The sequence below is a fragment of the Gavia stellata genome, chromosome 20, assembly GCF_030936135.1.
Source record: "Gavia stellata isolate bGavSte3 chromosome 20, bGavSte3.hap2, whole genome shotgun sequence".
Lineage (NCBI taxonomy): Eukaryota > Metazoa > Chordata > Aves > Gaviiformes > Gaviidae > Gavia > Gavia stellata.
In genome coordinates this window covers 15777688-15849776 of record NC_082613.1, presented here as the reverse complement: position 1 = coordinate 15849776, position 72089 = coordinate 15777688, and the positions used below count along the sequence as shown (strand labels likewise).

Genomic DNA, 72089 nt, shown 5'->3' with positions numbered 1-72089 from the left:
AAAGAAAATGTTCTTCCTGCCCCTGCAGCCAGCATACCACATCCTACAGTTTGGACTGCTAGGGAATGAGTTTTGAATGGTTGGGAGAATGCAACCCTGTGCAAAGCACTGCAACTTCTGCAGCTTTGAGTCTGCTACAGCAGAAGACATCTCATATCCTCTTAAAGAAAAGCAGATGTACAAGTTTCTGATGTAGTCACTGTCTGTAGGCAATGACTATTTCAAAATATTTGTCTTGTAATGCTCTGTTTATTCAACTAAAATATTTTGAAGGAAAGTGCTAATAATGGCAGGATTTGAGCTTTGAAATTAATGTTTTTCCCTTTAATTACATTGCATCTTAAGAATTAACAAAACCATTTTCCATCAAGAAAGGAGAGAAAATCAACAACTTTGTTATTCAAAGCGGTATGAGCTGGAAGGTGTTTCAAGTTAATTGGAAAAATGATGGATGATGACCGCAGGTTGATGTCACTACCCAAGGAGGCACTCCTCTTTCGCAGGGGGAATGAAGAAGCTGACAGGTGACAACTGGCCTGTGAAGGCTTGTACGTCTATAAAAGAACTAATAAGAGGAAAAAAGCAAGAGCTCTGTTGGAAATAACACTGAGTCTTGAAACAAACTAATGGTACCAGTAGCACTACTGAAGTGTAAATCCTACATAGTAACTTTCTTTGCTTCACCGGGTAAAGCAAAATCTCAACAGATCTGTCCAGTGCTTCACACTAGCACATCTAGGTGGCTTTAAGTGCCTGAACTAGTGCTATGCAACGGCAGTCTGGACTGTTTGTGCATCTCCGGGGTTGCCCTGCTGGCACTGGACTGCTGAGGGCACCCAAGTGATCTGAAAAAAAGGGAAGGATCTGTGAATGAATCCGATGAATGGCATTCAGCATTCCTGGCTGGCTACACCATGAACTGACAATGAAGATCATCTTCCAAAATATAAGCTCCCTTCTGTGTCTTTGCCAATACCTAGTGAACTTGTGCTTGCTTTTAATTATTTAGAACTGTTTGAAACCTATGTGTGAGCTAAGCGTGGTGAAGAGCTTGTGTAGGAGGTGAACTTGTTCTGCTTGAGCTCTGATGGAGCAGAACAGATGCAAAGGCTAAAGTGAGGTCTGCAGACTACTAGCATGCTTAGAGCAGAGAGTGCAAGCTCAATGAATCCAAATACCCTGGGACAACCACCCCACTGCTAGAAGATACCTCTGGTGGCACCAGCTATATTAGGCAAAAGACACTCAATGGAGACATTGTAGGACAACTGAGCATTTTGCTAAGATATATGGTACCGCTGTACTCAGGCAATAATTACCTGAAATTACAGGTGTTACCATTTAAATGACTTCTGTCTACGTAGTCAAGCAAGCTGTGGGTTCAGTCCTGTGCTGTTACCACTTCTACTGCATTAGGACGATATTGGCTCAACAGCTCCTATATGGCTTGGGACTCTAAAATTGTATTGCCTTAAATATTTACTAATTTGCTGAATTCAGATTAAAGTTGCATTTAGTGAAGAAAGCTAAGGGTTTGTGCCTGAACATCCATATGCAGATGTGACCTCTATTACATGCCATGGATCTGCAGAAGCCTGTTCTACTCCTATTGGTAATATCACGCTAGCAGAAGCCTGTTTACTGTCAAAAAAAATACTGGATGCATTGCTTCATACCAAACACTACAGCAACAGAGGCTTCAGCACAGCAAGAGCATTAAGGAAACAGTTGGCTCTAAAAAACCTTTTGTTCTCATAATTAAAATGTGATGCACATATAACGGTTACTTTCGGTAAGACATTACAGTCATCACAATTTAAACTAACTGTGAAAGACACTGAAAAGAGCGAGTGTTGCTACTGGTGCCAAGAACCTATCCAGAAAAGGTTGATCTCAGTCATCTTCGTGAGGACATACAGGTGCCAAACAGAGTTGTATCTACGAACAGTCATTGAGTTTAACATTTTGAAGCTGCACCATATTGCAAATCTTTTTCCCTCTTGACTTACAGGCAGTCATTTGTGCTGCCTGAGGACAGAGAGTTTGTAGTGTTTATCACATTTAACTGATCTTTCTCCATCCAAAACAATAGCACATGACATTTTATCACATACTCTGCTCTGCAATGAAGTTGGTGATTTTTAATAACCAACCTGCAATACACGGTCATCTGGACCATGTTTTTGGAACATTTCTGAAGACATTTGGAAGTATCTAGAGGTCGTGTCCTGCCCGTGTGCTGTCAGCACAGCTGGACTGGACCTGAACTGTGCAGAAATGCAGTGTCAGACTGACAGCTATCTGCTGCCAGGAAGGTGATGTCTCCAACAGACCCAGATCATGCTACAACCACAGCAACAGGCACAGCTCAAAGACTAGAGCAAATTTTATTTCTAGCTGTGCCTTGGGTGCAGAATAATTACTTTAGGGAACTTAAGCTTTTCAGGGGAAAAGTGCTACATGTTCATGTGTCTAAACAGAGTAATTTCAGTTACAAATAGCCTGAACATTTGCACTGTTCTGTCTTACAGTTTTACGTTTATTACCAACAGCTATGTCTGCTGACACTTGGCACACAAGATGTGAGTGTGTTTACCCAAAAGGCAACACTGGGAAGGCTATAGCATAGCACTTACAGGGAAGGAAGTGCTGAAAAAGATGGTGTCGGGACTACAGAAAAGCAAAGAACTGACTTCTGGAACCTCAGAGATAAATAGGGCAGAGACAAAACTGAAAAGGCTCTGCCACCAAGGATGTCATCAGCCCAGTGGTCAGTAAAAGCATTCATTTTTAGATGGCATGAAGCACAGACCAGTGGGGTTGGGTTGATGGTTGGACTTGATGACCTTACAGGACTTTTCCAACCTTAATGATTCTGTGATTCTGTGTGACAACTGCTCTTGCTTGATGCTGTCTCCACTGGGCATGCCAGAAGATGACTTGCATTTCTACAACTCGATCTACTGCAGCTAATGGGAACAATTTTCAGAAGTTCTACTTGTATGTATGTGATGCACCTACAACACTCCTGATTCAAATATTAACATCCATTCGTTCTACATAATTAAATATTTATCTTTTTTTAAAAATGGGAGAATTCAATACCCCACTGTCATGGCACAGACTGGTATTCCTAGGTAAAATAAGCACTTGTAAGGGATATGTGACTAATGTTTTTATCACAGCCTTTTGTCCTGCTTCCAGACTAGAAAGAAGCTATTTCCATAAAAACCATTCTGGATCTGAGAACATTGGATGAAACCCTTTTCTTAAGAACTGCCATAATGGGTCAAACTGTATTTCCATCAAGTGAAAAAAAATCCTTTTCTACTTTGGAACTCAGCAATATCCTGTGCCAAGGAGATCAACCACTTATTTACATATTTTGAGTATCTTTTGCTAAAACAGTTGTCTGAAAATGGAGTTGAATTCTTGAATTCAATTAATATTGAACAGTCATTTCCTCTCTGTACTGTTGGCTGTTTTATAGGTCCTTCACATGCACCTTCTTCAGTCATCCTTTCTGAGAACCAGTGTTACGTTGATCTATTTGGATAGGAAGTGCTTCCTCGGCTCTGGTCATCCTCTTTGCCTCTCTCTGGACTTTTTTGACATTTACAACTGCATGTAGAATTCCAAATATAGCTGCATCACTGGTTTATGCAGTTCCCCCCGCCACGCTCTACATTTCTTTCCTAATGTGCTAACTTCATTTTTTCAATGCTAAGAATTTATTTGGAAAATCACTCTGATAACTACTCTGGAAAGTGCTCATGGAGCCATCAAGGATTCAGGCTTCACCTTCCATGTCTGTGTCTTCTCATTTTTGAAATTTTATTGACCAAGCTTTGTTGCAAGACCTCCTGATGCTTTACGCATGGTTATTCTGAATAATTGTGTCAACAAACCTTGTCTTAAGTAACCTGGAAAGGACCAGATATCACTTGGCAACTATGAGCATTCTGTAAGTCCCTTTGGACTTCTCTCTTTCCTTTCTGAAAAGCAGCCATTCTTTCCTACCCTTTGAACAACTGTTGGTACAAAACTAGTGTCCAGCCTTGCCCTTAATTCTTGTCCCGTGACAGCTTAGTTTCTTTAAGTGCCTTCATAAAGGCACTGTTGGAAGATGCATTTTAAAAAAAAAAAAAAAAAAATCTGTGGTATATCAACAGCTGATCTTTATCTCTGCCTATCAATGCCTTAACATTTTTAGATTTCTGGAGCAAGACTTCTCTTGGCAAAAGCCACGTTGGCTCTTATCTAAATATTTTATCTATTTGAGACTATCATAACTCAGTTATTTAGTACAGTACTATGATGGGGTTTTTTTGCTTCATAATCATATCCCCTTTATTTTGCTCTGCAGGAATCCCGTGGTAAGTCGCACATACAGCTTGCTGCAATAGACTGGCTCTTCAGAACTGACAGTCTGACCAGCCGCTGTGCACAGCTCAGGGCAAAACCCAGAGCTGCATCTTCTCTACTCTTTTGCTGCCTATTTGAGTCAACAAGTGGCTGTTTATGATATCTAAAAATGGTGCCTCTGCATTATGTACTGGTGTGTCTCCCACTGTGCACGAGAGATAGGTGACATCTCTTCTTATGGTAAGTGGGAAGATAGAAATCTGGACTCCAATCCTTAGGAAATCAGTCACTGTGGCTTTTTTTAATTGAAAGGTTTGTTTTAAAAAATGCTCAGAAGTGGTTTGTCACAAGCTGTGAAACAGTTTGTCCTGTTGACCTTTTTTTTGTTTTGTTCCAATAACAAAAAATTAGGGGTGATTTCTGTTGTGTTGCCTAGATTGCCTTTCATTGCTTTTGTCATATACTCTTAACATTCAGACTATATCCAGCACGGACAGTCTGTTTCACCGCTAGTAGAAGGAAGACCAGCTTCTTGGCAGCTCACAGCCCTTTCAGACCGATCTCTTCTTTGCAGTGACTGGCCTGTTACATGCTAGAGGTAGCACACATTTCCTCCAGTAGAAAAAACCAAGGTTACGGACATACTAGCAAAACTTCCTGTGTGTTTGCATCGCCATGTGCCCTTCTACTGGTGCAATACATACAAATTTCCAGGAAAAAGAAGCTCTAATGATAAACTGCAACTGCACTACTTGTATTATATTGTTTGGCACGTTTCTGTAACTGGGATTGTTAAAGCAAGCAGTATTAGTGCAGACCTAGCTACAGATCTCAACCACCAGCTAAAATCTGGCAGTGTTTTCGAATCTTTGCCTAGACCACAGAATTTACAACAGAAAAGGGACTCATGAGCAGTTCTGGTTAGCACGAAATAGATAATCAGTCCCTTTCCCTGGCTTGGATGCAGATAATTGAAGTGATCCTTGGTTTCATAGCGGTGTCAATCCGGACCAGCTTAATTAAGGTAAAAGATGCCAATCTGCACTAGGGCTAAGCTAAGGGCCAGGATTTGTTAATATGACTTTGCTATTCAGTGCAGATAAACTGTCAGCATTTACTACTGCAGAGAGGATTCCTTGTAGAAAAGAAAAGCATGAAAGTACTCAAGATGAGGTTTGAGCTTTTTGAATTTCTCTGCTGGACTAAACTGGGGGGGAGCAGGACCACAATGTGCATGAAGATTACAGGCAACCTCTAAAGGTCATATGCAAAAAATTAAAGAAGAGAAAGCTCCTGATGTAACCATCTGGAGGCTCAACAAACACCACAGCTGTCGATGTGCCCAAGATCTACTTCAAAATGAGCTGAGAGCAAAGTTGGGGACCAGTGCAGGTATGTTTAACTATATCCCTCGGCTACCTATTCTGCATTATGCATAATGTTCTTGTCCTCAGTTCTTCTCCATTTTACTGAATAACAAACTCCCAGATCATCAGTCCTGGAAGTTTTATTAGTGGACGAAACTTGGTTTGTGTTGGGCCCCATGATGGCTCTGAAGGAGTTGTCTTTCCTTCCTGAAAGGAGATGCAGGCAGACCCTGTAACTTCAGTTAACATCGGGAGCAAGGCTTCATAACCGGGTTTGTAACAAACCCTTATTACAAGAATGCATATTTAAAATAATGAGAAAATTACATCACAGTAGACATTCAAGATAAATTTGTAATTCCTGTTTAACATCAAAATAGAAAACTAAAATTTTTCAATGTGCTTGTACCACAAACCCTTTTCTAGATTTATGTGAAGTATAGAGCTTCCATTTCTCTGGAAAAAAAGGGGAAAAAAATCAATATGTGATAGGGCAAATTGCAAAAGAAATTTTAGCTAAATGAATACATCTAGGCATTCCTTTCTGCTGCCTAAACTCTTCAGCACTTTGTTTAAGGTAGACACAGTGTGAAAGAGTCAACGCATTTCATTAAGGAAGTGTTGAAAGGTAACATTTTTCTTAACAGCGTGGTATTTTGACATTGCCAACTCCTTTCTTTTTGCCAAGTTTGCCAGTGAATTTTGTCTCCACAGAATATAATTTTCAGTGAATTTTAATAGTTTGTGAAAAAACTTGCCACAATATTTCCCTCTAGTTCCTTCCCAGAAGCTTTAAACTGGAAAGTTTTAATGTCATATTAAAATGGAAGCACAGTTACAAATTTCCACTGGGTTTTCAGATTCTTAGATCTCACAATTATTTCCCTTAATACATTTCTCTTTTTTTGTCTTTTATTTTCACAGTAGGCATACTTTTCAAAATTACTTTCCAGATCTGAAAAAAATCTGCTCCTGTTTTCAATTAATGCTGTAATGGAGTTTTGGATAAAATAGTACTGAAATAGTGTCCAACATTGCTTTGAATAGGGTTTGCTCACTGGGCTGTGCTAGTAAAACTCTTAAGCTCGCTTCTTAAGTGCTAATCTGAAACAACGGCAAAACCCCAACCCGGAGGCCAAACATTTGCCCTGACTGATGGGATGGGGATGGGGACAGGAGCGGGGACGGGGAGGTGGGCGCGCAGGGGAGAGTCACCATGGGCTTCTACAAAAAGACTGGAAAGGCACTGATTTTTCTTGTAGGGCAGACAAGCCTAGATCCTGAAAATATGTTTCTACTTGTTTAAAAAATGCAATAATTAAAATATTTTTAAAATAATTTTAAAAATTATAATATACATTATATTATAATAATTATTATTAATAAAAATACTTGTTTAAATGCTGTACAACATATTACTGAAGGCATTTATCTCATCTGGAGTGTGTAAAGTCAAGCACATGTGTCAGTTTTTGCAAGACGTGGACTGTAACTTACTACTTGGATTTCTAGAGCTGTGCTCCCACATGGAAAACACCGTCAAGAGGTCCTTCACACCACAAACCCACTGGGGAGGATTCTTCATATTTCAGTGGAAGTCAAGTGAGTTATGGGTTTCAGTCTCTTAGAAAATGGGATTTAGAAGTTTCCAAATACGATAACAAGCTGTTATACTACATAAGCAGTTGAAATACAAAACCATGACTGTAACAGAGATGACTACGGTAAACACGTAAGGATTTAATTTTCCAGTTATTAAAAAAAAATGTTTATTTAAGAACCTTTCTGAATTAGGTATGTTAAAAATTCCCATTTTTGACAGGGAAGTGAGAATTCAATTTCTGTCAGTACTTAATTACATGTCAAAGATTGAGAAGGTCTGCAACATTGGCAAAATCTGTCCCTGGAAGTTTATGAATCTAGACTTTTTTTAAAGTGTTTTTTTTTCTTTTTGATCTAGGTGCTGAAACAGCTTTCTCTATCAGCAAGGGTTTTGTTTCTTCGGCTTCATGGAAAATCTAGGAAAGCCAACATTGCTAATCATGCAAGTATGATTTTACTTGCAAGTTCTATTTTGCAAGATGTATTATTCAAAACACACATATATTTTTATTTCTTTCATGAACCAATCTAATGTTTCAAACTTTGACTAGATTTTCAGAAAAGAATAAAACCCAAGCAAAAATTACAAGGTACTTTCAACAGTCACATAAGACTTAGATTGTTTTTATGCACACAGAACGTGGAAGGAGCGTAAGACAACTTCAGCTGTCACACTGGGAAAAAACATACACTTTAACCTTAGCTTGCATTTCTTCAGCATGAAGAATGTTGAAATGCGCTGTGCAAAACCAATCTCATATATTAAAGGAAAATATGGCATTTGAAACTCTAAGCCAATCACGTAAAACTTATCTTGCATTTTGGAAATCGAAAGCAAGAACGAATATGGAAAAAATCTATGAAGTACATGGGAGCCAGGAAAACAGAACTTACGCTTTTTCATAGACTTTAAAACAACACAGTAGACTTCCCTTGAAATAGAAAATCTGGTTAAATTACACTTTAATTCTTGTTTAAAAGCTTTTCAGCAAATATTTTAAATCAGAATGTTAAAAGTGTTATAGTAAGTCCAAAATTAATTTTGCCATTTGAATAGGTCAAAACTTTCTGTAAATAGATAGCTAGTATGTATCTGTCACAATGTTTGTGAAATCATTAAAAGGACGTTATGCATCAAGCTTGCTATAAGTATACATTTCAATGCAAACATTAATATATATATTCTTTGTGGATTATTATACTTTTAAGGATAAACAAAACCATAATCACAATCTTCATTTAGATGGCACTTGCTGGGTTTGGATTTTTTAAAGCAGTCTTCTGGAACCAGACACTTTGATCACTAAATAATGTCAGCACAGAACTCCATGCCATTGCGATGCAAGATGTAGAATTGAAATAGGTAGGTTTCACATCAGACATTTGTGGCATTTATAGAGAAGTATAGTTACCGAAACACTCTTAAAACACATTCAGTGGATTTTTCGCCAAATATTGAAAACATCTGTGGTTACAGATACGTATTTTCATTTCCTTGTAGATACCCGCAATACACTGAGAAAGCGAAGCCACCAAGCAGTTCTTAAGAGGAATTTCTGAAGAGCTTCACAAATGCACATAACGTCATTACTGCAGTTACCTTCCCAAGAGAAGCGAAACATGTATTTAGCGGAGGGCTTTAAGGAAGTTCAGCTTGTAAACATAGTAACTTTTAAAATGAGCTGTATTATTGCATCTTTTGACACATTCTAAATTAACACGAATTGAGAAAATGAAGAAAAAAAGAAAGCCTAAGCAAAACATGGAAACACATCATTTTTTATTAGAGCTTTAAAGAGGTGCTTTTTGTATTTCAGGGTTGCTTTGACACATTTAATAGCGATCGATGGTTTACGTTATAGCTAGACTTTATTACTATCTACTTATAACATGAAATAAATAAAACTGATGATCCATATATATTGCATATTGGAAACACTTCAATCTCAGTGATCACTGAGATAAAAGAGTATATGATGGTTTTGTCAGATTGCTTCCCCAGCATCCTTACAAAACTGTGAGTTAAAGAGTGACTATAAACGTTGGTAGAAAAAGACTTTTTTCTGCTCCCCGCCCCCCCCCCCCCCCCCCCCCCCGCCGCTACTTTGGTAGTTTAAGCAATGCCATAAATCCAAGAATCTTGGAAAACTAGCTCCTTGTATTTTAAAGATGTAAAAAATTCTGCACGTTCTACTGAGAATTTTTAAAATTAATAAAAGCTTAATTGAGAAAGATTCAAAGGGTAAAAAAAGGTATTACAAAGAAGGAAATACGCTACAAAAAAGGAAATACACTACAAAAAAGCAGCATGTATTTTAAATTAAAAGCTATTGAGCATCAATGCAGCATCAGTCTGAGTTTTGTGTGGCTTTGTATGCATATCATACGAATTTATTTCTCCTCTGATTTATATTACCGATAATAATCACACACAAATTTGATACATTAATACCCTGAAACAAGTTAGATTGTGCTAGTTGGAAAAGAATTCCCACAAAAGATAAATTCTTTGCAAAACCGAAACGTAATATCGAGGTCTGTAAGTACACACCTCCTTACCTGAAGAACAGTACTTTTAAATATTTTATTTAAAAGAGTTTGTGAGATTCTTTACATACAAAGTGATTCTCAAGTATTGCAAGGAAAAACCCTTAGTGTTTTCAGCCCCAATGCAAGATATAAGACGATTTCTGGCACCTTTTTTTAGAGCTGTCTCTAAATTATAAAGCCTACGTTTTTCCATCTGCAAAAGAAGCTTACTGTAATAAGTAAATGACGGATACTATCAGCAACTCCTTCAAAAGAACAGTCAGACATTAAAACAGGCAGTTTTAACTCGTAACAGTGCCTTCAGAAACATGATACACATGAATCGGGTATCTTCGAATCACATAGTAACCACGAGCCTCCCCAAAATTCTTCTGTACATTTACAGCTGAAAAGGAAAGCATAGAAAACAGTGCAAGACCATTTCCTGAATAACCAAGAGATGACATCTTCCTCTACAACGTGCAGTATCACTAACGGATTTTGAGAGAAAGTGGCAGGAACTGGAAAGGAAAGGAATAGGATTTGTTACACGCTTAAGGAACAGACTCAAGGAGCGATGTCCTACCTGAGCAGAGAGCAGCTCTAATCACTCGTCCCGAGGGCTCCAAATTCTCTCTAGTGCAACTGGAGAAGCCGTTGCCTTTGAGAAGCTATACCCTCTCAGGCAAGAAGAAATCTGGCACCATCTTTCAAAAAAAAAGACACACACATGTGTACATAAAAAGGGGGGTGGAAATCACCCCCAAAATAGTCAATAAAGGTCAAAAATGTACTGCCTCCACCACAAATCCATCAGTTTTCCCTCCCCCTGTTTAAGAAGCTTTTATTACTACCTTCAAAATGGAACTCATCTGAAAAGGAAACACACCAGTGTATAATCATCTTAACATTTTTTCTCCTCCAGATGTAGTCATTGATTGCCGTGTAGTTTAGGATCTCTTTCCTGGTTCTAATTTGTGCTGAAATTCATAGGCCATCTTGATTCATTTCCAGTCCCTTGAAAATCAAGGTACAGACTCACTCTTTACAAAAGAAATCCAGGTTTTCTGCTGGGAGCAGGAAGCTGGCATTCCTTGCTGTACCTGAACATTGCCTGGCTGACATGCTCCTTCAGCGCCCGATCCTGCAATCATCGGGCACCCAGCTGATGTGTTTCCTACAGGTTCAGTTATTCGGTCTGCGTTAGTCCCTCTCAAATGGAATCTGGATTTGTAAAACCATAGGAAGCCTGGAGTTCGTACCACAGGGATAACTAATTTCTACAGGCCTTCCCTTCCAGCTCCGCAACGTGAGCTTAAGGACAGTGTGGGTTTGCCATTTTCCAGCTATTCGCAGCTTCCCACCTCTGTGATTGTACCCAGCTGGTACAAGTTAAAGCTTGCTCTAATATAGTCTTGGGCAAAGAATAAGAGAAACATTATGCTTTCCGGCTATTTGCATCTATTTTAAATATAGTCTTGCAATTTTAAGCAGGAAGAAAATCGATCCTTTAGCAAATATTTCTCCCTGATATCTAAAAAGACACCCTGCAGCTGGACTTGCTCAGCTTTCTCTTCCTTGCATTTGATTGCACAGCTCTTGATGCAAATGTTAAATATTAATGTGATTTCTTAGGCATATCAGGATTTTTTTTCCTGGCTCCGTTGTCTGAAAGGAGGCACCCCTGAAATCTGTAGTCTCTTCCGCACTGCCGTATCTTAGGGAAAAGTCTTTGCGAATTCTTACCCGTCTGATACTGGACAGTTATAACCCAAGGGAAGGAATACAGGGAAATAACATCAGAACAATTATAGGCGATTTATTTTCCCTCTGTGTAAACAAAATAATGTGGAATAGGCTGGAATGCAAGCCATAATTTGTTTCTGCTTGTGGATCTCAATGCCAGTTGTATTAGGGTTGATACTACCATCACTGCTAGGGCTTAATGACCGGAGAGCACTTGGAACACCTTGTACATAGGCCTATATGGAGATAAAAAATTTGCAGTAAAGGAAACAAATGATGCTCTGAAGAAAGGAATTATACCTGATTTTTTTTTCTTAAGCAATTTTCACAAAGTCACTAGGAAATAAAGGCTGTTGTGTAACTTGCAGACCAGTCTTGCCTTTTGGAACATGTTTTGCTTCACCTTACCATACTTAAGATAAAAAGGGATAAAATTAGTCTTCCATTTCAAAATATTGCTACTAATATGAGACTTGCTCTTCTTTTAGATAAATAAATCTTGTATAAAAATGAAAAAATATTTATTTACCATGCAACTCATCGTACATATGATTTCTGAGGCAAATCAGAAGGAAACACAAGGAAAATCAAAGACATGGTTGGCATAGTACCTTATTCAAGTTGGCACAATTTGATTTTTTTTAATTTGATTTTTACCTGCCTTGGTTTTTCCCACAAATCTTGTATAAAGCTTCAGTGAAGGTGGCATGAAATTAGCAGCAATGCTGATGCCAGTTAGGACTAAATCCCTCTCTCTCTCCTGGCAGCACAGAGGACCTGAAGGGTGGTGAAGCTGAGGAGAGCAGCAATGGGAACACCAGAGCTGCCAGCGCTTCCCAGCCTCTTTCCCCAGACTGTGGGGACAAGGATGGGTTCTACAGCTGCAGCCCCAGTTTGCACTGATGGTTCCCGATCCGTAAATTGAATGAACCATCCCTCCCCGCCGTGGGGCTAAACCCTTCTGAAAAGTATCTGCAGGTTTGGGTGGGAACAGTGAGCGCTAACATTTTCTTCTGTGAAGGAAAGTTGGGAATTTTTAGCACTGTGGGAGGAAGAGATGGGGAGTGCTGAGAAGAACATAAACCAATCTGCTTAGTTCCAGTTAGCAACGGAGGTTGTGCCTCCTCCTAGCTTTGGTGCTACGGACTTTAAGCCCCATGTCAGGATGTCTTAGGGTTAGCTGGGCTTTTGTTTGTTTTCCCCTTTCTGAAGCAAGGCGTTGCAGCTACAGCTGGAAAAAACTACAACATGCTGGGAGTTCCAGTTACCCTGAGAAAACTTCTCACAGTTAAACCTGGGTGTGGGGGTGATGCTCCCAGGCTTAAGCTGATTGCTAGATTTGGGGTCAAGAGGAGATCTTCCACAGGAAAGACTGGCAGGGAGAGTTGTGGGTATTTTGTTGCCTTTTTCTGCTAAGCAAGAAGTGATTTTGTCCTTAGCACATGCAGTCAATTTTCTGCTGCCATGCAGACATCTCCTTTTCTCTCCTTACCCTTATTTATCCTCTCACCCAATTTCACCAGCATCATTAAATCAGCTCTCTAGTGGATTTAGCTGTTTCTCCCTCATCTCTGCTCCCTTTCGGAAACTTAAGTTGTCTTAATCTAGCTGTAGAAGCAGTTTATTTTCTTTGAAAAGCAATCTTCTTCCCAAACAGAAACTACTTAACGACTCTGGCAATGGGCTTAAGAGAGTGTTCCTCAAGAGGCAGCCTTAAATGTGCCCTTGAGCCCTTAAATTATTTACAGGGAAACCTGAAATACTCTTAACTACCTGCATATCAATTAATGTGAGAACTTGAATGCCAGAAGTCTTTGGGGGGTGGGTGGGGGATGTAGCTGTTATTCTGACTTTTCTGGGCGCACCACAAAGCAGTGAGGGCTGGATTAATAAGGAGATGCAATCCATGGCGCTGTTCCTTGGGCCCTGCAGCTAACTCTTCTCCTAGGCTTCAGTGGATACAAATAGGATGAGGCTGTGGGTCTCAGCCCACACGCTGTAGCATGACTGGCAAATACCCGAGTACAGCACTTCGATATAATACTTCATTTATAGTACTTCATTGGGGGTGTTGGTCGAAAGCCGGCTGAATATGAGCCAGCAGTGTGCCCAGGTGGCCAAGAAGGCCAACGGCATCCTGGCCTGTATCAGAAATGGTGTGGCCAGCAGGAGCAGGGAGGGGATCGTGCCCCTGTACTCGGCGCTGGTGAGGCCGCACCTCGAATGCTGTGTTCAGTGTTGGGCCCCTCACTCCAAGAAGGACATTGAGGTGCTGGAGCGTGTCCAGAGAAGGGCGACGAAGCTGGTGAGGGGTCTGGAGCACAAGTCTGATGAGGAGCTGCTGAGGGAGCTGGGGTTGTTCAGTCTGGAGAAGAGGAGGCTGAGGGGAGACCTCATCGCTCTCTACAACTGCCTGAAAGGGGGTTGTGGTGAGGTGGGTGTTAGTCTCTTCTCCCAAGTGACAAGTGACAGGACAAGAGGAAATGGCCTCAAGTTGTGCCAGGGGAGGTTTAAGCTGGATATTAGGAAAAATTTCTTCACCAAAAGGGTTGTCAAGCATTGGAACAGGCTGCCCAGGGAGGTGGTTGAGTCACCATCCCTGGAGGTATTTAAAAGACGCGTGGATGAGGCACTTAGGGACATGGTTTAGTGGTGGACTTGGTAGTGTTAGGTTAACGGTTGGACTCGAAGATTTTAAGGGTCTTTTCTAATCAAAATGATTCTATGATTCTATGATTTCCCCTTCATTGTTTCTACAGCTCTAGAGGTAATACTGACTGCAGCAGCCTCTGCTTTCAAATAAGTAGTCCCAAGCAGAAGATGTCTTTTTTCTGGTGTTTTTCGGAGTAAGTATAGGCCGTATCATTGCAGTGAAGATAGTTGATGCGGACACTGCCTCATAAATGCAGGAACCCGAACCAGACAAAACAAAAGGAGATTCAGAAGTCGCTATTGTGTGGAAATATTCCTCATCTTTCTTGTTACATCAGGTGAATAAAACAGGTTGAAGACAGAAAGATTTGAAACATACCTGTGATGATGACGGACTGGAACACAGCATATGTTGTTACACTCAAAGGAGAATTTGGAAGACAGAAAATTTAAACAAGGGCCTCCTTTCAAAGTGCTTTCTCTGCCAGGAATATGTGGGACATTTGCTTAGTAAGATGCTACTCTACCATCCCAGCAAAGGACCCATCCATTCCACATGCTTCTTTCCACTGCCTTCTCAATATCCATCCCTCAGTCCTCTGCATCCCTTTTTCCCAAATCTGCAAGTTCCTCTTCCCATCTTGGCCTCTCAGTGCACTTGCTGTGACATGGTGGCTCCGCTGTGCCTGAGGACATGGGCTTGGGAGTGCTCACAGGGAGTCCTACAGCCCGTTTCACTTTCCTAGGCAGGATCAACTGTATGTACACGGTTTGTGACAGAGTTTTGTCAAGGTGGCTCTTAAGGATCAAACCAGCTAAGCTTCAGAGCAGCTTTGTTATCTACTGGTCAATGGGATTTACATATGGGCAGTCAAGAGTGAAGCTCTCAAAATGATGGATAGGGGCTGCAAGTCTACAGGTGAATTAAATGTGGCCAGCTTTGATCCCTGCTACTGAAGCCCAGAATTGCCCGTGCCCATTCTGGTGGACTCCAGATCCTCCAAAACAGATATGTCTCCTCTGATTGCAAGTTAAAAGTGGAGACTCAGTTATGGAAAGCCTGCCAGAAGCCTTTGCTTCTCACCCACCGCCGGTCTGACAGGTCATGCTTGCCATGGTCTCCTTCTGTCAGTCCCATACATCACAAGTCATCATGCCCACAGACATGTAAGAAGGGCCTTGCAACTCTTCAAACAGTTTGGCAACCTCTGTTGAGCACGTGGTGAGGCAACATGCTGCCCAGAGCTGCTGCAATGTGTTTTAGTATGTTCAAGCTCATAAAGGCGCCATTGCTCCCACTTTTCATGTTTTGTTCACGTTTTGTTCATGTTCAGGCTTTAACAGCATCATGGACCCATGGGCACAGCCCTGGGGCTATGCTGGCACTGTGGTTTGGGACGACAGAAGGTGCACAAGGTAAGCTGGGTCAGGTTGCCCCATTGTTTATAGCATGATGTTGTAGGGACAGAAATGCCAAGCTACATCAGAGTGACGGTTGTTGTCTCAAGTCTACAGCTGTGACAACTTCGTCCTCTGAAGTGGTATCACCACAGGTAACTGTTGGGTCTGCTCCTACACAACAGGGCTCTCTCCTGAGGGCTCCAGGTGGTTCCCCAACATGTCTCACCCACCTTTGGAAAGACTGGGGGTCTTTCCAAAGGTGGGGTAGCCTCTTGAGTGCGATTTTTACTGGCTGATGTTCAGGTTGTGTCCAGAGGTGCCCGAGTGGAGTTCTGAGATCATGGGTGCAGGATGGGCCCAAATTCTGCTGAGAGACTGCAGGAGAACTGTTGCCAAAGAAGAGGGCTTAAGCTGCACAATTTCATCTGTACCAGTAATTAGGAAACATCCCTACGCCATTTGGACTGCCAAACCATGATCTGGACTTGTCTGGCAGCACCTATTAGCATGTGCCAAAATTACGCCAGGGACCATTCAGGACTTTAACAGCCAAGAGAGTCACAGTTAAGTCCTGGAGACATCCCCATGTGGTTTTTTATATACTGGCTCATCTTGTGGTAACTCTTGAGGAAGCCTCTTTCAGAGAATAGTTAGAAAACAGACTGTATAGTATTATTGATAAAATATTTTAGAGTACAAACAAAATGTAGCAGTTGGAGGAAGGCTATAGGAAGTGAGTCTGCATGAAGAAGACATCTGAACAGGACATCCCTGTGATCATCTTGATAGTGCTAAGGAAAATAGCAGGGAATGAGAGGTCTCTTGCTCAGAGAAGATGAGCAATGGCTGTCGCTCTTAGGATTTTTCTCTCTCTAGAGGAAGATCCATTCTCATTTCTTGTATGTTCTTGAGCTAGATAGGATCATTGCTGCTCTGCACTGCACTGAGGCTGCGCACCTCCTGGGTCAGAGGTTTCTTCCCTTTTGAAGGCAATCTGAAGAATAATGGTAATAATGATTTCTGTTCTCTGCTCAATCAATTTTAAAATATTTTTATAAAATGGAAGAGGTTCAAACATTTTCTGTACGACAGCACAATGACAGAACACACATACCACTGAGAAAAACACATCATAGGCTCCAGACTTCTCCTTGTGAGTATAATATCCTCTGTGAGGCCATAGCTGCTAACATCTGCTGAAATGTTACAGACTTGGAAATCTGTAAAATATATTAGCTGGCAATATGTCCATGATATCCTCAGAAGTACTTGCCAGAAGCTTATTTCAGATCCATACCAAGTCTGTTTCAAGCATTTTAAAAGGTAATTCACCTTCTACAAGTTTGCAATGCCAAAGAGCTAATTTCATATAAATTCAGATACATGTGGCAGTTCTAGTCTTCCAATTTAATTCTCATTTTATTAATATTTTATTCCTCATCCATTCCTTAGTTACCTTATCACAGAAATTTTGTTTGTGTTTGTTCAAGTGGTTGTTTTCCATTGCCAGAAGTCTAAAATGGATAGGTATGCCACTTTCTTCTTTGTTTTCTTTAGGAAGATATCTGGAGCTTCTATACTTGCACTCAGCCCATTTTGCAATCAATAGTCCTTCTGCTTGGATTGCCTCCCTGACTCTTGTCTTGGAACAACCAAGCTATCAATGTCCTTTGATTTTCATTGATAAGCAATTTTGTCCAGTGGCTGACATAATTTATCCTGTATTTCTGGAAAGCAGCTTTCCTCAGAAATCACTCTTTTCAAAGCAATTACCTTTTTCTTTCTCAAATATTTCTTCTGTTATCATGAATCAGAGAATCACTAAGGTTGGAAATGACCTGTAAGATCATCAAGTCCAACCATCAACTCAACACCGCCATTAATCAGGTAACTTAATTTGCAAATTCAGAATATTGTACAAAACAATCTATTTTCTCTCATCTTTTGTGAGGTCATATTATGGCATAAGTAATGACCAATTCCACCAGTGCTGGGAAACACATTACGGCTTAATTACAAAAATAACATGGGAAGCATGTCATTGGTAAGGCATGTGGAAATGGAATTGTTAAATGCCATCTTGGGAGGTTTTCTAGGAGCAGTGGAAATAGCGGGCTTTATTAACTGGCGTACAAAAAAAGAAGAATTAGCTTGCTTAAACCCATGAGGATGCAGTTATCTAGCCTTTCCTCCCTCCCTTATCACTGCTTCCTAGCAAAATGGATCCCATTTTATACAAAAGCACACAAAACATTACCTGCTGGAATTTATTGAGGAATTCCTGATTTATATTCACTTACTGATGTATGGGATCTGATACTCTGAAAAAAGCCACCCATCCTCCAGTTTCATTATGTACACTAAGGGTTTTACTTTTCTCACGTAACTCCTTTTGCTAAGGTAAATGCACAATGCTAGTTTATGCAATGCATATTTTCAGATAATTTGTACGTTTGCAAGGAATTCATTTTGGCTTAAGACAAAAAACCTCTTCCATGGATGTCAACAGCAAGCAGTGGAGTTGTTCTAGTCTTGGTTGCTCAGGATAAAGAACTATCATGGGAAGGCTGTAACTGGAGGAGCTGTGGATTATACTGGTATGACCACCAGCACCCTCACCTAAGAAGTTACCTGCTCCTATGCTAGGCAGTTTATTAAAAGGGAGAACATAAATTTTAGCTCTGAAATGTTAAAGAGTGAGTTAAATACAAGCTAAGCAGAGCACTTGGAACCAAAGCAAGGATTGTGCACAGGACAACAACTGTTTTCAGTGGGAGCTCAGCAGGCACTGGCACCCTGAAAAGCAGGATTGCTGGGGAGCACAGCTCTTCGAGGCCATGCCCAAGCTTTGAATTTCACCCTAAGTAGCATTTAAATCTTTCTTCATGTGCCTCCCACCCCTTCCTCACTGCAGGTCTCTAGGTGTCAAAATTTTCTCCTGGAGTGCTATTGTCAGGACTTTTTTTTGCACTTCTCTCCCTCCCCTGCTTTTCCCTATTTTTAGGGTCCTGGATGGACCCCCTTGGAGGCAGGTCCCATCTCCTGGATGGGCTTTAGGTGCACGTTGTAGTCCTTTTCCTCCTTGCTGGACTCCCTGGATGGACCCTGGGCCTGGTTCATTGCTCTCCTCGTCCTGGACTGTTGATGTAGGAGGGGAGAAAGAAGAGGAGGCCTGGGATGAACAATCGTGCCTCAAGCTCTACACATCTGTATGCAGTGCATTATTGCAGCATTTGCCTAAAGCTGACGAAGTAAAACTTATAAAGAATATTTTTCCAAATGATGAAAGATTACTTGGTTATGTAAACTGAAAGAGGTGAAGGAAAGAAAGCAACGATATTAAAAAAATATGGAAGGTAACTTAGATATGGCCTTAGACCTGAATGGATACTTGGAGTTTTCAGTGTTGTTGATAAGCAAAGGCAGATATGATAAAGGGATTAAAGTATGGAAAAGGCTTAAAAAAACCCCAACAACAAAAAAAAACCCCAAACACGAGAAGAAAGCAAAAACTGAATGGCAAGAGAGGCAATCCTCAGCCCCAGACTATAGAATAGAATTGCAGCCCAGGCAGAAAGCACCTGGAATAAGGAGACAGTAAGTTCTCCAGGCAGATAATGGTCAATTGGTCTGACTTAGAAATTATGAAGGGAAACAACTGTGACCATTAAAGACCAGTAGGATAAAATGCAGTCTAAATTTTGGAAAAATAAATTATTTTCTTAAAATAATTCTTTTGACAGTGAAATGATTGATGAAGCTCAGCTCTACCCAGTTACATTTATAGTCCTACAACATTCTTTTGCTATGATATTTAGGAGTTGTTTGCCATGTAATTAGGAATGTACACATTTTTCTGCTCAGCTTTCTAAAACGGATATTTTACAGCACACTTGGTATATTTTCAGCTAGAATATGATTTAAATTTCACTGTGTTCTACAACTCAAACTAAGTTTGGAGGAAATCAATGTAATGCTTATTCAAATTAAGATAGTAGTCAATGCATTGTCTGTCTGCTAGTGATAGAAGCAGCAGATGCCCCATATTCATTTTTAGTGACCAGGAAAGCAATATTCATAGCACAGAATAGCATGCTGTGGGAAAGTTACAACAGAGACAGTTGTTGCTTCCTGATGCCATGAACACGACTTAGCAGCCTCAAAGTCTCTCTGACATTCACCCCTGCTGCAGTGCCCCTCAAAGAGCATACAACATTTGGAAGTCACTAATATCTTCTATACTGCACGCCAGTAACTCAAAACCAGATTAGGACTGATGTCCTCATGAAGCCTTGTGTTCCTACAACAATGTAAGGGAGGACAACAAAAAGTCTCTTTGTTAGGCTTATTATTTTCCTCACTTTGGCAAATTTTAAAAGCAATAGAGGTTTTCTGGTAGAAAGCCAATGAGAATCTGTCTCCACTTAACTCATCACAAATGTTATTTTAAATAACTTTGACTGTACACAAACAATTCCTTTGTGTGCAATGCAAATCCCAGAATTGTCGGTTCTCATCTTGGGCCTTTCAGTGGTGTAGTTAAAAAGAAGCAACAGATTTAGAGGACTCATCTGAAAGACTCTAAGTCTCCTTTGCTAGGAAACCTTGTGAAAACAAGAGACTCTTCCAGAATATTATTTTAATCTTTTGCATTTTGGAGATCATGAGCATGTCAAAACAGTAGTGTTGTTTTCCTTTTCAAAGCATATTTGGACATACTAGTTCACCTGGTGCTAGTTTGTTTTGCTTATACTGTGGGGTACATAAAAGGAATTTAGAAATTCAGTTAAGGAAGAAGGCTTGAATGACCTGCAGTTGCCTTTCGATGCTTGTAACTGATGCAGGAACTGTGAGGACTTAAGACATATCTGGGCAATCTGCAGGAGTTTGCTGTCCAGTGCCTGATACCCAAGTCCACAGCGAGCTCAGCTGGGTATCCCTGATCTGCATGAGGCACACGTCTCTGTGGTGTGTACCACTGTAAGGATGGGGCTTCAGTGCCCTCTGCTTGGCAGAAGACTGGTGTTGGAACAGGGTCCAGCAAAGTCAAAAGGCCCCTTTGGAGGTCGCTACAAAAGAACTTGTCAAGGGATGCACCGAGACTAGATCATAAAGGTAAGAACACCTGCAGCTATACAAAGAACAGAGGGGAAGGGGGAAAAGATGAATTTGTTACCACGGGAATGTAACTCTGCCCAGAACACAAGTGTTAAGATAACTTTAAGAAACTTCAGACTTTTCAAGACTACATGCTCAAATCCCAGTCTAAAATAATTGAGAAGAAACTATGACTACTGAAAAATTTATATTTTGACTTCCAGCTGTTGTAGAATGATGAGCTAAATCTCTTAATACTGAGGAAGAACGGTGAAAGAAATATAAAAGCATTTAATAAAAGAAAACTTTCATTTGATTCCTATTTAGTGTCTGTTCCTGCTGATTTGCTTTTCAGAATCAGAGCATTGATTGAGGAAAAGGTGCTCATCAGAAAGTTTTACCTAATGGAATTTTATTGAACTGTTAATAGCAAAAATTACAAGTACTATCGACAGGCTTGATGGGAATCTGTTTTACCCTTTCTGATGAGATAATGATAAATACTAATCCTTTCCTCTGTAGTAAAAGTTCTTAATACGTGGTTTGTGGGCCAAAACTTTTGACCAGTCCTACATAAATGGCAACTGTACATGTTGAGGCAGAACCTCTCCACTGAGTAAAATTCAGCCTTTTTCAGATAAAGTTACTCATCATGCTGAATGCTGCCCAATAAATTTATTCCATAAATATTCAGTATTCTGTGCAGAAGTTCTGAGACATTTCAGCTTTGTGTTGTTAATATTTCACTGTAAGCCCAGGCATTTCTCTGCTGTCCATTTTGAAGGAAAATGCGAGTATTGATGGTGGTAGGTAACTGTTCTGAGACATTTTTACCAGATAATATAGTTAAAGGAGTGTAAAGAAAGATGAAATAGAGTTATTTTGGGCCAGAAAAAAATTACTTTTTAAAATAACATTTGATACATTTAGTTGGGAAGAGCCTATTTTTTTGGTAAGGAGATTTGTCTGAAGAACTTAAGTCCAAAGCTTTCAGGTCAGATTAGATGCAGCTTAGACACTTCTAAATAGAATGTAGATGTCTTGAAATGTCCGTTTTCCTGAACGCTGTTTGAAAAATCTGTCTTTTACTTCAGCATGAGAAGAAACATTCTAAAGTTGTTCAAGAATTTATTTAATTCCCTGGCTGTTGCTCTTGAAGCATTCTTACCTGTGCTCTTGGCAGCATGGTGAGGGGCAAGGCAATCGGTGTGCCTACAGGGAGGGAGGGGAACGGCCCTATTTCAGTATCTTGGTTCTAATTTTAAATATTTTTATAACTGGAGGAAAATGCCAGGTTTTAGTATAAACTATTGAACTGCGTGTGCAGTAATGGATGCACTGGCAAGGTGCACAGGTTTCCGGAGTGCTTCATAACTGAAGCTGTGTCTGTATCAGGCAAACAGAAAATGGGATAAATTGTACAGAACGCATCCTCTGGAAAAGATGGCAAGTCTCACTTCAGTAGGGCTAGGATTTTATTCTGAGCCTGACTTTGTACTTGTATTTAATTGCCTTTTGCTGTAGCATAAAAGGATGGCAACCTTAAAAAAAATACCTTGCATAATTCAAGACTTATGCGTTCACTCTGTTCTTCCAAGCAGCAGAAGAGAAGCTCTCTTGGCCATAGAGAAGCAGTGTGTTCTCCAAGGGTTCAAGGCTCCACGAACAGTGCAAGGATGAGATACCAGAACTGGCTGATCTTCAGACACAGCCCTTCTCTGTGGCTCTGCTTGCTCTAGCCACGATACTCCGTAACTCTCAGCTGCACACAGCTGCTTGGGCTCCAGCTGGATAGTAAGGGGTTTTTTTACATATGTCTGTTTCCAGCATCATAATGCCGTAAGACTTTTGGTACCGTATCTCAGACTGATGAGCTACAGCCCCTTGTGCTCCTGTTGGGTGACTATACCTGGACAGCTCTGAGCTACATGCAACCAGGAATGTGGCCTGGAAATTTCCCTGATCTCTGCTCAGAAAAGGCAAGATTAGGCCTTTTTCCTCTGGCAGAAACAGGGTCTAGATGAACCCCCTCTTTTACTAAAGCCAAATACAAATGAGCTTCAGGGCTCAGTTCCACGCACTGTGTCCAAAAGATTTCTTCCTCACTGGCTAGATATAGTCCTTGATCACACAGCTTGTCCTGACTGAGTCACAGAACAGGCAGGAATGGAGCCACCCACTCTGGAAGATCAGCTTTTGGACCAAGACCATTAGCCATGTGAACTGAGAAACCATCCTGGCATCCTGACAAGGATGGTTCTTTGTCTTGAGTGCTGGAAACAGCAATCCTGCACTTGGTCAAAACTTTGCATCAAGACTACAAAAAAGATGAGCCAGTCTCACAGTACGTGGGGGTGTGTGACAGTAGAGGGGAAGTGAAGCTGAGAGAGAGAACCAGTGTATTTCACCCATCCTTGTACAGCTTTCTCCAGGGACTGTTGAATATTCAGGGAATGGATTCCTACTGGGGACTGGCAGGAATGCAAGTGGCAACTTGAACGGACACAGTGAAGGACTGCTTAGATCCAACAGTATAGTCCAGCATGGCAGCCTAGGGCTTCCTGTCAGAGGGTTGTGTTTTCTTCTCAAACTGGGTGTTCTGCAGTAGTGAATGATCTGAAGTGTCCCTTGGGTTATGCTGACATTTCCCCGGGCATTGGTCTTAGCTCTGCCCACAAGCTCCATGCAGCTCACCAGGCCCTCCTGCAAGACAAAAGCTGAAGGAAACAGAAGTGTGTCACAAGCCAGTCTTGCTTGGTACTTCAACTAATAAATCTGACTTACAAAAACCAAACACAAAACTGCATGGCTAAAAAGAAAGCATGCAGGCCATACCTAAAGAATGGGAACTGGGAAGCAACAACCGTACAAAGGATCTAGCACCTAAATGGGAATGAATAAGCAGTGTCCCAGGGTCTCCAGTTCAGTTCAGCCAGTGCAGGCAATTTAATCAGATGTTTGTGAATTGCATCAGATGTTTAGAATTGCATCAGATGATACAAAAGTTGTATTAGGCTTGATAAAGGGAACACTTTTCTTTGCACGGCTTAGATTTCTAGAGGCTGCAGAAGCCTGGATTGTCCTGAACAGTAGAAGAGCAGCTACACGCAGAGCTGGCGGCTTCTGGAAACTGGACAGGCTGCACCTAGACCCACTTCTTCCTGCAGCAGTGCTATGTCTGGAGGCCTCGGCATCTGTATCTTCCCCCCAACCTCTGCACTGGTGACAGCGTTTGCTCTTCCCACACCCCTGCAGTGAGCTATAAGGTTAACTCTTCAGCGGTCTGCAGTTGCTCTGCATTGCTATAGTTCCTCCAATTTAGCAAGTCTACATATAGCTCTTCACCCTGACTTACTCGCTGACCTCCAAAGGACTGATATATTTTTATCTTCTACCTGTAAGTGGATTGTCTGCAGTCCTTACAGTGGAAAACATCTAATCCTTGTTTTTTAGCACAGGGTTTTTCCCAGTGCTACTATTCAGGAGAATTTAAATGTTTTTGGTCCCATATTGCCTTCTGGGATCAAGGGTGTACTGGTCGGGCAAATATTCTTGCAGTGAACAAGACTGATACTAGGTTTTTACAGTTAAAGCAATGAGAACCAGAAAACTAGGAGGTACTGTTGGAAGGGAGGTAACAGAAGATGTGTTCAAACCAGGCCTCTCCACATAGCAACCAGCACCTGCATTTGTCAGTAACAAGGCTCCTAATTGTGTGCTCCGAATGTCCCCCCGGAGAAGCTGCTCTCAGCTGACTGCAGAGGGAGCGTGGCCTTGGGATGATGGAAGCATCTAAGGTGGAATACTGTTGTTGGGTCTATGCTAGTTGACTGCTAGATAGGCTGAAGTACAGTGAATTGTTACCTTCTTTGTCTCCTTTTTTGACGACTTAAAGAATCCCCAACAAACTCACAGGGTGCAGCTATTCTTTTAGGACAGCGTGGCATGAAGCCACTCAATATGTGTATGTGCAGATGACCAGTCCTACCGATCATCTTAGATTCATGCAGGTCTGTTAGTGTTAATACTGTCTGCCCTGCTTTGCTGTTCTTCTAAGAATGAAGCTGTTTCAAATAAAAGGTGCAAATGACATTTTTGTAAGGCTGACTTTGAACTAGGGAGGCCCAAGAGCTCTAGCTGTAAGTGCAGATACAGCTATCTCCAGCTGTGCACCAGATGGGACAAAAGGATACTAGAGGTTGACCTGCTATCTTGAGGTTATTGGCACCAGCTGTATTCACCAGTTGTGGATTTAGATGTCCCTGCTTGGGATTTGTCTCCACCACAGAAGAAAATGTTGGCTTTCCCAGTCTGAGCGGATATAGCCCACCCTGGGCCGGAACTGGTATGAAATTAGGCTCTGCTTTTGTTCTAATTCATGCTGTACTTGCTGCTTCTTGGTTGATCCATACATTCAGTCCCAGTGTATTGTTGAAGAGCTTGGCTGGCCTTTCTCAGCTTCTGTGGGAGCGTATTTTTAACTGCCACCTTGGTTACATTAATAGGCAGCAACACGGCCCGTCATTGTTACACATAATGCATTACAGAGAGAGGGGAGAGATCCAGGTCATAAGGCAGAGTGGAAAAAATGTTGACAGTTGTGTGTTTTGTTAGTGAGACAAGGCTGAATGCATGTGTGACAGAGGAGACAATTCAGAATTTAATAGTTGGGTGCCAGTTCTGGAGAAGTCCTGCAGCACCGAACACAGAGATTGCATCATCATGCAAATATGGCACAACCAGTATGTCATCTCTCGTGGTTTCAGAACTCCTGTCAGAAAAGGCAACCTGCATGAGGATCTGCCTTAGATCTTCAACAATATGAGGGCTATGATGGTTAAGGTCAGTCAGTGGCTAAGCCTGGAACTGTCAAACTTGTTGCTGGGGCTGGGATGGCAGTGCAGTTACAAGGTGATGTTCAAGAGAATTGCGGTATTTTAGGTGGGAAAGGTTGCTGTTATTCTGGGGACTTGTCAAAGGACTCCTGAAATGTACGGGGGCTGTCAATGGCTCATCTGGGCTGAGGACTTCATCCTCTGCTGATGCACATGAACGTGTACAACGGAGTTCGATATTAAAACCTGCCTGACAGCCTGCATTTCTAAATGTTGTTGACTAGCCAAGAGTCCTTTCCAGCTGGTAATGTTTTGTGAATTTGACCCACTGTTTTGATACTGTTCCCCACTTCTCTGGTCCAGGAAGCCCTCCCTAGAGTTGGAAGCAGGGGGGAAAAAGGTTAGTGTTGCACTGGGTGAGTGCAGAGTGGCAGTGGAATGAGTGTTTGGCTGTCACAAGATCCTGTGTGCACGCCTGCATTTTAAAACCAGCTATTTCATAACTTCAGCAGTCAAATTCGTCATCCTTGGAATGGAAAGTGGAAGAACAAGGTGAGGGGGAAAACCACCTGATAAGCCTCCAAGAACTCAAGGAACTGAGAGTTAGGGCCTCAGAGAAGGCAAAGGGAAGAGGATGCAGCATGAATTTACCATTTCTTAAAGAAGCAATATTAAAAGCAGAAACTAAAACTAGTTCAATGCTCAGGAAAGGCAAGTGTAGCAGAGTCAGTTTGTCTGATTTGCAGTCTTTTGCCTCAGATGAAGTCAACAGTAGGACAACTTACAATGGATAGTATGAAAGAGTAGCATGAATGTGCACAGAGAAAATTGGAAAGGCCAAAGTGGGATATAGCTAATAAGGGACCAAACCTACACAAGAAAATATCTCCAAGAACATTACTATAAAGACCAAGTCCCAGGACAATGCTGATCTCCTACTTAAGAGAAAAGTATTAAATTGATGAGTTTAATGACTGTATTGCTTCAGTTCTCATGAAAATGTCCAATTGTAATTAGGCCGCTTACAATATAATGATGGCTGATATCTTAGACTAGGATATGAAATGAACAGGCCAGAGGAAAGTTAACCCAACTCAAGATGTCCACATCAGGTGGGCTTGATGTATTTCATCTCAATGGAAATTAGAGGAGGTGGAGAAGACAGGGTGTGACCAGCCAGTAACCAGCCCTAACCATCAAGGAGGGGGGGAGAGGATCAGCAGGAGAGTCATGTTTCTACCAGTTTTCCCCAAAATGTCACCAAACAAGCTGCTGGCAAGATAAAAAGCCCTTGTGGCTATGGATAAGCAGCACTGTCACATGTCTTGGCTTAGTAAGACTTCAGATACATGACACTTTTGTGAGCATAGAGAAACATGTTCTGAATGAAGCTTCTAAGATATAGCTGTAAAACTGCTGGAAAAGCATGGAAGCTCTGTCAACAGCTCCCTGTCAAAGAGGAAAGATGCCTGGAGGGTACTAAATGTGGAGCAGGAATAACCGGTTTCTCATATACGGATCAGGGAACCAATGGCCATGTAACAGTTCTGCAGGATAAATCTGTCAGCAGAGCCCACAGATGCTGTGGGTTCAGATCCAGCTTGCGAACCATTGCAGGGATTGTTCACAAGCTGTCTCTGAGCCCACTGCATCATGCTACAGTGGAAGGGCAGGCATTACACCAGAATGTGTGAGCAGCTGGATGGTGTAAAACAAATGTGGAATAGACCTTCCCCTGCGTACGGTGCTCAGGCCTTTGCTGCAGTGATACATCCAATGCTGGACACTGAAAGAAGAAAAGAAGGGTGCGTGAAAGGGTGCAGGAGAGATTAGTAAGAGCTCTTTAAAACCAGGAAACCTGGACCTCAAGAGCTGCACTCCTGTCTTTGGGGAGCTGGAAGCATTTGAATGAATGAATCCTGGAATGCTGGTTATTATTGGACTACTGTAAAAGCAGAAAGGGGAAGAACAAGCAGAAATGTGAAAATACCACCTATAGCTGGTGTTTTCCAATATACCAAAATGCCGAATATTCAAACTTTCAGAGAAGAGACAAGTTACTGCTGAGCTGATCCCAAAACAATTAAAAGCTTCGGCTCAGCAGTTAAGTCCTTTAAGCAAAAACATATGTATTTTATCCTCTGTTAGGTGAGGAAGGCAGCTTAACTGTGAGTGACCCAGAGAGCCCTGCCAAGGCGATGCTACTGCTTCTGACCCAGCAGTTATAAAAACTGAATGAAATGCAGCTTCTACAGTAGCAAAAGGTCAGTGTGCTATGTGAGCTTCAAAAGCAAGAGCAGAAATCGAAGAAGAAAAACAAAAAAATCATCTAGAGGAGCACAAGTCCAATGACAGCACAGAAATACATTTGGGGTTGAAAGCTTCTGTTTGTGGTCTTTTAAATAAGAGCCGGACAGGCGGCATTTAAAACGGCTTTAGTAGATGGCCTGACCCCAAGAATGTGTCCATGTTTCTACCCTTAGGGCGTGTAGATATGGGAACAGCATGGGATGTGTTAGAAGCTTTGAGGCAGGCAGGAATAGGCTGTGGAATAATGAATACAGCTAAAAAAAAAGGTAACTGCAATGAAAAGGAATGGCCTTTACTACTATAACTCCCCGACACCTTTCCTTGGGGAAGGACAGAAAAGGAGGGTGACTGGGTGAAAAGGAGGGACAGAATAATGTAACCCTTTAGGGAGCATTAGATAAATAACGCAGCAATGGATCTGCAACAGGAGCAAACATGAGCTCACAGATGGAAATGGCCTCGGGGATTTGGGGAGGTATCAGACAAGTCTTCAGGGTGTGTCCTACTTGATCCCTTGACAGAGACCAGGATGAAAAAAAGGGAAGGTGAGCCCAGGGACTCCATCACACCAGTTCTGGAGTAGGGATGCCAAACACCTGCTTTACCAGTGCCTGCGGGCTAGGAAGAGTGCCCTGCAGGTACAGTGAATTTACAAGGTGACAGGGCAATAAAGAGCTCAGGATGCTGCTGGGTACTGGTGTGCCCGTCAGCATAATGCACCTGGCTACCAACCTCCATTAAGTGGGGGTACAAGAAGAACTATTAAGCTTGAATTTGTTACCAAATGCATAGCAAAATCCAAAGAAATTGGACCTACTGAAGTACGTATTGGCTTCAGGAGAGGAACTAAAACATTTCATGCACAGCCTAGTGCTAACAGCCTACCAAAAGAGTAAAAGCAAGACCTTCTGCCTCTAGCCTTTTTGTGTGAAAATGAATTAATACTGGATTTAGCAAATGAACATCCTGATCCTCTGTCACAGAGAAAGTCGAAATACCCTTGGCCACAGTGGAAAGCCGGGAGTCCACCCACAGAGGCATATTAGAGCAAGGAGTAGTTGTACAACACCACATGCCTGTAGGTATCCTGTTTGGCGTGTCCTGAAAGCAGATGGCAAGGCTCACCAGCTAACATCTTTTTTTTTTTGTTTATTAATAATTCCAATTTAATTTCTAACATAAGAATTTGGATCAACAACATTTTTATTAATAATTTTTAGGATTAAATGCTATTATGCACCAAACAACACCTGCTGTAGCCAAAAAAAAAAAAAAAAAATGCTAGTAGCCCTAACTGTCATAGTGGCTGGGGCAAAGTGTAATGAACTTAGCAAATGCATTACTTGCCCTACTGCTAAGCAGTGTTGGTACAAGTTTGTCTTTGCAACCAAAGGACAGCAGTAGTGCTTTACTCAGGTTCACCAAGGATTTCACGGTACCCCGCGATGTTACCCTTGCATCATCTGGATGCAGGAAAAAATACAATAAGCTGATAAAGCCCATGTTCCATACGCAGATGTAGTGTTTCACGGTCACTCAAATGGAAGTTAAAAAGTGAATTAAACAAGTGTTAGCTATAGTTATGGAAGCAGGTTTCAAAGTAACTTGGGAAAAGACCTACCTGCTACAGAACAAAATAAAATGCCTGGGAGTAGATTTGGATGGGAAGGCTGTCTTTGCAGGGGCTTTTCTGGAAAGATGCTCACAACTCCAGACCAGCAATGGCGTGTGAGGCCTGTCTAAACCAGGTTGGTCTGTCCTGCGCAAACCTTTGAACCCCAAAACTTGGAATTCTTTGCAGAAACATCCCCACTGGCATTTCAGCAAGGACTGTGATGCTGCCTCCCAACTGAGAGGCAGTACTGGCTGTGCCAGTGTAGACAGTGCTTATGCCAACATGGTAAACATGGGTGTAAAGGTCTTGTGTCAGCAAGAAGGCTGTGAATGAGGTTAGTTATTGGGGTGCTATTATCCAGCTCCCCAGCCATACTCATGGGGAAAAGCAGCATTCAGGGGAAGGGCAGCAGCAGAAATAAACTATTGTGGATGTGCTTTGCCTTGTTAGATAATCCAATCCCCTCACAGAAGGATGAAATTAATGACTATTGCCCTGACCCTTGCAGCATGAATAAGAAGGATGGGGGAGCATCTGTGTGTAGGTTGTTGTGCCATACCTTAAGTTTATGATGTTTGTTACCCCTTCCACTATTTCTTAGTTTCTCCTTTTTTTAAAAAAAACAAAAAAAACCCCAAACCCCAGCAAAACCATGGTCCCATGCTGGCAAATAGTAAAGTCCTACCTGTTGCCAGGCACAGTCCAAGGTGTTGTCACTCACTCCTGTCTCAGAAGGCCCCCCTCGGTAACTGATCCTTGTTTTGTTTCTGTTGGCTGCAAAATTAAGTAGAATTACATTGATGAAAAGGAATTGGGAATATGAAATTAAAGTCTTTGCATTTAGAACTCCACAATAAGGTCCTCAAAAGAGCACATAGTCCTGTCAACCTCAGGAGTCACCTGAGAAAGAACTAAGGTCATAATTTAAAACAGGGTAGCTAAACTACATTAGATGCTGTCTAGATCTTAATTTTGATAGCTTAAATTCAGTTTAGCTTGATGAATTCACACAGGCTGAAGTATAAAGCTATGTACATAATTTTCTTATTTCCTCCCTCTTCTTGATTTCAAATACATACAATTAGAGGCACATTTGCTAGATTTAATTTTTTATTTTTTTTTGTTCCTTTCCTGCAGCACAGGCAAGAAATTAGTCTTAGCTAAAATCTCAACAGAAGCTGGCAACAATTCTACCCAGCTAGTATATTGTTGCTAATCTAAGCGAAACTGTTGAAGATAGACCATACAAGCCATAGCAGGCAGAACGGCAACCAACAGAGCCACAATGCCTAAACAGCTACAGCCCTACCAAGCCCTTGCGCAGGCACTGGTGGTTCCTCTTCCGCCGCCCGCCAACGGTGCCCCGGTGGCATCCTGACACTGCACTGTGTATCAAAGTCTGTTCTTGCCTGCGATCCATGTTAAAGTGTGATAAGGAAGGTGGTTATTTCAACTACAGTGCTTTAGGGGGAGCGGAAAATTGTTTAGGAGGTTTGAATCTGCCCTGGCTCAGTCCTGGATGAAGCACATGGAAAGCAGGACCAGCACCATTGAACTACGGTGCCAAGACACTTCTATCAAACCTTAATGAGAAAAGAGCGCACTGGTCCAGTTTTAGCTGAGGCTTTTTCAGATTTGTAATAGGACCACAAATCAGGCGGGAAGTAATGTAAGCTGGAACAGAAATGCCATTTTCATTCACATCTCTCACATACGAAGTGGCTGAGGCAGAGAAAGGACCAGATGGCAGGCTTTGAAAATTAGGTGTGGAGATGGGGAAACCAGCAGGGGATTGGGGGAGAAGAGAAACCTTTGCAGCTGGATTTCATTTCCCCGTCTTTGTTTCTGAGGTCCCAGAAATTTTCTCTCTCTCTTCCCCTTCCTGGCCAAGAATTCATTAGATTCCCTAATCTGCTAGGCTTTACATTCATTACAGAAAAATGTGCCTGGTCTTTCCTTGTTCTTTCTTTTTCTCGCTTTCTCTTTTTCACCTTCCATTTCTTTCTTTGTTTCTGTTTCCATTCCCTCTCACAAGTTTTCTTCTCTATTTTTCTTTCCTGTACAGATTTGGATTTCAAAAATCTGTACTGATATAATATGGCATTATAGCTGTGCAGATATAAAATATCAGTACGGCTTGTGGTAGGCTCTTTGCCTTCCCCAGAGGTTCCTGTGATTGGGAGACGACGGCCTGAACGACTGGGGTCATTTGCACTAGACAACTTACCAAGCTTAGTTATTTTTCAGATATGATTGTTATGATTGCTGAAACTTTTGCTGTGGTTCCATTCTGTACTACAGACGTGTTTCAAGGTGCTGTATTCCAGTAAATAAGAATGAACTGTATTGCAGATTTATTGCTGGACAGTTAATACTGATGTTTTGATCCCCTCCTGTGTTTTTCCCCCATCCATTGCAAGAATAAAAATGCAAGCATTCTTGGCTCAGTCTTATTCAAGCCCTGCCAATTGCATTAAAAAAATCAACTAGGAGGGAGATTACACCATAAAATACTTTATAAACATGGAGGCAAGGTTGCTACATCCTTTGTAGATGTGTAAGGTATATAATACGCTGGCTTAGTTCCTTGCTTAAGCTATAAACCCCACTTTTTTTTCATTCTTTTGAAATGCAAGATTGAAAGGTTGCAGTGTGGGCAAACACATCTACTTTTAAGAATGAGTAGGCAGTTAACAGCAAACGGCTTCCATGTTATGTTTGGGGTAACTTTGGGTGGTGCACAGGTCTGGCCTTTCTTTATTTAGGTGCATGCTATTTTTGTTACATGCTTCTGTTCTCAGTTCTCTGACCTCTGCATCAGGAACAGAAAATTCACTCTTTTCTCTGCAATACCTAGAACAGATTTACAGGAGTTGCTTTCATATGTCACCCATTTTGCTCTGAATAACCTGACTGGACCTGAGCGCACCCAATGAAGCACGCAACTAGAGCATCTCTTGAAAATTTCAGACTATACGTTAACATTTCTGCAACGGTGAGATCAGTCACCCAGGAGATACAACAGACAGTGAGCTGATGCTGTTTCCTTATCCAAAGAAACAGAAAAATACAGAAGGGTCAGCAGGCACATAATTTGTAAATACATAAAATACGCTGCCCTGCCCTGGGCTAGCGACTCATCTGTCACCAGGTCAGAGAAACTTCATGCTGACACACTGAGAGGGCTTAGTTCATGGGGCAGAAGAGCTCAGTCCTCTTCTCAATTTCCGTCCTTTTTCTGGTAAATATGCATATTCTTGTTAGTCTTGTGAGTCACTAGCCCTTTTCTGGATCCTGTTAAGCTCTTGGCTACATTTTTATTTCATGACTATGAATTTCAAATTTATTTCATCGAGGTAATAAAACACTCTTTATCTGTTTCAAAGCTGTTGCCATTCACTTTCTTGTATCTTCCCTTGCTCTTCCATTAAATAGATACCCTGATTTTTACAATAATAGGCACAATCATATCCAAGTCTGTCATATTTCCACCTGTTTTTTTACTTAATTTCTTACTGGAATTCACTAATTAATTAGCATAGCTGTACCTTTGCAATTTATGTAACAAACATGTGAAAGGCATTTGAACGCTAAGAACTTCTGGAAACTTTGCTATTTTCATCTTTGTCATGATTTGTTGGGCTAAACGTTTACATTTCTTTGAACACAAAGAAAGTATTTTTAGTCAGAAATATTTTTTTTGCAGATGGCTCTATTCCCATGAAATCTTAATAAATGCAGCTTTGTTTAGGATTGCATTGAAGGAAATAACGTGGTTGAAATTGCAGAGAATAGAATGCAATTAAAGGAGGAATGAAAATTGAAGCTGTTTAGCTTTGGCTCAACTTGAAAATCAAGTTTCCTATTTGGGACCATTCTGTCAATAAATCAGAATTCTTTCATTGTTATAGAAACCTCATGCAGGCTTTTTCATACCCTTATAAAGTTTGTCCGTTAGAAGAAAAGATGTCACAGTCTGAAGAACCATTTGCTTTTGAAATCTTTCTTTACAAAGAAATGAAATGTTTCTTCAAATCCAAAAGAATGATTTGAGCATACTTTTGATCATAAAATTGTCCAGAAACTCAATAGTTTTCTGTGATTTTTTACAGAGAAGACACCCCAAATTTTTAGCTCCTAATGGTATATGAAACTGTAGGATGGGCAGTTGTTTCTTGTTATAATATTTGTGATCAATGACACTATTCTATTTGCATACAAAAATATTGGGAGGGAATGTATATTGAACTGTTGATTCACATTTGTTTCTTTCCACCTTGATAAACAATTAGAAACTTTTTGAGTTTCCTGAATGTAAAAATCTCAAGGTGGTGAACTTGTTTTCAGCCTGGAGTGTCAGAGAGTGGTTTCCTACCCTTTGCTTTGGAGAGCCATTGACAAGCATTTGGAAAACAGCACAGGGCAATTAGTGGGACAAAACTTCACAAGAAATAACAAGATGATCCCAAGAATGGAGTTTTGCATGAGTGCTTGCAGATGTGATAAATTACATCAAATAACTTCAAGACAGAAGGGCTATCTATCTGCCTTACCAACTCCTTGTGTTCTCCGAAACACTGTCACTCCTGGTTTTGGCTTCCTCTCACTGTATTTAGAGTTACCATCTCCAAGATCTCTCTTCTGAAGCCTTCCTTTTGAAGGTTGCATTTTTGGCAAAGAAAACCGATGCTGTTTGTCCAGGACAGATGTGTCTTCTTGTTCCATCTCCTACCCTACAAGTAGGGGGTGTCACCCTCGTTCCTGTCCTTTAAAACAATGCCAGGGATATCCGTGCGACCTGGGAGGTACTTGATCATCTTCTGTGTTGCAGATTATCATAAACATCATTTATAGCATTTTAAATTATGCAAAAGTTAATGGAGGAGCAGGAATGTTCAAAGTACAAACCATGAAGCAAAAAGATAAAAACAAAGGAACGTAAGTCAAAAAAATCAGGAATATGAAAAATGGCTGAAGAAGGCATTACCTAGATGTATCTAGAAAAACTCCTTGTTGGGTAGAGAAGTGATATTCCTCCTAAATTGGGCCACCTTTGGGGATTGCTGAGTCTGCACAGCAAAGACCAGCACTGTCATTGCCAGGCAACTTCTCCCCGTCTTACCAAGAAATCTACACAACTGGCCTGGGAAAGAAAGGGACTTCCAAAGCCTTTTGGTGCCACCCCACCCCCCTGCCCACTTTATGCATGTTTTTTCTGTTGATCCTGAAGATAAGCACCTCAAATTTCCTTGGAGGTGAACCATAGGGGCTAAGGATGCTGCACAACTCTGGCAGCATTCCACCGCAGTGTTCCCATGATAAGTTTGACATGTGATGCCCTTTGAACTCAAAGCTGCACGGACTCATGTCCCAACATGGGGAGGCGTTTAGTAGAACTATTAACTATGAGCTAGGGCTCTCTTTGGTATGCTCGTGGAGGATGGTATTGCAATTGTTAACACAACATTTGTGCTTTCCTCCTGGACAAAGTATTTGTCTGAAATGCAGCAGCTACGTATTAAAACACATTTGTGGCTCAACCAAGCAGCAAATTGGAGGACAGATTTGGAAAAGCACATTTTTATTTCATTGGTCACTTTGTTTTTCCCCCTAAGCATGCTGCTGCTCCCACGATCCTTGTTCAGGCTCTGAAGCTCCGGTCCATTTGGTTACACTGGGCACCTCAGACACATGACTCAGGTTTTTGATTTCCAGCAAGCTGCAAGGCATTTCCTCAAGGCTGCTCTGAATCTAATCCTAACTCATTTGGACAGTCTCCCAGAGAGAGATGATAGCAAAGTTTATTTCAGGAATCCCAATTCAATGCCTCAATCATAGGCCTTTGCAAAACTCAGCTGTTCTTTAATGAATAAATAACTTTGGTAAGGTTAGCATACTGCCAAGGCGATGTACCAGCCATGTGGCTTGGCAGCTACAGACGTACGAATGTAGCGCTCGGGGCAGGAGTCGTAGCTTGTGGCTGGTGGGATTTGTTGTACTGCTTTCAGAGCAATCTTGTCATCTCAGCCCACAAATGCTTGTCCAGTTCTGTTGACTTAACTAAATCTGTGAGGCCAGGTGCAGGACATGGGAAATGCCATCACTCCGCAAGTGCCTGAGATAGTCATTGATGAGAAGGGCTGCGAGACCATGAGTACATCTGGCATAGTCTCAGATGCAGCGTGATCCAGCAGACTTGGTTTCATGATCTGATCTAAAGTCCTCTAACGGTAGAGGGAGGCTTTCTATCTGTTTCTGTGGTCTTTGGGTCAGTTAATGCACAGTTTGAGCTGTTGGTTTAGTATATATCAATAGTCCCTTAGATCAATTCCTAAATTTGAAACAAATTCATGACCAAAGGTAAAGGCAGACAGAGATTAGAGGAGAATTTTGCTCCACCATGTTATATCTTCTTAGTAGAGTCTACTGTGCAGAATTGTGCGAACCGAAAGGTCCAGCAGATACTGTCACATGAGACAAAAGACAGAGTTTCAGTGCATGGTGCACGCCAAGGTGCCTCAGCCTGCTGGAAAGGAGTTCTGCGTTTTACCTGTGGACAACAGTTCACTTCCATCACACAGTTGTGATGGAGCCATTGCAACAGTAAAGCTGACCTAGCTCCTAAAATTGACGTGATGTGCCTTATGCAAAGAAATTACGGGGCAAGGCATCCCTTCAGTGGAGAAACGGATCTGCTAGAGGCACAGGACAATTTGTTATTACAAGGGACTGGGGTTTTGGTGTCTCAAGGCCCAGCAAAAGCATTCCCAGCTACCATGGAGTGACAAAGAGGCAAGAAGGAAGAAAGATGCACAAAATGAGAGGATTTGTAGTGATCAGCAGAGCACAGCTCTGCAGAGGCACTGTGTTATGGTTGTGTGATTTCCTCAAGGCAAACTATATGGCCAAGAAAGAACACATTCCTTGGGTCAAAGACATAAGCCTTGCCTGCATAGCCAATAGCTGTACGTATGTGTACCTGTACATGAATACATGAATGTAAAGAATGCTAAAATAATGAAATAAGCTCTAAGCTAGGACTTGGTGTGTGAGATGTGGAAGGAAAATAAAATGAAAAGTAGCCAACAGAGCTTGGAAAATATTTTCAAGCCCCCACAGCATCAAAGTGTCATGCAGTTCCCTGTCATCACAAGAAAAGTTCCCATTTTCCCTAGTACCAGAACAACTGCAAGATTTTCTACTCTGCTGGGGGATAAAGAAGAAATCTCCTAAAGTTAGGGTAAAGTATGTGATTCTCAAAGACAGACGACAGTTACTAAACATTTTTCTAATGAACCATAGTGGTCCTGTTTATGAAGATACAGACTTTATTGGGCTATAATAGAATAATAAAAATGAGCAAGCTCTAAAAGTCGTTTTTAATTTTGCTCCCTTAAATGCTCATGACAGCAGAGATTCTATGATAAATAAGATGCTTTTTCTTGCAGGGGACACATTCTGCCTGGGAAAGGTCTCCACATCAGCCTGAGAAATACTTGCTAAAGAGCTAGAGCCCATGAGGCAAAAAGGCGAGTGCTGCTTCTCGGTCTGTTTTGGCTCTCTCCTTTTGAGCTTAAAATCTGCACAGGCCTCTGAGAGCAGAGCGGTTTTGTCCATTTTCCTTTGGGAAGCACAAACACTGCAGCTGCGCTGAGCCATTGCAGCAGTCTGCCGGGCGGGATGGTGCTGCTCTGCGGCCGGGCAAAAGACCAGCACGACAGCCTCCGTGGAGGAGATGGCTTGTGATGACTAACTCAGCTGTGAACTATTGTGACGAGTCTACGAGGCTGCAACTGCTCCCAGCTCACTTATAAAGTGGGTAAATCACAACATCCCTTTAAATCTCAAAAAGTTGCTTTTTGTTTCCCTCCCTCTTCTCTGTCCCGCAGACCAGGGGACTCCTGGGGAGGGAGAGGTTGAGAGATCAGGCCCTCTCGAGCTTTGCTTTTGATTTGCTTTAAGGTTAACATTAAAGCTGACATCCTGCAACAGTCTCTTTGTTTAGTGGGTGTTGAAAGGTATTGTCCTGCACTCAGGTGCGTTTCTGGGAAAAGTATTGTTATTGTTTGTTTTGCTGTCTTAACTGCCCCTTGGTAAAAATCAAAACAGAGAAAATTGGTGTCAAGGATTGCATGGGGTTTGCGTGGCAAGGTTTTGGTAGTGGAGGGGCTATAGGAGCAGCTTCTGTGAGAAGTTGCTAGAAGCTTCCCCCCATGTCTGACAGAGCCAACACCAGCCGGCTCCAAGATGGACCCGCCGCTGGCCAAGGCTGAGCCCATCAGCGATGGTGGTAGCACCTTTGGGATAACATATTTAAGAAAGGGGAAAAACAACTGTGCAACGGCAGCTGGAGAGAGGAGTGAGAATACGTGAGAGAAACAACTCTGCAGACACCAAGGTCAGTGAAGAAGGAGGGGGAACCAGAGCAGAGATTCCCCTGCAGCCCCTGGTGAAGACCACGGTGAGGCAGGCTGTGCCCTGCACCCATGGAGGTCCACAGTGGAGAAGATATCCACCCTCAGCCCATGGAGGACCCCACGCCGGAGCAGGTGGATGTCCAAAGGAGGCTGTGACCCCGTGGGAAGCCCATGCTGGAGCAGGCTCCTGGCAGGACCTGTGGACCCGTGGAGAGAGGAGCCCACGCTGGAGCAGGTTTGCTGCAGGACTTGTGACCTCGCGGGGGACCCATACTGGAGCAGTCTGTTCCTGAAGGACTGCACCCCGTGGGAGGGACCCACGCTGGAGCAGTTCATGGAGGACTGTCTCCTGTGGGAGGGACCCCACGCTGGAGCAGGGGAAGAGTGTGAGGAGGAAGGAGCGGCAGAAACAACGTGTGACGAACTGACCGCAACCCCCATTCCCCGTCCCCCTGTGCCGCCTGGGGGGAGGAGGAAGAGAAAAATTGGGAGTGAAATTGAGCCCAGGAAGTAGGGAGGGGTGGGGGGACGGTGTTTTAAGATTTGGTTTTATTTCTCATTACCCTACTCTGATTTGATTGGTAATAAATTAAATTACTTTCCTTGAGTCAAGTCTGCTTCACCCGTGACAGTAACTGCTGCATGATCTCCCTGTCCTTATCTCGACCCACGAGCCTTTTGTCATATTTTTTCTCCCCCTGTGCAGTTGAGAAGGGGGAGTGATAGAGTGGCTTGGTGGGCACCTGACATCCAGGCAGGGTCAACCCACCACAAGGATGGAAATATAAAATGAGAAGAAAGATTAAATGGCTACGTGTGGGAAGAGGTATGGTTTCCAACAAAGAGATTTGGCAATATATACTGAAGCTTGAAGTTCCTGCACAATTTCCACAGAAGATACAGCCCTGCAGTGGTCTGTATTTCTGTAACTGCTTGAGAAAAAAGTGTCATTTCTGTGCTTAACATCCTGGGCTTTTCACAAAAATCTGGTGAAGTACAATATAAAGACAGAGCTTCTGAAAATGTTTAGTTGCTGCCACAGCATCATAGGAATACAACATGAGTGTCACCTCAAAACAAACCTGAAGAAGGTACTTCTAAATTTCTGGCAAGTTTAAAGTAGCAGCTTCTTGCTGTTTTTCTCTTTTTTTCTCTATTTGTGAAGGTGCAGTTTGGTTTTGAGTTGAACTCGTAAAACAGAGAATGCTGTTGGATAGTAAGTACAAGATAAACCAGCACTAGAAAATGCAGTAAAAGGGGTCATGCTCTGCCTGTGAGGGCTGAGCTGAGACGAAGCCATCAGTATGGATAAACCGAGCTGGTTCGTGCCTGTGAGGAGCCAGGCTCTGGTGCGGGGTGTCCATCTCTGTCTGCAGACTCACAGTGAGCAACTGGCTTCTTAGGCTTTAAATACCTTAAAGAGTGGCAGACCCCATCTCAGGCAGAATCGTAAACCAAAAGAAAAATATTGCTTCTGTGTTTGCCCCAGAGATAAAGGACCCATAAAAGCAAAGTAGTTACACCCTCTGTTATGGATAAGGTCACTATGGATTTCCATAAGAGCAAAAAAAATGTCACTTGTACTGGGAAGAACCTGTGGGAAAACAACTGCCTGAATGACAGAGGCAGGAGACAGACACACCTGCAGAATCGGAGCTCGCTGCCCCTTGCTTTCTGGAACGACCAACAGCAGGGGAGAGTCTGTGAATCTGCCAGCTCAAAGGGGATCAGTTCCTAAGTAAACAGATACATAGACAAAACTGTCAAGGAGAATGGGATTTCCCAAACTATGTTTCTCGCAAGAGTAACTTCCTGAAATTACAAGGTGCCTATTTCAATTAAAATATTACAATTTATTGTATTTAAAAGGGACCTGGATCAAATGCTGCAGGGTATGAAAGCATTTGCCACATCTAATAACCGGGTGACATGATAATAAGTGAGAGAAAGTCTTAAAAAAAAAAAAAGTCAAAAAAACCTAGAGATGTAAAGAGTTTGGAAAGACTCTTTAACAACAGTAAGTGTCCTTTTTTTTTCCCCTCTGAGGACTTGTTCTCCCTGAAGCATTAATTTAAGCAGTTAACTCTGCCAAGCAGGCTATCCCAAACTGTGCATTACTGAGCCACAGTGACTATAGTGTGCACGCTCTTGACCCATGACGGATGTGCCTTTCTTCATCCCTCATTGAAGAGCGTTCAGCTAAAGTGCATCACTTTGCACTTACCATTGGCTAAGCTTTTAAACACAGAGTTATTGCAATTTAGTGGATGTGGTCTAGTGAACAGTAGCTTAGCAGATGTGGCAACTTGCTACCACACCCTAAATTACTCATGTGTCTAGTTTCCCAGTTCAAGTGTTTGTCTTTGTTATTTGCAAAAGCACCCTCTGAAACATCTATATATTGCAATACGTAAATGATAAAGCAGACAAAAAAATTTGAGGCAGAAGTAGGTAATGCTCCATCAGTGGCCAAGGACCACATGGATGGTTATTGATCTTCGTGGTGCACTGGTGGGATAGTTGTTAAAGATCATCAAAAGAACTTGTTATTGCAGGTACCCTGTTTGAATCGACCCATTCATAAGAAAATAGACAACGGGGAGTGTTGCGCTGATATGATCCTATTACTGGCAGAAATACTGCTCTGGAAACAGGCCAAGTCTCTGCCTTTCGGATAGTGTTAGTAGTTTCAGAATATGGGAAGTGTACTGGCTGAGAGTAAAGTATCTCCAATTTTCCTTAAACAGTTATGTCTCTCTTTTTTTCTGTAAGGTCTCCGAGTTGCACATAAACCTCATTAAAATTACATAATATATGTACTAAAGATACAGCAAGAAGTTATTTTGTGAGGCCAAAGATGCTAACAAAGGAAGTGAAAAATGTTCCTTTGAAAAAAAATTGGGTATTGATTTCATTACCAGATGATGAATACCACTTGCTGGGAATTCTCAGATCTCCTGTAAAACTACATTGAGCTGCAATTTTTCATACTGAGTTTTAAAAATGAATATTGGTGGCAAGTGCGTGGGAAGGAGCTACGTTTTTAAGAAAACCTGCTATCGGTTTAAGTTGTAGAAAGCGTTTGTTTCCTGCCTGCAAGTTAAAGTTCTCCAGGGAAGTATGTGATCAGGATGTTATGTCTACTTTCATTTCAGGTTCAGGTTTCTTGCAACAAGATGGCTTCAATTATCTCTGTAAAAGAGGATTTTTATTTTGTGATGTTAGAAGACTTTGTTCTAGATTCTCCAGGAAGAATCTTTCTATTGTCAAATCTTTCTGTTGTCGCCTGTTCAGAAAGAATATAACTCTTGATCTGGATTTTCTTAACTTCACCGTGCCTTACAAAAACACAGCAATCGTCTGAACTCTTTGCCTTTTAATGCCACCTCAGATAGAGCAGGCAGGTTGCAGGACAGTGCCTGGACTGAACAGAGACTGAATTAACTGCACTCAGCTCTGGGAAGAACTGCCGAGGGCTGTGTTAGCAGAATGACTGTCTCAGCTTCAGAGAAGCTGTCTTAATTTGTGCTCTGGCCCATGCCCTGCGATGCACCGATCGCTTCAGGTTCAACGCAAGTGCCACACTCTCGGATTTATGCCTGTGGATCAGACCTGAACGAAACACATGGCTGAAAGCACAGAAAGAGAAAACGGTCAGAATGACTCTACCGCTTTGTTCCTACATCTCTCAGGGCAGGAATCGTCTTCTTACATGTTTGCAGAGACCACACTGTGAAAAAGCCTTGAACATGAGGGAATCAATCTAATGAAATATCCTATGGATCGCTGCGCACGGATGCAGTCTTGGGCACTTCCAAGAGGCTTGGTGGGCACCTGGCGTCCAGCCAGGGACAACCCACCACATGTTTGTTCATCTCTGCAGGTGGGGGAAACAAGTTCCAGATTGCGTTTAAAAGATGTGGAAGGGAAAGGCAAGAGTCAGAGACAAAAGAACTATACTTCTCAGAAGTTACAAGTGATCTGATGAGCTAAACATGATTTTTGTATGTGGGCTGTATTTATCTTTGTCATTGGTTACTAATTCTTACCATTTACTGTGGTTTGGTTTATTCACTGCTGCGGCAATAACAGAAGTCATAAATTTGGTCATGAAACAGAGGACTGCCTATTCCTTCTGGAAAAAGGGAGTGATAACAATAGACAGTGAACTGAATTTTCTCCCCTCCCGGCAACAAAGTTAAGTAACTTTGGGACAGCAGATTGCTTACTTCAAGAGGCAAGAGACTTGAGTCAATTTATTGGCGAAATCTTTCAATGAATCAGGGATTCCCAGCTCCTCCTGTGCAGAACAGACACCAGGAGCTCCTGTCCCTCCTAGATACCTTTCAAAACGGTTCCTTTCTGTGTGCTTGCTCTGCTGTGTTGCCTGTTACCTGCCGTCCCGTGTCTGTGCCCTTGAGTTACAGCGCAAATCGGTATTAACCTCGTCCACTTGAACTGTGGCAGCAACCAAGCTTAGAAAATCATCCAAGTTGCCTCCTGGAGGGGGGCAGGATTCAGTCCCTGTTGGAGGCTCAAAGGGGGTGTCTGCAAACAGCAGGGAAGTGTTGAACATCAGGACCCCTGGGCTCTCCAGCCTGTGGTTTGGGAGCAACGTGTAAATCAAGAGCAGAACAATAGCCACAAAACCAGTGTCAGTGGTGGCAAAGCTGTGGAACGCATGTTCTGAAAGGTACTGGAACTGAAGGGAAATGGTCCAAGATCATAGAATCACAGAATCATTTAGGTTGGGAAAGACCTTTAAGATCATCAATTCCAACCATAAACTTAACCCTGCTAAGTCCACCACTAAACCATGTCCCTAAGCGCCTCATCCCCACATCTTTTAAATACCTCCAGGGATGGTGACTCAGACACCTCCCTGGGCAGCCTGTTCCAATGTCTGACAACCCTTTCAGTGAAGAAGTTTTTCCTAATACCCAATCTAAACTTCCCCTGGTGCAACTTGTGGCCTTAGTGCATGGGGTTCCCAAGGCTTGGTAAGCTTTACAGGGGAAAGAGGTATGTGGAAAGGGATTTTATTCCCTCTCCAGTGCTGCTGGCAAAGTTGTGCTGCTCACAGGTCAGGGAGAAAATGGCTAAAACACTAATATGGACACACCTGCTGCAATTCCTGAAAGCCAGGCTGTCCCCAAAGGGGTTTCTCTGGAGAAAGGGCTTCGTCATAGACAGCCTCTCTGCTAAGCCAAAACCTGTCCCTTCACCAGGGGATGATTCAAACCAGCCTCCTGGACAAATTAATTGCAGAGCATTTCAAATAAACACCCTCTTTCTGCAAGGCTTCAGTCCAGCCATGGTCATGACTGCTGCACTGTAACTTGGGAACTCAGCAAAAATGAAACATGCTCTCAAGGGTGCTTATAGAGTAATGAGGCTGCGGAGCACACTGCCTTCTAGCAGTGCAAACCTCATAGCCTCTTAGAGCAGACTGGAGTAGCTAAAAAGCTTGATCATTTTGAAGATGTAGATGGGGATGGGTAAGTCTTCCTGATGCTCGAATTCTTATACTAACACTCAACTGAAAGTTAAAATCTATTGTGTGGAGTGGAAAATGCAGCAAAATGAGAGGGCTAGTGTGGTGTGCAACAAAGCAGTCGGGTATGAGTCAAAGCTGCATAAATCTCCAGGCGTGTTTCAGCTCCTTTCTCTATGTCTTCAGATGACTATAGATCAAGATCAGGGTGTTCAGAGAAAAACCATGTGTTTCTCTCCTGAAACTTGGGCTCCTGATTTCTGTTTTCTTTCTCACTTGGCTCAATATAAACAAAAGTATTCAATACCAAGGCAGACACTTACTTGTTAAGAATTTAATGGCTTTTTTACCATGAAAGAAACACTTGTGTGAAACCTCAAACTACTCTTTGGGAGTACGGGGTTTTCTAGACAGCTACGCTGTGAAGACTGTGGTGCTACTGACAGATGCAGGAAAAGGGTTGCCTGGTTCCCCTTTCCACCTAATGTGTTTCTTTTCTGGACCTGCATCCCTATGTTCAAACCCAGACAGAGCTGGGAACTAATTGTACTGTACTTTTGTATTTGTAGTTCAAAGACAAAAAACGTTAGATAGGTGGTCAGAAACCCTGGGCCATCTAAAGCCTTAACCTTTCCCTTCGTAGAGTACCCTGTAGCCACTAACAAGGCTATCTCCTCCTCTGGTCCAGTTCCCACAAGGATGTTGCTAATTACTTTCCCTCTTTTTTCTTTTTTTTTAAGAGTGGTCTCATTTGTGCCTTTCTTAATGTTTTTTCTTTGTGACTGGTAATTTGTTTTCTGTTTGGCTTATTGCTGTAATACAGAATATTTTCTCAGCAGCTGTATTAGGCACATGTCCATCATCTGCAGAGACTGAAGAGAGAAGCACCAGCCAGAGCCACAATTACTTGTCATGTCCCTTACTGGAAGGGGAGGTTAGCTTCTGCAGTTAAATAGGGCTAGTTCTGGACTTACATACATCCTACATAGTACAGATGAGAGAAAGGGAACATTGATGCTTGCTCTGTATGGAATTGGGCTTCCTTCAAACATCGAGCTGGGAAATAGTTTTGGTCTTTCCCTTCTGTAAAACCACTGGTCACTGAGCTGACTGCACAGAACCTACGGCTGTGGGAGCATGTGAAGATGAGAGAGGGAGTGAGACACGAGGCGGCCTTTGGCATTCCCTCTTCCAGCAAGCTGCAGCAGGATCGTACCTACAATTAGTGCTACCAGGACGACATGATTACAGCTGCAGGAGCAGCCCACCACACAACGGGTTGGAGATCCATCACCTCCCAGGTCAAGCCAAGTGCACATACACTTAACTAGCCCGAATACTCCGTGAGAGAAAGAGGTGTTTGGTGCTGACATTTGGTTCTGCCAGATGTGCGCTTAACAAAGCAAACACAGCCATGGTTGTCCTTACGGAGAGTGTTCTGGGAAATACTCCTTTGCTTTCATGCAATAGTATAGGCTCCTGTAGAAACCCCCAGATTTTTAGCTCCTGCGGACTTTAGTCTCTCTGGTGATAATAGGCAATGAAATTGCTGCCAGTTCCCAAAGATTAGCATATTGTTAAAGCATTAGGTTTAGCAACTCGGCTATGTGTGGATCAAATCAAGTGTTATTTCTCTTATGCCACATTTTAACCATAGCTATGCCCTGCATGCTCAGGCTGTAAACAATCTTCTTTGTGCACTTCTTTCCATCCTGCCTCTAAGAAACAGAAGCAGCATTCTGAGACCAACATATTTTTTAATTTTTTGAGTTTCTTGAAGACAGGTTGGCCTGAAATTAGGGCTCGTAAGGCAATTTCATGCAGCTAACAATCTAAAAATGTTATTGTTTGTAAAGAAAGCCATGTCTGATCTTCATCTGAGACACACTTATCCTGTTTCACTGCATAGCTGAATCATCTGGCTGTTCTACAAAGCTATTTTTCACTTTTTCAGCACCTTCCCCCCCCTTGGATCCATCTGAATTCTTGGATAACTCAAAAAACTATTACTTCCCTTTTTTTTAAACAAGTGCCCACTTGTCAGAATTCGTTCTCAAGGACAGCTGACCACTTTGGTGTATCTGCTAGAGGGGCTGTACAGCACCAGCAGGTCCTGCAGCGATAAGCACAACCTACACACACGCTTAGGAACAGGCTCCCTTCCAATGAATTCATAACTCCTACACTTAATATCTCCTCATAGCCTGGGGCAAAACAAAATGTCAGCAGTCCTGAGATCCTTCAAACCTTGCTTAAGCCCTGCCCAAGTTTCCACCAAGGAACTTTCCCATGCCACCCGTGTTTCTGCAGCAGGCACATACACAGTCACAGCAGGTCTCAGCACTTGCCGAGCCAGGGGGAATGAGAGAGATGGCCAGTGGTAAAAGTATTTTCCTTGCAGGTCTGAGAACAACCACCTCTGCTTGGATGGTTTCAGTGTTTTATGCAATGTAGAGTAGCTTTGAGGGAAGGCACAGAATAACCTGCTGTCCACTTTGCCCCATTACTAGGGTGTGCACTGAAGAAACGGGTCATGAGAGTTCAACTCTGTGCCTTGGAGGAAGAAACGAAACAGAGACTGTTTGCTTTCCCACAGCCTGAGTGCTTTGGCTCTACATCTGTGGGAGACAGAGCTGCTGCTCCCGGTCATACCATGTTGGCTGGGCTGCAAGGCTCCTGCTCTGCTTGTGCACTGTGTTGGGAGACTGGACGTCTAACTCTGAGGGCTGAGGGTCCCACAGCCCAAGGTAATTTTCTTCATATTTAACAGAGAGGCAGGGCCAAATTGGGATATGAAACCCAGAAAGCAATGTGCTGCTTCCTCTTCTGCAAGGCGTCTGAAGGCCTTTCAAGGTGGCCTCAATGCCATCAACACCTCAGAGCCCAAGTGTTTCCTTCTGACTCCATGTTTCTAAAGGCCAAAGAGCAATGCAAGGAAGGATTTAGACCCAGGAGCTGTCAAAACAGCTGTGCAGCCCCATGAAAAAGCACTGATATAACCTTTCCTTGTTTTCCATGGACAGCAACAGCCTCATAGTGGCAGAATTATTTGCTTCCAGGACCAGTTAAGTTATTGTGTGAAGCAAAAGGTCTATATCACTGTCTGTTTGAGATGGTATGATGCTACGTGCAGTCACGCAGGGAGTCTTAAAAGTCTTTTTTTGATCATGCATGACAGTGACTGCCAAAGCACTGGAGTCTATCAAAACGTGTGGCTAATGAAGCCGTTCCCACGTTACCCAAATCAGCTCCTTTGTAATTTACTGAATGGCTCTGATCACAGAATCAGAATCACAGAATCATTAAGGTTGGAAAAGACCTGTAAGATCATCAAGTCCAACCATCAACCAACCCCACCATGCCTGCTAAACCGTGTCCCGCGGTGCCATGTCCACACGTTCCTTGAACACCTCCAGGCATGGTGACTCCACCACCTCCCTGGGCAGCTTATTCCAGTGTCTCACCACTCTCTCAGTAAAGAAATTTTTCCTCATATCCAGGCTAAACCTCCCCTGGTGGAACTTGAGGCCATTTCCTCTTGTCCTATCACGGTGAATTTGCTGCCATCGTTAAGCTAAGGCATTTGCTTTTAGATAAATGCCTCTTAGCCTTCCAGATATACTGATCTTTATTGATTGAATAATCTTTCTCACCTTGTGAAGGAAGGGTATTTCCAGCTTGCTTCTGTTATATTAGCACTTGAAAATAAGATCAAGGCATCAAATATTATTTTCGACTTTTTGATTCTTAAATTATGCATAGAATCAAATCAGATCCTTACTGCCAGATTGACGAAAATTAACTTCAACTTAAGGCCAGCAACTGAACTTCAGAGCCTTGGAGGCAACAGCAACTTTATAACTTTTCTGTAAGCAATGCCATGATACGCCTAGAATAGCACTTTTTTTTTTTGCTATGTACCAAGAATCGGAAAACCATGAAAAACACTGAGCCTCCATTTGTCAACCATGACTATACAGAAATCCCACTTAGGAATGCGGATGAGTTGCACAGTGTAACTTAACCCAGCCAACTGCTCCAGTGTTTGAAGACCTTTCCTAGGTTATACAATAATGTGCCAATTAAAAAAAGACTGAACAACACTTTTACTAATCGCTCTGATGCTTCTCCCGCAGCCTACTGCACACTTCTGTTTGCGCAGCTTATGCTGATACTAGTTACCTTGTCTGACTGGTACATTTGGCCCTGCAAAACTTCTATTGTGGGTCCAGTTATAATGGCAAGACCGCACATTTAACAGAGTATCTTTGGTCTGTGTAAGATGGTGGATTGCTTGAAATGGGATTTTAAAACCCATTCAACATTTGTCTTTTCCTTTATAAGAGATTTATTTTGACTGGGCTTAAGTCAATCACTTACAAATTTACGAATAGAAAGATAAGCTGCTGCGCAAGTGAAATATATGCATTCACAAGGTCTGTGCCTGTGTGACAGTTTAGAAATGGATCTAATTGCTTGCTTTTTTTCCCCCAGGATTTTGTTTGAATTCCAGAACCGAGATGCAATTTGGTCCTGTCAACGCTTAAAAAACTATGTTGATTCATATTGTCAATTATCACTAATAGGTATGTGTCAACTTCCAGTTAAGGGGCTATGATGAGAAAATAATCTAAAACATATGCTTGTGTGCATCCATTTTCCTCCTCTATTTGCCTGATCAAAACTGGTGACAGAAGGTGGCATTTCCATCAAATCTGGAAAAGGTTGTTTATGGTCTTGTATCGTTTCTAGACACATCTTTGACATTTTTATTCACATGCAACTTTTTGAAATATAGACATGGAGCAGAGTGTTTTCTGGCAATTAAGTTAGGACTTACTCCTTGTTTAAATGGATGCAATTAAAATCTGGTACACACATGGTGGTGTTCTTGATCAAACCTATTGACAATTTTTCCTGAGTGAGATGCTACTCAAGAATAGCAATGGCGTTTTAAATGCTTCTGATCTCAATTAACCCTCAAGTGCAGGAAAGTCTTAAGGAAAAAAAGTAACACCTCTGCAAATGTGACTGTCTTGCAGGTGGTTTCTGCAGCTCTGGAAGAGGAAAAAAGGCTGATGGAGACAGGTAGTATTCAAGCAATTTTGCTTATGTACAAAAAAAGGCACAAAGTCCTCTGCTCCTCTGTAGACGGGAGGAATTGAGCATGAACCATGTTCTTGGCTTTCAGGACCAAGCCTTGTTTCGCCTGCTCTTTCTCAACCATACTTAGAGCTTGTCCAGCCTGTGCGTTCAGTTTCCCGGCTTTTTTGATGCCCAAAGGTGTTTCCCCTCTTTCTCATCCTATTTTCCACCTGTATTGGAAACACTACCTAGCAAAACCTCTGTCTGCGTATCACTTCATTCCCGAATGGATCAGTCTGTGATTTTTGTCATGCAAAGCAATAGGAGGGACAGCAACAGCACGTGCTTTAGGTTCCCAGGGAGCTCCTAGGCAGGCGCTAGACCGTGGCTACCAAAGCTACTGAATCAGGCAAGCAGAAATCTGACTGTAAAAGCTACATTACAAGGGCTGTGGTTCCCAACCTAAGAATTTCTCACACACTGAACAAAATGTTTACTTTAAAGGACACCCTGTGCAGTTATCCAGGCAGAAAGTTTAGAAAACTAAGTTGTGACATAGGAGAGTTAGGCTGTCTACATCCACGGTTTTCAGTGGATTTTGAGGACCTGTTGGAAATGTCTGCAAAGACCATGTTCAAAATAGCAAAGACTTGGAAAGAGTTAGGAGAAGAACTAAGTCCTGCCTTACCCCCTTCCTCTAAAATAGCGAATGGTGTGTTTAAACTTTCCGTTGCAAGTAATGAGCAAGCGGTTTCAAGCGTAAACCTCTGCATCAGCTGTTTCTGGCAGATTTGAACCTAGAGCTGGCTAATCTGCCAATATTCTGGACAAAAAGGGCTCTGAGCTCTACCCTGAGCCACCACGCTCCCCTCTCATCCCCTCTCCCAAAAGAGGCGCCGGAGAAACGGCGCGATGCTCCTGCGTGATGCCGGCCGCCGAGAGCAAACCATCCAAACCCACCGGAGGGTCCTGGGGCGTTCCAGACCCGCAGGCTCCAGCTTGAAGCGAAACATTTTGGGCACCGTCTTCTTTCAGGGTGCGCTAGCTGGGGCTGATCGTCTCGCTGCGTTACGCACTTGGTTCCTCTGGTAAAAAACCAAACCCCAAACACACACACACCCCCCGCTGCCCAGAAGCCCTTTTATCAGAGCTGCAATTCCCGTTGCCGTGCTGTTTTTCAAGGCTTTGTGGCTCTGCCCAGGGGAATGACAACACACACCGGGGTTTCTCCTCGCCGGCCCTTCAGGCCGGGGCAGCGCCCCGGGCCCGGCCCCGGCCGCCATCTGCCCGCCCCGCCGCGCCGGGTGGCCTTCGCGCCGGCGCCCTCTGGCGGCGGCGGCGGGGGTGGAGGTCTTCCCTCTCCCGCCACGGCCCCCGGTGTGACCGGAGGGGACCGCGACCCGAAGGACCCCTTCGCAGGAGCTTCACGCCAGTGAGGCGCTTCTGCGGCACGGTGGGGTGTGCATGTCTCTCTGCTGGCACGGCCACAGACCGCACCGGCATCTGCCGGTTGTGCCCGTGCCTCCCTCTTCCCTACGCAGCACCCGTTCCGCAGCTCCTGGTAGCTGCAGAATCCCCAAGGATACGGGGTGCAAGGATAAAAGATAAAGAGGCAAGGTGAGAGAGGAACGTACACACGAACAACAAAGCTTGCAGTCCGGTCATACTGGTAAGTAACGGACTTTCCCAGCGCTCGCCCGTGCTCGGGCAGGCGGCTCCCAGACGCTCCTTCCCCACGCAGGTGCTCTGCAGAGCACAGCGTTGCTGCTGGAGTTTCAGTGGGGACAGACTGACGGATGAACGGTGCTTCAGGCAGCTCTGCAGGAGATGCGTTTTTGTGAGACAAGAATCACAGAATCACAGAATCACTACGGTTGGAAAAGACCTGTAAGATCATCAAGTCCAACCATTACAAAAAAAAAAAAAACAAACCCAAACAAAAACACACCACGCCACACAGCACCATGCCCATCAAGCCAGGTCCCACAATGCCATGTCCACACGCTCCTTGAATACCTCCAGGGAGGGTGACTCCACTACCTCCCTGGGCAGTCTATTCCAATGTTTCACTACTCTTTCAGTAAAGAACTTTTTCCTAATATCGAGTCTGAATCTCCCCTGGCACAACTTGAGGACGTTTCTTCTTGTCCTGTCACTTGTCACTTGGGAGAAGAGACCAACACCCACCTCTCTGCAACCCCCTTTCAGGCAGTTGTAGAGAGCGATGAGGTCTCCCCTCAGCCTCCTCTTCTCCAGACTGAACAACCCCAGCTCCCTCAGCCGCTCCTCATCAGACGTGTGCTCCAGACCCCTCACCAGCTCCGTCACCCTTCTCTGGACACACTCCAGCACCTCAATGTCCTTCTTGGAGTGAGGGGCCCAAAACTGAACAGAGGATTCGAGGTGCGGCCTCACCAGCGCCGAGTACAGGGGCACGATCACCTCCCTGCTCCCGCTGGCCACACCATTTCTGATACAGGCCAGGATGCCGTTGGCCTTCTTGGCCACCTGGGCACACTGCTGGCTCATATTCAGCCGGCTGTCGACCAGCACCCCCAGGTCCTTTTCTGCGGGGGAGCTTTCCAGCCACTCGTCCCCAAGCCTGTAGCATTGCCTGGGATGCAGGTTGGACTCCAGCATATGCGCTCTGATTCCTTCGGTCCCACCAACCTTGCTGATCTCATGATACATCTTGATACAACCTACTATTTTGTTAATGTCTGCAGGGAGATCGTTGTGTTGGTTGATCTCTCAGCTGACGACACAAACAGCTGAGCAGACTGTCTGAAAAGCTCAGTCCCATGCTGCGAGAAGGATGCTGCCTACTGGACATTTGGCATTCAATGTGCAAGGGGATTTCCCAGGCCGCGGGGCATGAAGTGGAGGGAAGAAAACAATTCCTTCTATTTCCTGACTCACAGGTGATTTGGGCTTGGATATTCGAAAAGGTTCACAGAATAAGCCAGTCCAGGAAGAAAATGGTACAAGTGGGAGTGATGATCATTTTAATCTCTATTACTTCTCCCTGCAAAGACAGCCCATAGCCATCATCCCAAGGAACACCAGCATGGAGAAGTGGTAAACAACCTGTCAGGAGCTAAAAGAGACGTATCACTGAGGTCTTGAGCACCAGGGTTAGACCCCGTTTTGGAACAGTACCTTTTCTGCAGTATAACACTTTCAATAAACCCTTAAGGACTATAGTATTTAGGACCAAGTCCCTTCAGGACTATAGTTGGGAGAAACATCAGAAGACGTTTACTAGAGGCTGATGGCCATAAATGCCTGCAAGCTGTGCCTTAACAAGTGATTGCTCCAGGCAGAAAAGGGAGTAAATACAACCACTGGTCACGGGAGTGTGGCTCTCAGGAAAAGAGACTTTATATAACTTTATAGAGGCAGGTTTTGGAAAATAATCTCTGGTCATGAGAAGATGCGGAGTTCTCCTCCAGACCTGAGAAAGCATTTGGACAGAAATGCTTTGTGTACAGAAAACAAAAGAAAATAGGGACTAAAAGGTTTTGAGAGGGAAAAGCAAGGCAAGGATAGACTGGCAGGAGGACTGTAGCTTGACTATCTCTTGGATTCCAGAGAGCAAACATGCTATATTCTTGTAAACAGAATTGCATTAAAGATAATTGACTGTAACTAGAGTTTTCCCCTTTAAGATCCCAGCCTTAGGCTGATTGTTCTGCTAAGTCTGTCAGTTACCATAAAGTTCAACTTTGGACAATAACTTTCACCCTTTTTTATGCTGCTTGTGTCTCTGTTTTTCTCAAACAGCCCAGAAGTGACTATTTAATTTAAACCCACTGCTTAAAATTTTGCCAAGAGGTTCAAACCTCTGACTTTGTGTGCAGTTTCATACAACTGCAGTCCAAGGTAATATTCCCTTAATTGTTTTAGGTTGTTTGAGAGTGATTCTACTCTTTACTCGAGTTGGCAACAATGCAGGATCATTTTTGGAGTGGAAAATTGATTTTAGTATGGCTAATTACAGCACATTCCACTTCCTCATAAAGAATTTAACAGTGCTCTGGAAGTTATTTTCCATTTTTCTCTCAAAATGCTGGTGAACACTCTGCCTCAAAAGAAAGCAAGTATAGAACCTATTTCATTATTATTAATTAATAACTGAAATCAAGAAAAAGGCAACAAATAGCAGAGGGATGGGGAAGAAAATAATGACAGTGAATTTAGCACACCAGCAGCCTAAGCGCTCCTATGTTTTTGTAAGTATTGTGACAAAGAGGAGTAAGGATGGATTTGGAGGTTGGTTTTGAAGTGACTGAGGATCATAGAATCATTCTAGAGTCATAGAGTCATAGAATGGTCTGGGTTGGAAGGGACCTTAAAGTTTATCTAGTTCCAACCCCCCCGCCATGGGCAGGGACACCTTCCACTAGACCAGGTTGCTCAAAGCCCCGTCCAACCTGGCATTGAACACTTCCAGGGTTGGAGAAACATATGGGTGGATAAAAGCATGGTGAAAGACAGAAAGAAGAAAATTTGCACTCAGCCTGAATGATGCTAGACTGTGGGCTGGGAGAAGCCTCAAAAATAGGCATTTTGACCAAGTTCTGGATCCCTTTGGGAAGAGCTTTCACCACTGTATGAATGCACGGATTAAAATGCAAATTTGGCTTTTCAAAAACATGTGTTGTAAAAGCAAGCCCACGGGAAGGGTCTGAAATCCTCCCCTCCCCTTGGGTTTTCAGCTGTGAAGCAGATCTTTCTCTGTCCTCACCCCCAGGCTGGGATTAAGTCCTGCAGGATTCCTCTGACACCTCCTCAGAGGGGTCCTGTTTGTCTGGGCTGCTTTGATAGAAAGTCTTCTTTTTCCAAACAACTACTTTCTTTTCCAAATCTGCTTCACCCATTCTCCGGGCTTCCCTAAGAGCACAGACCTGTTTCTTCCAGATTTCCATCAAGGATTCTTCTTCTTGCTGTTTCACTCTCTTTGGGTGGAAATAGGGCTACAATTCTGTCTTATAGATATCTTAAGTGAAGGGCAGTGGTTAAACCTGTGTCAGTGAGCTTAAGCCCAGCTGTTAATACCACTTATTCCACAGCAATCTTTAGACTAGACATTTTAAAACTAAATTACTTACTGAGAGCAGAATTCAGTGCTATGCATAGACTTAGTAAAAACTGACTTACACAAAACTTAAAGCAAAATCTACTTTAAAACTCAATACCCACGTAAGCCTTAAATTGTGCCTAGACTTACACCAACATCGTGGAAGAGTGAACTTCACTCTGTACAGAAGGAGATGTTTGGCCATCGCCTAACAGTGGCCAGAATGAAATTCTTCCTTTTGCTCCCCAGAAAATCATACAAACACAGCTAAGATCGAAACAGCCATGCACGATTCTATAATCTCAGTTTACGTGCGTAATAGCTACTTAAAATAGACATCTAATGTCTTCAGGTTTTGGCACTGTACGAAAGTATAGCTTCAGCATCACAGGGAGCTCTACAGCAGGGCTCAGAATTCAGTAGGGCAAATTCACAAGGTCTTTTTCTGGAGGGCTGCGTAATACTCAGAGGGAAGACATACAGCCTCCACAAGTGTATTTCACATGATTGTGATTTTCATTGTGCCATCCCCCCAGTTCAGGGGGTTCAGGGTTGCATTTGAAGTTTATTCATCCCAGACTCTGATTGCTCATCACTTTCAGACTGTAACATGGGTAACTGCATAATACTTCCAGTGCACTCAATTTCTGAGCTTTAAGAATCTGAATTTTGGTTAGTGAAGTTAAATTCTACTTGACATGCTGCACCATATGCCTCTTTCTTAATATGTCATGACTGTTGCTCATCAACAAAATAAGAAAAAGAAGACAAAGAAACCTTTTTATCTGTGTGTTTCTGCAAACTCTTTAACCCAGACTGCGCTTTCCTTACCAAAACTCATGCAGGACTTTTTTCCCCCAAGTATCAGATCAAAGATACTAGTTCCAGCTGTTCTTGGCCAACTGTTGCAATTGGTAACATCTAATTAACAACTAAGGCAGCAGCACTCTTAAGTTTCTGGAACTTATTTAATTCACAAGGAAAGCAAAGAAGAAAATAGAACAGGAAAGTCCTGCATCCTGAATAGTCTGTCAGCAGAGGAGGCGAAAAAATCAATATAAGGTGATCTCCCAGGCACGCCTTTGATGTTGCAGTGTCTGCAGCCAAGAGCTTCAAAGACAGCGTTTTGGTTTCTATCTGAAGATGAGGTCGTAACTCCAGCATAGCACTTCCAGCGGCTCCCACTAGCATCTCCTCTGACATTTTCCAAATATTATGTATTATGTATATGCACGACATTATGTTATGTATTATTCATTAGGCAGCCCAGCTGGAGGAAATCTCAAGATTTTTGATCACCAAGTATCTTAAGGTATTTGTCACCAATAATACTTGGTCCCCAAGTATTACTGACAAAGAAAATGGTGACTCTTATTCTAGAATGTATTAACCGATATGTTATGGATGAGACATTGGGGGGAATTATGCTGCTCTATTTGGTACTGCCAAGGCGTGCGGTGAAAGTACTATGCCCAGTATTGGGCACTGCACTTAAGAAATATGGACATAAGTAAGTGAGGTGCAGAAGACAGCAATGAAAATGAGAAGAGAACAAGAAATTATGATCTTGTGAAAAAGGTTGGAGGGGCTGGATTTGCATCTTTTGAAAAAGAAGACTGTGGGGACAAGACAAGAAAGCGATATTCCAACGGCCCATGGGTTGTCACACAGAGAACAGTGGACTTCTGTGTCCTCAGGGGACACTACAACAGGCCTTGGATTAAATCACAGCAAGGAAGATGAAGGAATTTTTTTTGTCAGGCACTTGAACAGGCTGCAGAGAGAATCTCTGTCCATGGTGGTTTTTAAGAACAGCTTAGACAAATGTAATTGGGCGTGATGTAAAAATACAGTTATCCTGTCTCGGGACAGAAGGTTGGTCTATGTGAGCTCTGGGAAGTGAGGTGGGCATTGGGCTGCGGGTCGGACGGTGCAGGCACACTCATTAGCAATCCACACGCTCTGGCTTCATGCCAGTGAAAATTGTTTCGGTGTGAACAGTCTAATATGACAGGGATGTTGAAGCAAACGCTTGCAGCAAAAGAAGGAAGAGGAATTTGGTGGGAGACCACCTTCAGTGTTACAGCAACACCGAATGTGTCTGCTCAGCTTATCAACAGCATTTTGTGCCAGGGGAGGTTCAGACTGGATATTAGGAAAAACTTCTTTCCTGAGAGAGTGGTGAAGCATTGGAACAGGCTGCCCAGGGAGGTGGTGGAGTCACCATCCCTGGAGGTGTTCAAGGAACGTGTGGACATGGCACTGCGGGACATGGTTTAGTGGGCATGGTGGGGTTGGGTTGATGGTTGGACTTGATGATCTTACAGGTTTTTTCTAACCTTAATGATTCTGTGATTCTGTGAAATAACACCTGCCTGCAGTACCTGAAAATCCATGGTATCCCTGAGACATAACGGCAGGTGAGAAAGACACAAATGCTGTAAATACCCAGGGAAATGTGGTGGTATTGAAGCAAGAAAGGAAAGTAATCTTTTGAAGTTGAGTTTCAGAGGTTTAACAGAAAAATATTTTAGTCATACTGAGAAAAGCTAAAACTGATCCTGTCCTGGTGCCTACTATGTCTCCACACTGGTGGCTTTGCATATGGACTATGCTGGGTGTCCTCATTTTCAGCTGAGGCAAGTAAAAAAGATAGATGACAGGAAGACCAAGGATAGACAAGATGGGCGGTCTTTTCTTGTAGGTGATGAAAAAGGTAAGTGTGCATAATCTCCTGCTAGCGTAAAAAGAATAGTACAAGTTTACATCACATAATGGGAAGTTATGAGACTCCAGGAATGCAAATGGTCTGGAAATATGAAAATGTAAAACACCCTGTAACAGTGTTTGGGCTGATGGCTCTGTCTGCTTTAACACTGAATCTTGCATGAAATGGATGACCTTTTAATTTCAAAGAGTTGATTGGGAGGCAGAATTTTAACATGTACTTCGTGGTAAGTAATTCTGTTGTGTATTAGTGCCATATTCTTTTATTAGCTAGTATTAGGGAAATGGAATGAGGAAGAAGGACCAAGGGATTGGAGCATCTGAAATATGACAAGAAGCTGAGAGAGCCTGGATTGTTAAACCTGTGGAAGAGAAGGCTCAGGGCAATCTCACCGACATGTATACAGAGGCTTTATTGTGAAGACGGTGGAACACGTTGTCCAGAGAGGTTGTAGTGTCCCGATCCTTGGAGATATTCAACACCCAGCAGGACAAGGTCCTGAGCAACCCTGGCTGACTCTGCCTGAGCAAGCAGGTTGGACCAGACACTCTCCAGAAGTCCTTTTATACACCACGGAGTCTACGATTCTGCAGGAGGAAGGAAGGTCTGCTTTTTTAATGATGGACAAAGCAGTATTGCATTTCCCCCCTACTTTGATCAGACCACCCACCCAGTTCTCTCCCTCCTGTGCCTCAGCTCTGCCACTTTCTGATATGTATTCCTCCTATTCCCTTCATGCTTTTGTGTTCAATAAACCCGGAAAAGAAATGCTACCCTTCCTGGGCCCAATAAACCCCGGGAAGCGGCGCCCTGTGAACACCAAGGACACCTTCAGGGCACACAACCCTGACTTCGTAGGGGTCCTGCCGCCGTTCCCCCCGCCTCACGGCAGCAACGGTCGCGGCGGCCACTGCCCGACTGCTCCACAGGCCCTTACACAGGGGAACGAGCCCGGAGGGAGGTGCCTGCTGGAGCCGCCTGGGTTAGCTCGGGCATGCAGAGGGGGAGACAGCTGCACCCGTCAGATGCCAACCCGGGTGTCGGCCCCGCATCCCCAGCGGCGGGGAGAGGCCGGGCCAGGCCGCGCCCACCGCCACCGCCGCGGCCGCCGCCGCCTCCCGGCTCCCGCCCGCCGCCACGGCCCAGTGGCGCAGGCGCAGTTCCGGAAACGACAACTCCCGCGAGGCGCCGCGGCGGGGCGCGCAGGCGCGGGACGGCTGCGCAGGCGCGGGGGAGCGCGGCGCGGCGCTGCGGGGGAGGGGAGCGCTGATGCAAGAGGCGAGCGCGGCGGTCGCGAGCCACGGCTGACCGCGTCCCTCAGCGCCCGCCGCTCCGCCCGCCTCCCGCACCGCTCCGCGCCCGGCCGCGGCCATGTCGGGCGACGAGGTGAGACCCGGGCCGCCGCTCCCGGGGGAGCCGGGCTCGAGGCCTGCGCCGCGGCCGAGGCCGCCGCCATGTGGGAGACCGGGCCTGAGGCCTGCGCCGGGCAGCGAGCGCGGCCTCCGCCCTGGGGCAGAGCCGGCGCCTCGGTGCTCGGGCGGGCGGTGGCGCACGGGTCCCGCAGCCCTGCCGGGCGGCACCCGCCGCTGCCCTGCTCGCCGGCATCCCTGAGCAGGGGGGCTGCGGCCGCCTCTGGGTGCGCGGGGCGGAGGCCGGGCCGGGTGGGGGGCTGGAGCCTTCCCGGCCTCTGCGCGCTGCGGAGTCCCGTCCGGTCCGCGGCTGTGGTCTGGCTTTGCGTATCGTGGGAAGGCCTAAAACTCGCCTGGAGCTCCCCGTGTTCTGCCGGTGCCTGCCTCTGGCAGAGGGAGGGCTGGGGAGGAGGGCAGGTTTCCCCGCCACCCCTTCTCCAACGTGTTTCGCGCTCTTTTAGCGAGATTTAGCGTTTAGTCAGTTTACTTACCACTCTTTGGAGCTTTAATATCTTGTCTTTTAACCCCGGGAGCTAAATAGCTACATCTTAACAAATGATAACTTCAGGTTTTCCGGATCTGATGGTGTTGCTTAGGCACACTTCCGGGGAAGTAGATACACTTGTCTCTGAGAAATTTTTCAAGTATTGTAGATACCGTGTATTGGTACCTTTACTAACCTTATTTCAGTTGCTCTCATGGCAAAAAGGTAAGCTTTGCATGTATGAGGTTATAAGCACCCTGATGGATGACTGTGTAACCTGTGGGAAACTGCACTGGCTGAATCCATGAGATGGCTGCTTTTGGTCTTGTATCTTCTTTCTGGTGTTGTTTAAAATACATGTGTGGTTTGTTTCCTTCCGAGCAAAATGATCACAGTAGTCTTGGAGACAGGCAAGTCATAATTTGTCCTGTATAATAAAGGAGAACTAGTGTAATTACTAATTGTTTTAATGGTAGCTGAGACTGACTTATTCAGCTACTTTAACATCTAGAACATACTGCATTTTTATGCCTGATTGTGTCCCTGGAATTGCAGTTCTCATGTCTAGGTTGTACTCTCGTTCCAGAAATTAGGACCCAGGGATCCTTGTGTCAGATGCTTTCTGTCTCAGGTGGTCATAGGACCATAGAGCAGTTCATCTGGAGTTTCCCGGTTTGGATTTAGTTTAAGTGTCAGTAAAATTGTTTTTCTTGCATAATGCATTTGTTCTGACATTGAGGTGATATTAGGAATATCTAGTATAGTAAAGTTACATTTCTGGATTGCTGTATGTAGCAGATGGACAGAGAATAAAGATGGTAGCAGATACCACAGTTGAACTGTGTCACTGTTAGATCTGGCTGGTGTACGCGTGAGAGTGAGTGAGCTCACATGCTTTCCAGAACTTCTGTATGTCTGGTTGTTAGGAGCCAAATAGTTTGTTATTGAGGTAAGTTGGTGAAACTTTTTGAAGCCAATGATCCTATAAAGTTGAGGAGGGTGGAGACACATGAAGACAGATTTGCACCTTAAACTGGTATAGATGTTACAAAAACTTTTTTTTGTTGCATTGGACTGTAGCTTAAAATTTTAAGAGCTGTATACAAATATGAAACTCCTTTGTAGAAACATCTACTCTCTGAGTGCTGCCCAGAAGTGTGGCACAGCAGAGGCAACACAGGCCCTGTTTGCTAGGGGAAGCAGTCCATTAACATCTATTTGCTTTATTAAAAATTCTACTCTCTCTACGTATATATCCTACTAGATAACTAAAAAGTTCTTCTGGCCCTGTAATTTTATGAAGCTCCATGAAATAATGTTAGAGAATGCTGTGTTTTGAGCAGCCAGAGGGTTTAGGTGCAGATTGGTCTTAATAATTTTGTACTCCATCGTAGACATCACCTCAGTGTAGTGTAAGGATACCTGAACTAACTTTATCAGCGTGGAGTTGCTGTCTGCTTTGTAGACATGCCAGTGTTTATTCAGACTAATGAAATGGTATTAATTTGTGACCTCTGTTAGGACCCCCAGCATTTGCCACTGTTACAGCTGTTTAGAGTAATGTTGGCTTCTGTCTTGAGAGTTGCATTTGGACTATGAAGCTTTGATTTTTATTTTTTTTTTCTATTCTGTTCTTTCACTTGCTCATTTTCTGTAAGCTGGGATTTTGACTATGTAGGCATGAAATAAGGAGTAGATATATGGAGCTGCATGTGAGAAAGAACTTTGTGGTCTACAGAAGAGAGAACCTCATATGGGAATTTGGCTCTGAGAGCAGAAACAGGATGGAAATTTATAACCATTTCTACATGGGAAAAGCATAGGGTTTGGTGTATTTGGCCTGGGGGCTACAGTCTCTTCAGTAGAGGGTCTGCAACTTTGTAGAGTTTTTCAGTGCTTAAATGGTGTCATAATGCTTCAACTAATCAACGACACTGAATAGAGAAAAGAAATGGAGAAATTTCAGAAATATCTAGCTCAGAAAGGCAAACCACAGAATACCCTGGTTATCAGGCTGGTTAGTTTATGTCATGGTTTGTTAAAGCCTGTGTCACCTAAGAGTCCTGCTTAGTTTTCATTGAAGCTCCTGATGAACAAAGTATTTCAGGCATAGACCTCCTTCTCCAGTTGTGGAACTCTTATATTAGTTTCCTGAGAGCAGTTAGCATGTTATGGCTAGGTCTTAGGTTTGCAGAAGCTTGGCGTGACCTGACTGGATGGAGTAGACCTTCAGAGCCGTGCTCTGTTCAAGGCCAGCTACATTGTTTTTTCAGCATTAAAACAGCCTCCTGTGTCTGGAAGTTGTCCTTGTGTGTTAACTTGAGTTTTGTGTGCTACTACTGAAGACACGTTCTGTCTCTCGTGTCTACAAGATACACTTTATGGTGGTTCAGGATGAAAGATGTCTTTTTTGTCACAAAGAGAAGAGTGATTTGGGGCAGGTGGGCTGGTTCCTTCTTGGAAATTATTTCACCCCATCTAAACATAATCTTATGTTTGCTTAATCATGTGAGAAGATATAAAACTCTTCAGAGTCTTGCAAAGCTTCTTCCTTGAAATGAGTCATGGTCTTGAAAATGGTGTTCCTGTGCTTGTTCCCAAAGCTGTGGTCTCTTGCCTATGCAGGCGGCTTTCCTGCCCTTTCATCAGACTGTGGAGGTTACAAGAGGAAGCCAGCAGACAGCGTAACCGGTTGTGCACATTCTTTGATTACGGCGCATGATTCATACATGTGTCTAGCTCAGCATTAGAGGGAAGCCCTCTGACAGAACTTTTTTCAAAATTGTTCTAGCACAGTATGTACGACTAAAGACACACCTAAGCAGTTTGAAAGCTTTGAGCTTCAGTGTCCCACATATGTGGACACTTTTGTGATGCTGTGCTTCAAACACCCATATGTGCGGTTTACTGCCTTTCCGCAGAGCTTTTATGAAACATGTAAGTTCCAGAATATCGGAAGAATATCACAAGAATATCACGTGTAGGAGAGTAAGAAGGGCAAGGAAAAGATTGCTTGGGGGGGGGGGCGACGGACCCCAAACTTGCAGGGTGGAACGAAACAAGAAGTTGGAGAACTGCTACTTTGATGAAATGGTGGTATTTTCGTGAGTGAGGGTATTCATGATGCTGAATTCTAACTGTCTGTGAGAACACTCTTCAATTACTAGGTAAGAAAAACTGGAGGAAGAGCCTCATTATGTGTCTAAAATTGTTTGATGTATTGAATATATACTATGGTGTGAAAATGTGGCCAGATATGTGTAACAAAACTGATCAATAGCTATGATGTCAAACTTATATCTTAGGTGAAAATACAAAGAGGCATTCCTTTGTTGGAAGACTGAAGGGCTCATGTGTTAATTATCTCAGGTCTGCAGATGGTAAATAGGTTAAAAGTGAGTCTTGGGGTTAGTGCTTTCTTAACAGTCAGACTAGGTGAATTCAGCTTCTTCACTGGCTAAAGAACTCATTAACAGCTTTTAATCACTTGGTCTCTGAGCTTCAGTTTCCCACCTGTGGGGGCGAAAAGGATGAGGCCTTTGCTACTTGATAGTGTTGGGAGCTGATACAGGTCTTGCTGTATCACCAGCCCCTTCTAGGTTTCCCCCTAGTCCAAAGTATTCTTGTCAAGAGAGTTGTTGGTAAATCTTGCCTTCTAATAAATCTGGAAATTAATGTGTCTCACAGATGGAAGTACAAAGTGTAACTGACGTGTAATCAGGCTCTGTGTTATAGGTGTGCTTAATTTTTTTTCTGATGCTGAGTGGTTCAGTGATTTCTTCACTTAGTCTTATTTCAAAATTTGAGTCCATAATGGTAATAAAATGGAGAAGTGGCTGGTAGTTAGTCTGTCAAAGATTCACAGCTTTAATATATTTTCAGCTGAACTAATGCATCGATGGTAGGAAACTTGGACTATTGTAGGAAAAGTAGCAGAAACTCTAAACTGTCAAGCAGTCTTCTCTTGTAATTGGTCGCATCAGTTAGGCCTTGGGACAAGATCTGTGATGTTTTTAAAGAAGCCTATGTAATCGCTGTTTTGGGTCAGCTAATTTGTATTACATTGTTACAGATCTAGAAAAATCCCTAGTTGAGACCGAAGCCAAGGAACAGTTTGCGTAACTGAAGGAATGTTGAGAGGAACTTAAAGGTGTTACAAATATTAAATGGTAGGTGATTATTACGCTGCTAAGGAACTCTTGACTTTTACAGATGATTTTCGATCCCACTATGAGCAAGAAGAAGAAGAAAAAGAAGAAGCCCTTTATGTTGGATGAGGAAGGAGGGGATACACAAGCGGAAGAGACTCAGCAATCAGAAACAAAAGAAGTTGAACCAGAGCCAACAGAAGACAAAGATGTTGAAGCAGATGAAGAAGACAGCCGGAAGAAAGGTAAAGTGAATCCACATAGATAAACTCTCAAAGGTAGTTCTTCTGTATTTTGAGACTACAAGCCCCACTTCAAGAATTTGGCATCACAGTGTATAATGCTGGGGCCCTAGTTTGTTTAGAGGCTTGTCAGTAATACTCTGCTGCCTGTTTGGAGGGCATATTTCCCTCCTGCTTGAAATCATGTTCACAGACATCCAGCAAACTACCAGTGGCTTATGTAAATTCCACTTTCTTGACTCAGTCTTTTGTGTGAGGCAATGAAAAGATAATACCTAAAATAGTTAGCACGAAGTTTTAAATCTTCCACATGCAATTGTTGCAATAATTCCACAATTATGGCTGTTTTTCATTTGAAAATTAAGTAATAGTGTGAATAACAGAAATATAATGAAAAGGATTTCTAGTTTTTGGACAACTGTGACTGTGATAAGTAGAGTGGTTTTTTGGAATCTTTCAGGAAATAAGCTTGTGATTGTGTCTATAACCTTGCTTTTTAAATTGAGGCCAATGTCATTTCAAGATGACCTGATTCAGGGAATGCTGTTAACTTAAATCCAGTTTGTTGATAAAATTGGCTCCTGCAGTAGACCAAAGAAACTATACCTTCCTCCTACAGTTTTGTTTTCATTTTTTTCAAGCATCTCTACTGTAATGACAAAAGTGGCTAGTTTCTCTTGTACAGCAGTAAGAAAGATTAGGCACCTAAAAAATAAGAAAATGCAGTTAGAAGATGCAGAAACTGTAAAACAGTACTGAGGTATTTGGGGGCAGAGGGAAATGACCTCTTTAAAACCTGAAGGATATCTGTAGGGGCTGCAGACCATTGCTTATGTTTTACTGTAAAGTTTTGAAGATTTGGACATAAATTAGAAACCTTAATGTCTAAATGGTTTCTACAGTTATACTTCTTTTGGCAATCCTTTGTTTTTTAGATGCAACAGATGACCTGGATGATTTAAACTTCTTCAATCAAAAGAAAAAGAAGAAAAAAACAAAAAAGATATTTGATATAGATGAAGCAGAAGAAGGCGTAAAGGTTTGTTAGCATAACTACGCCATGTTGTCTATGGCTGAAAACTTTCTTGCTTTCATTTTCTTGGGATTGGCAGTGCAGGAGTTGTTTCGAGTCTGTCATTGTGTCTTAGTGCAGTTAATAATGAAACTTACGTTTCACTGTGCCTTTCAGTAGGTTCTGCTGAACATGTTGCTCCTGCAGGGCTTTTTGCCCAGAAGTGAAAAAATATAACTGATCTGCACAATGAGCAAGTAATTCTGCAATCTGTAGTAAGGGTTGACTAGCATCAAGGTTAATTGTCTTTTGGGGTGAGAGAAGTGAACGGATGTCAGAAGCCACGCACCGAATAGTCCTCTAAAGGCCAGCCCTTCACATAAAGGGTGTATATCTGCTTAGAAATCTGTTTTAACTCTGCTGTTTTCTTTAGAAATGACTGGCTGCTGTTCTGTGTTCCAGAAGGTGTACAAGATGTTTTTACTCTTAAGTTTTATTCCAAGTCGTGTTTTTGTATCGCGTGTCAGTGTAACTGGCAAGCCCAGAGAGCAAGAGGACAGAGAAATGTTACATTATGTGTAAACCTCTTCTTTGGATTCTGCCTTTTGGGGAAGAAAATGTCCCTCTCATCTGCCCCAGATAGGTGAAATGCTTGCTCTGTGTTCTCTACACGTGCAGAATTGTGATAACAAACTGGACTGGCTGCAGGTAGCACAGCTTTGCCTTATGTTATTGTCTGGCATGTAGGGTGTTTTGTTCCCTTATGCCCAAAAATGGCTGATCGCTTTAGCTAAGTATAGTGTGACCTTGTTCTTGACGAGCCAAAAGTTAGAGCAGAAGATAAAAATCTAGCCCTACTTCATGATAGTAGTACAGTGCTCTCTTCAACGTACTTCAGTTCCGTTCTTATCCGTTATGTTACAGGATTGCAGTGGACAGTGCTAGTCATCTACTATAGTGTGCTACTAGTATTATTTCTAATGCTGTGCAATGGACATTTGTGTTTAATACTGTAAACTATATTCTCATTATTTCGTTGCAGGACTTGAAAATTGAAGGAGATGTGCCAGAGCCAGTAGAACCTGAAGATGACCTTGATATCATGCTGGGCAATAAAAAGAAGAAAAAGAAGAATGTGAAGTTTCCAGATGAAGATGAGATAATGGAGAAGGATGAAGGTAAAAGTATAACCTAGCTCAGTGAGGTGTTGAAAGTGAAATGTAGTCCCTGTTGTAGGTGAGTAAGTTCTGTTCAAGTGCCTTTTTTGTTTCAAAATTAATTTTGCTACCTTTACTACTAGATTATTTATCAGAAAAATGTTCTATAAAAGCACTGTATAAATTTGCCATAACTGCTGGTGTCCCTTGTAGGCAGACAGAGAAGACTTAGAGTTGTGTCCACATCTTAGTGGAATATTCTTTGATGTACCTTTTAGAAATGGTGTAAGCGTGAGGTTAAAGAATGTTTCTTTTCTTAATGAATCCCAAACAACTTTCTTTACAGCTTTTGAGGATGAAGATAGCAAAAAAGATGATGGAATTTCTTTTAGCCTTCAGTCAGGACCTGCATGGGCAGGCTCAGAAAGGGACTACACATATGATGAGGTAATGTTCAAAAGACTCTTAAAAAATATTATCCATGTTGATGTGCATCAGTAGAGCGGGGCCTTATGCTCATATGTCCTATTTCTAACTCAAAATTAAAGGTCTCGTAGTCAGAAGCTCATGAACAGAAAAATAACAAAGCACATCTTTTATCACAGTTAATTTTCATATAGGGCAATATTAGTGATAGTTAAAACACCTCTGCAAATAGGCTGAGGTACTTGTAGATTATGAAGTAAACCCTTGGGGAAAGAGCTTTTATATTTTGCACTTATCAGAACATTTTTTTTAAGTGTGTGTTCAAAGCATATGGGGAAATGCTAATGGGCAAAGACAGTCTAATATTCATTGTCAATGCTGTTTCAGGTTTTTTGGAAGTGATGTACTTAATTTGAGAAATGCAAGATATTCATGTTGATGTGAATCCCTTTTTTTTTTTTTAGTTGCTCAACAGAGTGTTTAACATCATGCGGGAAAAAAACCCAGATATGGTAGCTGGAGAAAAACGAAAATTTGTCATGAAGCCTCCGCAGGTTGTGAGAGTAGGGACCAAGAAAACATCTTTTGTCAACTTTACAGATATCTGCAAATTGTAAGTTTCCTCTTTAGATTTCCCAGGAATAGCAGATGAATGCACTTTGCTGTGCTGTTGGCTGTTGTGTGGAATGCATGCTTTCTGGCGAAAGACTATGGCAAACCAGGAGTAAACTGAAAGCTATTTCAATCATACTGCTCATTTCTTCTACATTTCTCTGTGAGAAGATGTTTATGAAGATGATTTGTTGAGATAATTTCTTATTTTATACTTAAATTATGAAAATGGTAGGCTTGCTACATGGGTCTCATGGACTGAAACTAAACCTATTGCTTCTGTGAGTTCACTGGCTTCTATCAAGTCTGCAGTTGGGTCACCAGTGATTTTTATTTGCAAATCTTGGGCAGGGGAGTGGGGAAAGTTCTTTCTAATTTGAGCTGTCTACAGATACTATTCTCTTAGTAAATGGTATGGAGTTCAGTAATTTTTTTCCCCACTGTTTTCTGCAGTGCTTTCTATGTCTCAATTATTTCTTGTGAAGCCAGTTCTATTCTTTGTGGGCACTTCTGGGAATGCATATCTGATTTGTTTCTTAAGTGTGCCAGAAAATTGTCCTGATGAAATCATACTGAGGATCTGGGTAGTATACTGAAGTGAATTTTTAATGGTAGCTAGTAATGCTTTTTTCAGGGAATGGCAGGAGGGTGGGAGAATAAGAAAACCTCAAATAGAAAACTTATTTTCAATAGTTGCTGTAATTGTGAGTTTGGTTTGGGGGGGATGGTGGGGTTTTTTTGCGGACTGTTCAGCTTTCTTGTGCCCTCAGTCATTGTCTGTCTATGCTCTTTACAGACCCTCTGGCACTGCCCCCTTTTAAACTTGGTAATTTAAGATTGTTTTAGCCGGCCAGTCCTGTATAAATATCAGATTTCTCTGAAGGGGGAAAGTTAAACATATCCTTACTTTATTTTTAGATTACATCGTCAGCCAAAACATCTCCTGGCGTTTTTGTTGGCAGAATTGGGTACAAGGTAAGGCTACTGGGCTATGTATGTGCTTATGCATGTCGGAAGCAATGGCAACATAGTTGACGTCTCATCAAAAATTCTTGGGTTTAGGTCTGTATATATGTGCTTGAACATCAGGCTTTTCTTCCCTGCACATAGAAGCTGTGCTGGGTGATTAAAGAGATACCATCTTAGGGAAGAGGTATAGAGGCAAACTCTTAAGTCCCAGGAAACAGTCTGGATAAGGGTTTGAATTCCCTTTTTGGGACCTTTCTCAAAGATGCTCTGATAGCAAAGCTGTTTGTCAGAATCAGTGAGGATGGCCCTGTGGCTCATATTAGCCTGGGGCAGATGATAGATACCTAGGGAAGAGAGAATGCCTGACTGCCTAATGGCAAGTCTTGTGGGCCTGTAGTTAGTTATTCTGCTTAATGCTGCCGTTAAATCCGCCTGTCTTAGCATAAAAACAGTGTTGATTTTATATGCCTCTTACCAAAGATCCCATGCTGTCACAGTGTACTTTCTGGTTGTCCATTCATTTCTCTGTTGTAGGCTACAATGTTGTTATATGTAGACATAGAGAATCAAGGAATCTAATGGCAACGTGTATATAACAAATGCCCATTTGATTGGGCTTTGGCGTGTTTTCAGCTCCAGATGGCTTAAACAAAAATTTAGAAACCATAATGTGAAAAAACCACTCAACTTACTACGTCAGAACGGCTAGAAGAGGATCTTACTAGTCATATTAGACCTTACTAGGGAGTTGTCTTGGTCACTTCTGTGAGATAAGCAGGTGTTAATTCTTGATTCTGTAAAGTTCTTATGATTTGGTAGCTTAACTACGAGGCTGATGTCTGCTGGAGTTTGCTTTTACTGCAGTAAGGGTTATGCTTGGGCAAAACTTCCTGGAGGTTTTTAAGTGCCTTCAGAATTTTGCATTTTTTCCCACAAAGTAATTCTGGCTTACTCTTACCTTGAAGAATGCATCATTATCTTAATCCATGTTCCTGACTTGTTTTAACACTTGACGTCTTCTGCAAATCAAATACTCAAATTAATTTTTCTTTTAAATTAGTGGCTCAATAGATGGTAACAACCAGCTTGTAATCAAAGGAAGATTCCAGCAAAAACAGATAGAAAATGTCTTGAGAAGATATATCAGTAAGTATAACTCCCTTTTCCACTATAGATTTCTCTCAGGCCCCTTTTGATGACCAGTGGCCCATGTATGGCCCCACATGTATGTGCATGCTGTGGAGATTCTGTGCTAAGAAGCTACAACTTTGCTGCAGTGTTATAATGGAATAATGCAAGTACAGGTGGTTCTACCATGGTTATAATAAGCACATAGGTTGTACTCTGTCCTGGCACTAAAACATGCCGAGGAAAACAGTAAGAGCATTTGAGAATTGCTTGTTTTCATCTGACTTTCATTTCTTGGCTTTGAGGACTATGGAAAATAACAGTAATTGTTAATTTTAAAGTCTGTTGTACATGTTAATTAACGAATACAGTGTGCATGTCACTGCTGGTCAGAGGACTCGCAGCTTCTATGTAACAAAAACCACTGCTTTAATGCTGTGTCTGTACAAGAGTTGCTGACGCCTGGGAATGCTGTTTCAGCAGAGGATGTTACGGAACGTCAGTGGGAAGTCTTAACTGGTTGTTATTTTTAAAACACCAGTGTCAGTTCATAATGTACCATATGAAACCAAGCCCTTATTAACCTGGGAACTAGGGGGAATTTTCAGGTTGCCTCAACCTCTGTGGTTTTCATAGTAAGCCACTTCTAAGTTAGTAGATGCATTTGAACAGCCTTTCAAGACAGCTGTTAAACTAAAGGCTGAAGAAGTGGTGACTTGTCCACTGGTAATGCATTATCTTTTAACTGCAACTTAATTCTTTTCTGCAGAGGAGTATGTCACCTGTCATACGTGTCGGTCACCAGACACAATCCTACAGAAGGACACCAGATTATATTTCTTGCAGTGTGAGACCTGCCACTCTCGCTGCTCCGTCGCCAGCATCAAAACTGGTTTCCAGGCTGTCACAGGCAAGAGAGCACAGCTCCGTGCCAAAGCTAACTAGTTTGCTAATCAACACTGGATTTTGCAAAGTGTTCTGGGGAGATATGACTGGACAGGTTTACAATCTGAATGGATTTACCATTGTATTAAAACAAGATTGTAAAAACTACAAGAAATTTGGCTTTTGATTGATTGGTCTGAAATCCTTGCAAGATGCAGATCCTCAAGCTGTTCACATACATTTGCTCATTGAATATATTTTACCAACTGTAAGGAACGTGATGGGAAAGGAGGTGCTTTTTAATCCGTTCAGACTTCTGTAAAACACAAGATAAATTAAAGATACTATAACAGTGAGTGTCTTCGATTTGGATTTTTCCTTCAGTTTCCTCTTTAAACAGCTCATGGGAATGGTTGGCGTGTTGTTCTGCAGATCACGTCACTGAACTGTGTCCAAGACCCAGAATAAAGTTTAAGATAAAAGTTATTTTGCTTTTATGTAACAAGCTTATTTTTAGTTGGGCTATCATTAAACAGAGAAACCAGTCACAAAAAGTCACGGGGATGATATACTGACATGAGAGCTGCTCATGCTTTTATAGCCACATTAATACGGGAACGCCTTTTGCACAGGAAGTGACACCAGGACATGTCGATACTGCTTAATTGGGCAGAATGTAGCTCTGAGATAGTTCAGACACCATATTGATGCTGAATCTTAACATAGAATTGATAAACTGTACTGTAAGCTTTCATGGTGTCATAGTACTAAATTTTGCAATTTCTAATAGAGAAATGTTTGTATTTCTTAAGTCCTGCACTCTTCACCACTTTAAAAAGAATCTAACTAAATGCAGCCAAAAAAAAAAAGTATAGGTAACGTCATTATATGATGGCTGCAACACACTGTCTTATATGAGTCTTGAATTTACAGAAGATACTGCCAAGTAGTTTGAGTTCCAAATTAATACATTATGCTTCTTGATCATAACGTGCACTTCTCTCTGCTTAGCAGTCAGTATCAGCAATCTCTAGGGGACACGCATAGCGCTGTCCTAGCTAGTTTTTCTAGTGCTGTAGAAATTTTGTTACAGCTGCCAAGTACAAAGGTGCAAACGGGGAGTGAGGGCCCTCCCGAGTACCGTAAGGGGGTACAGTTTTCATTTAATTGCCAAAATGGCGCAGGGTGTAGTAGCTAAGGATAAGGTGGATAGTAGGATAAGGTGTAGTAGCTCAGGATCCCAGGCGTCCATCCCTGCAGGTAAGCAGAGTAGCCTCCTCCCCAGAGAAAACGGTGGTCATTCTGAATGCAATTCATCAAATATCAGAAACTGAAGGGTTTCTACCAAGTTTTAATCTTTGTATGTATGTTAATACAGAACACAGACTTGCTGGGAAGTCACTTACTTGCTATTTGAAAACTCGACAGCACTGTAAGGCAAAAATCAAGGTTTTATGGTTGGTTTCTTAAAAGCATTTTGGATTTCAAGTGAGCTATAACAATGTTGGATGTATGTTTAAGTGAATAAAGCCAGGATCAGTGCCTCTTGTAACATTATTGTTGTATTCTTGTTTTTTCTCTGGCAAACAGGCATTCCCCTCTTGGAAGTAAAACTTTTTGGAGAAGTGCTAGTTGCCTTTTTGTTTCAGTGACTTGCTGTTGGGACATACTGAAATAGCTGAAGAACAATGATACTTTCAGGTTTTAAATGCTTGCTTTTTCCTGGGTCAAATACCTTTAACATACTTACCCCCCAAAAAAAACCCAGTATGGCCTTGAGCTGGTGCTGTATTCTAGTGTATTAAATACAAAGTTTTGACCTCAGTATATTTGGAATAAAAAGATCAGGTTAATAAAGGAATAAATAATTGTTCAAACCCATCATCTGTGAGCTGTCCTGGCTCACAGGAGAGCTTTATAGGTGTATTTTATAGATCGATTTTGAGTCTGTGCATGAAATCCTGAAGGCATTGTTTTGATGACTAATATTTGAGTGAGATATCTTGAGCTATACACTCTTAATTTACCCGTGGAATAACCTCACTGACACACGAAAAGTCTTCTGTGTCTGGGAGCAGATTTTAAATTTTTTTAAAAAGCAAACCCTTTTTTCCAGTGTACATTCATAAAAGGAGTACAGTCTACCACAAGTGGTGTATGAACATAAATGCCGCTTGCTGCTTGTAAGGCAGATGTAAGTTTGAAGTGCAGTCGTGTTCAGAGGCAAAGAAGTAGAGATTTGCACTTCATGCTGAATGTAAGTAAGCTGCTTAAGGATGGAGTTCTTAACAGAATAAGGTGGTAGCTTTGTTTACCTCGGGCCTGTGTGCAGGCATGTATTTGGAAGCGGATAGAACTCTGTTTCTCCATGCTTTTTTTTCCTCTCTGAGCTGAAAAGCGGCTGTATGGTGCTGATGGAGATGTGGGAGCCAGATTTTTTTTAGGTGCTGAAGGACTGCAGAGCCGAATGGAATCCCTGTTTGAATGGGTTGGGGAGGAGCCTGGCAGCCAGCAAAGAGCAAAGCAATGTAGCTGGGTTGCTCCTCTCCACAGCTTCTGCCGTGCCCAGAGTTCTCTTACACCTTACCTAAGTCATTTAAGCTGTTGCAGGTCTGTTCCTTTCCAGCAGTAAAGATGCAACACATCTTTCAGCCCAGAACATGCAAAAGAAAATCTTCTAAGACTTGTCACCGGAGGTCCTAGAACTATACAGAAGTCATGTTGCTGTTAGTCAGCCTGAAATTTACTGATATCCTTGTAAGAAGAATAATCTCTTTATAACTCACTTTTGCCAGGTAAGTGCTTTTATCTCTGTTGCGTAGTTGAAGGGTTGGAACTCAAAGGGTTAGGTGACCTTGTTCAGGTCACCAAAGTAACCAGTAAAATGAAAACAGATCGAGTTCCATGGTTCAGTATAGATGCAGTGGGATCAGCTACCTTCAAGGTGGTGTGGTTCTGTTCCGCTGAAATAACTGTTTACTCTTATGAAAGTAAGTGAGATTAAACTCTTCATGGAAGCCTCTGGCCAGAGCAAGGATTTAATCAAAGCAGTAGTATTTTTACAACCAGAAATGGTGTGAAGAAGGAGAAGCATTTTTCAGAAGTTTCCATTGAGAGTGGGGGATTTCTGGTTAGCACTGTGCATGGGCCATCATGCCCTGTGTCCTCCAGACGTGTACACCGCACCCTAAAATCCCTGGTTTGTGTCAATTGTGGGCCTGCTTGACAGGGAAACTCGGTCACCTAAGATTGTAAGCAAGGAGAAGAAAAAGCAGACTCAACGCTGCTGCTGCT

The 72089-nt window shown here is 42.7% G+C and overlaps 1 protein-coding gene across 2 annotated transcripts; it reads left to right on the top strand.

Annotated features, from left to right (window-relative positions):
- Positions 1-57659: 57659 nt before the first annotated feature.
- On the top strand, positions 57660-70352 carry EIF2S2 (eukaryotic translation initiation factor 2 subunit beta). 2 transcript variants are annotated; one of them, XM_059827130.1, is made up of 9 exons: positions 57660-57709; positions 62429-62609; positions 63542-63645; positions 64661-64796; positions 65122-65222; positions 65666-65814; positions 66732-66788; positions 67843-67928; positions 68680-70352. In XM_059827130.1, exons 1-9 carry the CDS (start codon positions 57695-57697, stop codon positions 68853-68855), a joined length of 1005 nt encoding a protein of 334 aa, XP_059683113.1. In that variant the 5' UTR covers positions 57660-57694; the 3' UTR covers positions 68856-70352. The 2 variants fall into 2 exon arrangements, with proteins under 2 accessions (XP_059683113.1, XP_059683114.1); XM_059827131.1 differs by lacking the exon at positions 66732-66788.
- Positions 70353-72089: the final 1737 nt, after the last annotated feature.

Excerpts from the sequence above, each read along its gene's own strand:
- EIF2S2 (XM_059827130.1), top strand. Across the intron at positions 62,610-63,541 it reads AGAAGACAGCCGGAAGAAAG|ATGCAACAGATGACCTGGAT; the intron begins GTAAAGTGAATC and ends TTTGTTTTTTAG. Across the intron at positions 66,789-67,842 it reads TTGGCAGAATTGGGTACAAG|TGGCTCAATAGATGGTAACA; the intron begins GTAAGGCTACTG and ends CTTTTAAATTAG.